The sequence below is a fragment of the Tiliqua scincoides genome, chromosome 5, assembly GCF_035046505.1.
Source record: "Tiliqua scincoides isolate rTilSci1 chromosome 5, rTilSci1.hap2, whole genome shotgun sequence".
NCBI classification, from domain to species: domain Eukaryota; kingdom Metazoa; phylum Chordata; class Lepidosauria; order Squamata; family Scincidae; genus Tiliqua; species Tiliqua scincoides.
Genome location: NC_089825.1, coordinates 22,677,041 through 22,746,183, shown reverse-complemented (window position 1 = coordinate 22,746,183; position 69,143 = coordinate 22,677,041). Strand labels below are relative to the sequence as shown.

Below are 69,143 nucleotides of genomic sequence, written 5' to 3'. Positions count from 1 at the left end.
GAGTGGCTCAATCCTGGGGATCACACCGCTGCCTTCTCCCTGTCTCCTGGCTGCCCTTGCCCCTTAAGGGGGCAGAGGCCAGGGCCCACAGGCTGGAGTGTTGTGACACCCCAGTTTGAAAAGCCCTGGACTTGCAGATGGCAAGATCCATTCTGAAACTTAAGCACAGTCAAGAAAAGTCATGGCCAGGTGGAAAGTTTGCATTAACAATGGAGCTATGACAATACTAATGTTTTATATTTGTATATTCACAAACTGATGTTGGAGAATGGAGACCTTTCTGAAATATGTGATATTGTGACTGGCTGTACTGGATATGTCTTTGTTCTTTGAGTACCAGCAGATTTGCTAATGGGAGTTTTTCATCTGAACTACATTGCTATGGCATAATATGTGCAAACCGTCCAAGAACACAGATTTGGTTAACTGTTCAATGAAGTATCTGTGTAATATTATCACCAGTGGGGGAGGACCGCCATGATATCCTGCCTGCTTGGGGTGGAGAAGGTTCCAGGTTCAATCCTTGATTTCTGCATTTGTAAGGTCCTCAGTTAGCTGGGCAGGGAACAACCTCTGCAGGAGCCTCATGCAACAGGGCTGGGAAATGACCTGTGTGCCTGCAAACGTATAAAATCAAGTTGGAGTAAAGGGTACTGGGCAAGCCAGACTAATGGCCTGGCTCTGCGTGAGGTAGCTTCATGTGTTCGTATCTTTGTGCCAATCCTAGAAATGTGATGACTGCTTTCTTTAAGAGATCTAATAAGACTGTATCTATTTTTGTTGTACATTTCAACTTTAATTTTTCTTTTACCTAAGTGCAATCGAAACTACCCATAGATGGAATTTGCATAAAGAAACACAGTTCATACCAGGTATTCTAGGGCTAGATCAGTTGTTCCCAAACTTTCTGTCTGGCTGCTCCCAGTAGACTTGGCCTACTGGGGCACTGGCTGCAACTCCCCATTAGGATAACAATCCTATATATTGTATAGGATAGCAAGTTTTTTTTTTGCAATGATTCCTCAGCTCCTCTGGTTGCTTTCCACAGCTCACAGCTTGGGAACCAGTGGTCTAGACCAGGGGTCTTCAAACCCCAGCCCGGGGGCCAGATACGGCCTGCGGAGAGCCTCTATCCGGCCCGCGGCCAGCCTCTGATCCCCTGAGAGCCTCTGGCCCAGTTGACCAAACACAACCAGAGTTGTGCTTTTGGGGTGGGGGAATGGGGGTCCATTTCAGTGTGTGCTTTATTTCTTGGGCTGTGTTCGTGTTTGGAGAAGTCCTGGACATTTGAGCCCATTCATTCATTCATTCATTCATTCATCTAAATTCCATCTCTAATGCATTTATTTAAATTTTATATGTATATTTTATATCCGGCCCTCACCACTGTGCCAGGTATTTGATGCTGCCCTTTGGTCAAAAAGTTTAGAAACCCCTGGTCTAGACTGATGTGCTCTTAACCATGCAACTTGCCCCAATCAGGCTTAGATTTAATTATAACTAGAAAGTGGGGGGTGGGCAAAACCATAGTGGGGAGTAAGGAGTAAGGTAGTAGTTTACCATGCCACAGTTTTTATACCAGTTGTGTCCCCCCCTGTGTGCCATTTTTAAATGAGAAAAACCATCCATTGGCTTTCAGTAGATGAGTTCCATTTTGAAAACACACACGCACACGCACACGCACACACACACACACACACACACACACACACACAGGGTGGCATGGAATGAAAATTTCAACAGGAGCAAGCTACCAAAGCTCTCCCCCCCGCTACTCCTGCTGTGATTTTGCCCCATTTTGAGCCCTCCTTCCTATTTATAAATATGTCAAAGCATACATCAGGCTACTTGTGTGCATACACACATGTCTAACTAAACGGTTAACTTCACCAATAGCAGCTTTATCATTTGGACTTGTAAACGTTCTGCGATATAGAGCCCAGGGAAATTTAATGGACTTCCTCATCCTGATGTTAACTGGGCAAAAATGTTCATCATTTTATGCCATTTCTGTGATGCCTTTACCATTAAAAATCAACACCACCAGGTGGTTTGTCTCACGTGTCTGGCTTCTTTTGAATTTGTATATATTTTCCTTATATGCGTTGTAATATAAATCAAAATTTCATCCAAAAAATAAATGTAAAATAAAGAGACAGGTGGAGTAGAAGGATGAGCAAAGAAGTAAGTTGCCTTCTTGGGTGATAGGATTGGTGTGAAGATTCCTGGTAGCTGATGGGACAGTGCACAGCAGGCAGTCCTCAAATACACCATAGAGAGGAGAAGGTCCAGCAACTTGAGAGTCTCTGGCCAGATGTCTTCTATGGTTTTCCAAGTCTAGACTTAAATGGCAATATTATTAGTTGTGGGCTCATTGCTGGCACACAGGGCCTAGGAGAGGGGGGGTAAAGGGGGTAATTTGTACCCGGGCCCAGGATCGGAAAGGGGGCCCAGGAGCCAAAGGAGGGGGCCCAGAAAGTTCCTAGGATCTTATGTTTTCCTATCTCACAAATTTGTTAGTGCTGGCAGAGCAACGGAGCTCCACCGCTCGGTGGTCACGTGGATTGCCAGGCAGTGGAGAGGTAGCTGGGGGTATGGAGGGAGGTGAGGAAGAGACGTTCTGGGGTGGAGGAGGTGGAGGGAGTGTGGGGAGAGGACGGGGAGGAGGCATGCTAGGGGAGGGAGTGGGATGGGAGGGAGGTGGGACTGGTAGAGCAAAGCTCAGACATGGAGGCTCTGAATTCTACACCGACCTTCGAGTTGCCGTAGAATTGTGGGGCTACTCACTTTACCTGGGGGAAGGGGACGAAAGTCCCCTTCTCTTGGAGGCGGTGGCGGCTGCCTGGGGTGCGCTGGATGCAGCAGCAACCATTTTCGGCACCGCTGCAGCCCCGCACAGAAGGCAGCTCAGAATTGGGCTGTCAATCTGTCTTGATGTTTTGTGCATCAAGCACCCTGGATGGCCCAGCCATGGTTCTCCAGAGTAGGTAGGAGCCATTTTTTGCATTCAGGAAAAAATAGAGAGGCTAAAAGAACTGTCAGAATCTGTCTCTCAGAAAGGCTTGATTAGGGACATCTTGATGAGGGACATCCTAATGACACAAAGGACACAAGATAAGGAGTCAAACGGCTCGATTTTCATCAGAAGCAAGAAAGTCCTTCTCCAGCTGGTGCCTGGCCCGGTGCAATACTAGCACCAGCCCAGAACCAGTGGTCCCTACTCTCCACGTGTCGTAAACATGCTTTACGGCATGTTTACAGCACCCAGTACCGGTGCTAGGTGAGTATAGGATTGGCATCTGACAGGAGGCATCATATAGGTCGTCTTGGAGGCAGTGAGAGGCATAAATAATAGCAGGTGGGAAAGGGTGGAATTGTTGGAGGAAGCAACATACAGTTGGATGGTTGAGGTTAGTAATAATGGAGCAGGAAGAAATATGGGCAGGTTATTTGCGGTAATAACATTTTATGGACCAAACACTTTGGAGACAAAAAAGCCATTTTTTTTTAAAGTTTTTGTTCTCCAAAGCAGCTGATTTTGCATTTCTAGTCACTGCTTTTTTTTTCATTTTTCCCCCCACAATCGTTAGTTTCCTCTTTCTTAGTTACTCCACTGTTGAGATTTTCTCAATAAGGAGTTGTGCAGAAGAAACTTTCTGACCCACTTGGAACAGCCACTCAAAGGCTATAGAGCCAAGCCTCTTGCTTTCTTGTTAGTCACGTTTCAATTATTTTGCAATGTTATCTTGAAACTACTCACACTCTCAGCTCATGGTGGGTTAAACTTGGATGTGTACGTGTATCTCCCAATACACCATGAATCTGAGGCCTGGGCCCATATTCCCAAACAATATTTTATATTTGCTTGTAAAACTGCAGTGCAAACTATAAAAATGCAACTCACCATGCGTGCAAGTATATGTATATTGTATATTGGCAACCTTCAGTCTCGAAAGACTATGGTATCGCGCTCTGAAAGGTGGTTCTGGCACAGCGTCTAGTGTGGCTGAAAAGGCCAATCCGGGAGTGACAATCCCTTCCACACCGGAAGCAAGTGCAGTCTGTCCCTGGTCTGTCTCCCTGGCTATGGGCCTTCCTTCTTTGCCTCTTAGCCTCAGACTGTTGGCAAAGTGTCTCTTCAAACTGGGAAAGGCCATGCTGCACAGCCTGCCTCCAAGTGGGCCGCTCAGAGGCCAGGGTTTCCCACTTGTTGAGGTCCATCCCTAAGGCCTTCAGATCCCTCTTGCAGATGTCCTTGTATCGCAGCTGTGGTCTACCTGTAGGGCGCTTTCCTTGCACGAGTTCTCCATAGAGGAGATCCTTTGGGATCCGGCCATCATCCATTCTCACGACATGACCAAGCCAACGCAGGCGTCTCTGTTTCAGCAGTGAATACATGCTACGGATTCCAGCACGTTCCAGGACTGTGTTGTTTGGAACTTTGTCCTGCCAGGTGATGCCGAGAATGCATCGGAGGCAGCGCATGTGGAAAGCGTTCAGTTTCCTCTCCTGTTGTGAGCGAAGAGTCCATGACTCGCTGCAGTACAGAAGTGTACTCAGGACGCAAGCTCTGTAGACCTGGATCTTGGTATGTTCCGTCAGCTTCTTGTTGGACCAGACTCTCTTTGTGAGTCTGGAAAACGTGGTAGCTGCTTTACCGATGCGCTTGTTTAGCTCGGTATCGAGAGAAAGAGTGTCAGAGATCGGTGAGCCAAGGTACACAAAGTCATGGACAACCTCCAGTTCATGCTCAGAGATTGTAATGCAGGGAGGTGAGTCCACATCCTGAACCATGACCTGTGTTTTCTTCAGGCTGATTGTCAGCAAGTATATATGTTATACAATCAGGACCCAAGCACAATTAAGTTGAGCCTGGCCTTTTAGAAGCTTGCTGTCGTTAACTGTTGGTTCATGTAGGCTTGTGGTTTTCTCTTCCTCTTGTTTATAATAGTTTTTCAACAGACCTTGGTCAAGATTCCTCATGGGTAAAAATGTCAGATGGGATGGGAGGAGTACTGCTGTTAATTGGAAACAAGGGGGACCCCTTGTTATGGGGAGGATAAATTCCTCCAGAAGAGTGGAGCCACACACTCTCTCCTTTGGGTATTGTGGAACAACTTTGGGCGAGGTAAAAAGGAACTTTGACTTAGGGCACAATCCTAACCAACTTTCCAGCATTGGCATAGCTGTGCCAGTGGGGCATGTGCTACATCCTGCAGTTGGGGGCAGTCATGGAGGCCTCCTCAAGGTAGGGCAATGTTTGCTGCCTTACTGCGGAGCTGCATTGCCCTTATGTCAGTGCTAGAAAATTGGTTAGGATTGCAGCCTTAGGGCCAAATCCTATCCAACTTTCCAGCCCTGGTGTAGCTGTGCCAATGGGTTTTGTGCTGCATCCTGTGGTGGGAGGGTAGTTATGGAAGCCTCCACAAGATAAGAGAACATTTGTTGCTTTACCTAGGAGTTGCATTGCAGCTGCACTGGGGCTGGAAAGCTGGATAGGATTGGGCCCTTAGTTGACTAGTCAAAGAGGTGTACAGGGTTAGTAATGGTTTTATAAGTTGTTTTTATCAGCTGTTTATAAAGTTTTAGCATCTTTTTAAATTGCTAATTGTACCTTGTAGTTGTTGAAACCCTCTTCACTCTATTTTTAAAAATTCTGGGTTCTAATAAACTTTTAAAATGACAGACTTTTTTTGACTGAAAGTCATCTGGTTGTCGTATAAATAATTGTGTTAAGAGGAGATTTATTCCAGGGAACTCCTCTGATTGTTCTTAATTCCTGGGCTGGTAGCAGTAGAGCTACTACTGCTCTGCCCACTGGATCAGGCCATAGGCCCATCTAGTCCAGCTTCCTGTATCTCACAGCAGCCCACCAAATGCCCCAGGGAGCACACCAGTTAACAAGAGACCTGCATCCTGGTGCCCTCCCTTGCATCTGGCATTCTGACATAGCCTATTTCTAAAATCAGGTGGTTGTGCATACACATCATGGCTTGTAACTCATAATGGATTTTTCCTCCAGAAACTTGTCCAATCCCCTTTTAAAGGCATCCAGGCCAGATGCCGTCACCACATCCTGCGGCAAGGAGTTCCACAGACCAACCACACGCTGAGTAAAGAAATAACATGCTGAGTAAAGAAATAGCTCCCCTCCCCAACTTGGCCATGTCACTTGGGTTTCCTCTTCCCTACCTCCAATGAAAGCTCCTGCTCTGAAAAATTGGAAGATCTATAAGCATCCTTAAGGTCCTTTTGTCCAAGCTCCTTGCATTTCAGGGTTCCTGGTTTGTATTTATAGCCAGACAATGGTAGTGTGATTTGTCTGTTAACTGAGAGTCTGTTCCCTGCATCTTTGTGATCTGATATCAATAATTCTGTACAATTTTGGAGATCAGAGCCTCACTCTTGTACTCAGACATGTTCTGGGGACTGCATGTCCTGTCACAGCACTGGTTCTTGGTGTGCTTAGAACTCAGTGTTCCTGCTTATTATGGTGCTTGTTCCTCCTTTCTGGAAATGCCTGCGGGAACAAAGGAACTCTAGATTTGTAGATTGTGAAAGGATGGTACACAGAGAATCACATGTCTTTCTGTCTCTTGCTGTTCACAGCAGTTTTGTTCTGTTCCAGCATTGTTTTGGATGGGCTCCAGCAAATATGGCACTACTTGGGCATTCCATATACAGTGGGCCCTCTGTAGGTTCAGATTCCACCATCCGTGGATGCCTTTCCATGCCTCAGAGGCCTCCAGGATGCAACTGGAAGTCATGGACATGAACCAGAAGTGGCTTCCAGTTGTGTCCTGGAGGCCTTCTGAGGAGGCAGGGAGGCCCATGGAGTCGACTGTGGGGCCAGTGCAACCTCTGGAGAGCCCACCACAGTCTCCAAGGTAAGTCATTGCAGCATCTTCAGCATCTGCAGAATTTATCCTTGGGCGTTTCAGGAACAAAACCCCCATGGATGAGGGCCCATTATAGATACAGGGAAACTGGGAATTTTTGGCCTCATTTTTGTCATAATAATAGACTTTGCAGTCCAGGCCTGCCCCCACTCTCAGAGTGGTAAAGTATGCCCCTTTCACCCCCACCTATGCTTGGGCCCTGAATTTAGTAGGATATCTGGGTTTGATGGCCAGTCCCTGATGAATATGTATAGAGGGCAAACACAGACTTGCCACTGTGTGATGAATGAAGTGAATGAAATTACACCTTTGCATTGAGCTTTCTAGACTGTGCGCCATACTTCCATGAAACTGGCTTCTTCAAATCAACACAGTATAGAAGACATTTTGGTTCCTTTCTCCTCCGCAAGAAAACATTTTTTGACTGATCATTATTGGAAGCACTGAATCATGAGATTCTCCCTTCTATTTCAATCTTTTGTTTACAACAATCCTGCAAGGTAGGCCAAAATTATCTCCATATTCAAGATGAAAATTCTATGAATTAGCAGTGTATTACAGTTGCCCTATACGTTTGATTGAGCTATTTGTAGATAACAGGTTAATGTAAAAACATAAAGTCCAGAGGCCTTTGTGAAAAACAGTATACCTACATCAGCCTTGTGCCAGTTTACCCCAATTGACCAGGATTCCAGACTTTGCAGAGCAGTATTTCTCAAAGCTTGACCCCTGCTGTACCACTTCACATGGTCCATCTATTCAAAGTACCACCGGAGTAACTGGTGATGACATCATCGTTACTTCTGAGTTGGGTGGCCAGATGCCATGTGATAAACACCAGTAAAAGGCTCAGGGTGAACGGGAGGGCTTTTTCAAATGCGGAAAAGCATGCTTTGGAGCTCTGCCCACTGATCCGAGCCTGCTACGGCTGTTTATTGTGTCACATTCCTGGTCTCGGTGCCGGACAGCAGGTATCCAGGGGTCCTGCAAGTACCAACAGACACCACCTCAAGTACCAGTGGTGGTACCTTTACCACTGGTTGAGAAACACTGCTGTAGAGGAATCCTCTGCACGGTTACCTCTGCCCCATTATACAAATGCTAAATATGAAGCCACTGGGAATAATGGCCAGAAGCCAGAGTGTGCTCTAGGGAGGCATTGCTAGCAGACTCAATCCCATTTCCCTCTCACATGTTTGCTGTGTGAAAAAAGCACCCCTCCTATTTCCTTATTTGCTGAAGTTTGTTGACAGTAGACTTGATTATGTTAAACCTTATTCTGAAAAGTGTTCAGGTTCCAAGTCATAGTTCAGTAGGAGTCAGCAGCACTAGGCTAGGTAGATTAGTGGTCTGACTCCATACAGGGCTCCCAGATCTCAGATTTTTCTGTCCAAGATGGGGTCTGGAGGTCCAGGTGGGCCACCTCTGTTGCCTCCTCTTTCCCTTCCTTACAAAACTTTGTGTGTGCTGCAAACTGCTCTTATCTGTCTGGAAGGAGGGAAGGAACAGATTGAATCATGCAGCAGCAGGACTTTTGCCTGAATCTAATTGGCCGTAACAATATCATCTTAAACCACTACTTTCATTGTGTTTCACTCAGTCTGAAAAAGAAAATATAGTAATGCCATTTTTAAACTGAGAAAAATTCCTTAAAAAAAAGATTTTTCATGGTTTTTGTTTTTAATTGAAATGGGAAATGCAGCTGTAGTTCCAAATGCATGTTTCAGTTTCGGTTCTCGGAATGTACAAAAGGTGAAATACTCCAGTTATCCTGGAACCTTGGATTGGACCTATTTTGTGATGTATGAATCATCTCCTAATATAACTGCACGAATGAACAAGCATTTTATAAAGGCATTTTGAAACACCTTGTGACGCGTCTAGAAATTACTAGGGATGCTTAAAGTGTTTTCTTCTTCAGAATCTGCTATAAGTGACTACATAGTTAAATCTAGTCATTGGAATAAAGAAGCCATTTGATGTATCATGAAAGGTGCCCATACTAGGCTGTAGGAAGATCTGGGGCAAATCCTGCACTGGGTCCCAGGTGATGCCCCATGCCCTGCCTCTGGTGGTGCAGTGGGCATTGCCACTGAGGGGATCATAGATCGATCGGTCCTGTCAGCTGAGCTTGCTGACAAACTATGAACCTTTGATTAGTCCCCAGCCTGACTGACCAGCCTAATTGAATTTTTAGGACACTTTTTAATGCTGCAAGTTACTTTCAGTTCTCATATTTTTTGCCATTTCCCCTGTGGTTCACTTTTTCCATATGTCACTGAGGAAGGAACCCAGCATAACACCAAAACACAGGGCCCACTACCCTGCCCCACTTCCCTTTCCAATCATGTTGTTGGCATCCTTCAGTCTCGGAATACTATGGTATTGCTCTGAATAGTGGTTCTGGAACAGAGTGTCCTCTCCAGTGTGCGAAGCCTGGGTAAAGTAGGTATGGAGGATAGGCTGTTACCCATGCAGCAAATCCCCCCTCTCCACGTCACTGAAATGGTCCAATGGAAAGGCAGAAGCCAATACAGTTGGTTCCAGCAGCGTCGTAGGAGTTCCCAGAATGTGACTGTGTTCAGCCATGAACTGCCTCAGGGACTCCGGCTCCGGATTTTGCCTTGAGGTTGACTCCTGAAGCCTTTTCCATAACTGGATGTAGCCGCAAGGCAGTGGAGGTTTGGGATCAGAGTTTTCCTTCTCTCAGATGAGCTGCCTTCCCAGGCTGACGAGTCTCATCTACTCATCTACCCATCCCATCTACCCGGTCCCATCTACCCATCTCCCATCCCTTCCAATAAGGCATATTGAATTTGCTGTGTGGTTTTTAGCACATAGTTCTTCCATCAGAACACTGAGAAAACAGAAACAAATTTACAAATGCTCTTGTAAATTAGGTTTTTATTATACTCATGTATTAATCTGAAGCATTATTCAAGGGAGGGACAATGACTTAATGGCAGCTCATGTGCTTTTCATTCAAAAGGTCCTAGGTTCAATCCCTGTTGTTTCCAGGTAGCACTGAGAATGATCTTGTCTGGAACTCCAGAGAGCTGCTAGATTGGCCACTGGTCTGAGTCAAGCTCACATGTCAGCATTTTTGCCTGTCCACACTTGCGCTCAGGATAAAGCAGTACTTTCATGAGGGAGTCATCCAATGAAACTGATTGACAGGAGACTTAGAATGAACAAAAGGAGGTCATTCTTCACAGAGCGCATAATTTGCCTGAAGAATTTGTTGCTACACGCTGTGACAGCCATTAGCTTGGGTGGATTTAAAAGGAGATTGTACAAATTCTTGGAGAATGGATCTATCAATGGCTACTAGTCATGATGGTTCTGTGCTACCTTCTGATCCAGTGGTAGCATGCCTCTGAATACCCGCTGCAAAGTGGCAATGATGGGAGAGAAAGGTATTCTTCAAGGGCAGTTGATGAGCCACTGCACGAAACAGGGTCCTAGACTCACTGGTGTACCTGGGGGGGGCCAAGAGGGCAAATGCCCCAGGGTTCCACACCACTGAAAACTGGAAGTGACCTTTAGAAGCCTTCTGAAGGACTTGGAAGGCCTCCAGAGGGTCGGAGGAGGCCACACACAGCCTCCCCGGCCCTCAGAAGGCCTAAGGTGGTGGCGGTGGGGGGCATGCATGGTGGGGGGCTGCACAGGGGCCAGGATTGCAAATGCTTGGACTAGATGTGCCTCAAGCCTAATTCAGCAGGACTTTCCCTTATGTTTACAAAAACGCCACAGCAAACTGTTTGCACTAAGGCAGCGGTTTTCAAACTCTCAGGGAGAGTTTGAGCCGCTCGAAGTTCCTGCAGGAGGGAAGGCAGCAGGGGGGGAAGGCAGCGGCAAGATCCCTAGGATCGTGCCGCTTGGGGGGGATTCAGGGGCTTGGCTTTACTTACCTGAGCCTCCTGCAACCTCCTGGAGGAGCAGGGATCCCTGCGCAACCTTCTGCAGGGCTCCCCACAGCTTTGAAAGTGAAAGTGGAGCAATCGCACCCCACCTCTCCTAAAGCAGAAATGGAGTGCGATTGCTCCACTTTCACTTCTGAAGCTTTGGGGAGCCCTGCAAACAGTTGCACAGGGCTCCTGACACCCCCAGGAGGCTGCAGGAGGCTCAAGGAAGTGTACCCAAGCCCCTGCAGCCCCCCCCCCGAGCGGATAGATCCTGGGGATTATGCCGCTGCCTCTCCCTTGCCTCCTGACTGCCCCCGCCCCTTAAGCGCGCAGAGGCCTGGGCCTACAGGCTGGGGTGTTGAGACGCCCCAGTCTGAAAAGCCCTGCGCTAAGGGACTAAAGGTCCAATCCTATCATGGGCCAGCGCTGGTACTGGGTGTTGTAAGTGTGCCTTAAAAGCTCATTTATAGCATCCTCTGAGTAGGGACTACCGGCACTGGGCCAGCACCAATTGGAAAGAGCTCTGGGTAGTGGTGAAGCCGTGGGGGTGGGGGAGGTGAAATTTGAGAAATCCTCAAATCAAAGTGGGTAATTCTATTAGGATCAACCCAAAAAGTGATAAAATATCAAACAAAAAGCTTTGGAGTCTTACAGGATTTTGCAATCAGGCTATAAGGAAAGCAAAAATAGGGGAAGAGTCAGATAGATATCAGAAACCTTTATTGGCATCACAGACAATAAATAAGACGGGAAGGGGCAGAGGAAAAGGAGAACCTGTTGTAGGTTTCCACCAGTCTGTAATTTTTAAAATCAAAGGATGATTTTTGGGACATTATCATCCTCTGAAGGATATACACTATGATGTATTTACCTGCTATGGGAATATATATGGCCATGTAACCATAAACCTTAAGACCTGTCTATTGTCGTTCCCTGACCTGCGGCAGTCACTGATGTTATAGTTCCTGTTCATGTAAATGAGTCCAACATGATGCATGGATTAGTATACCTGTTGACTGAATTGAAACTCTCAAACTTTTAGTAGAACTGAGCCAAATATTCTTCATGGGTCTTTTTCCCCCCTCAAAACTGGTGGCTCCAAAATGGGGTGGGGGGCTCATCTTTTTCTCTGCCACTGGCCCATTTTCCGATCTGGGCAGTGTTCACAATTGCTGGTAGGTGTCATTTTAAGCTACAGGTCTCCAGGGTGAGGTCAGAAAGCTTTGCCCTCATTCTGGGTTTGCTTGGTGACAGTGCCATGTCATACCTGCAGCACCTTGTGGGTGAAAATGGCACCTACCAGCCATTAAGGACACACTTGCCACTACAGATAGGGTTGCCCTGTCACCCTTGTCCATTCATCTCCATACCCCTCTCCCCAAAAAACTGCTGATATACCATTCCTGAAATCCTACAAACAGGGTGACAAAGCAGGGAGAGGTTTTTCAGTTCAGCACTGGTTTTTATGCGGTATTTTTGTTTAAACTGCATTTTTAATTTCTTCCAGCACGTTTGCTTACTCCTAAATTCATTTGCTTACAAGAAAATTTCATGATGTGAAAGGGACTTTCCCCATAAGTGTGCGTAGCTTTGCAGGCTTATATAAAGTTTTGTTTGTTTAGTGCTTTTACTGATTTGAATTTTTAAGTGAAGTGGTGTCAATTTAAATACTCTCATTTTTGGCAAAAAAAAAAAAAAAAGTCTGCAGAACTTTAGAACAAGCAGCAAAGGGCATTCTGTTTTTTAATTTGTAACTTACTCCACCCATACTGTTGAAAGCAGTGGTTTCTTACATCCTGTTGCTAAATACTTTTCTTCTGAACCATCATAGTCTTATGATGATCTAAATGGAACTGGTTTCATGAAAAGCTGCTGTCCTAAGCAAACTTACTGGGGAAAAGGAGCTAACTACTAGTTACGCTTGCATACATGTAACAGTCTGCAAACCTTTCCAAAGAAACAATGTTGTAGTTCTAAAATAGCCCCACTATAATATTTACTACTCGACTACTCATTTAACCTCACAAAACACACTTGAATTTCTCCAAAGGAAAACCTTTGAAAAGAAAAGAAAAGTAGAAAAACCTACTGGCACTTTGTAGTGGCCAAATGGTGGGTAGGGAACAGTGACGTGCAGTGAGGTCCAAGGCTGCGGAGGGCAGACCCGGAGGTATGGTGGGATGATGTCATACCACAAAGCATTCAGGGAGCTACCTCAGTGCCTGTGCAACCACAGGCTCTCTCCCCCCCCCCCCCCGACTGCATGTCCCTAGTAGGAAAATAATAAAGCACCTTGCGTCGCTTGCCAGTTTTATTCTCTAATTTGTTTCCTTCTGAAGCAGCTTTGATTTAATAATTTTTAAAACACAGATATTGCAGCAGTGTTAGAGGCAGGGCTGGACCCATCCATGAGGGCTAATGAGGTGGCACCTAACCATTCACTTCTACTGCTCTGACACTTCAACACCATAGCACATCACTCAGTGGCAGCACAAGGGTTTGCATCGCCTGGCGCAGGAGGCCGGTGCATCACCCCAATGATGGACCTCCTCCCATGCAAATAAAGATGATCAAGATGTACCCTAATTCATAAGAATCTACTACCACACCATAGTGACGACAGGGTGTGCTGTGGTTTTTCATATTTCACAATGAACAAATTACCTGCCTGATGAAAATCCAACAGAATTTCAGCTGACAACTTTACACCGTGGAGCTACTGTTACAGTGCATTCAAGCACCCTGTAGGGTAGACTGTAAAGAAAAAGTGATTTACTCAAGGCCACCTCTGACTTTCATAGGGAAAGAAAGACTGGAAATGCAGTCGCCAAGATCCAGTTTCACCACTAAAGGCTATAACCGGGGGGAAAAATCCGAAGACATTTATTGCTGTTTGAATGGATCAAGGTACATCTATGTGTTAAGAAGGCTGAATTCACAGTTTTCTCAAATGGGTTGAATAGCTGCAGTTCCCTGTCTGTACCTAGATGTACCTTCACCCTGAAGCAGGGCTTATGAGAGGGGAGTAAAGGGAATAATTTGTACCCGGGCCCAGGGTCAAAAAGGGGGCCCAGGAGCCAAAGAAGGGGGCTCAGAAATGTCCTGGGAACTTATATTTTCCTATCTCACCTGGAATCGCTGCCCACATCAGATGCTGGGTGTGCAACTGCTGCTGCTGCTACTGAAAGTCATATGTGCTGGGCCCAGGAGTGCATGCATGACACTTGTTAACACAGTGTCAAATCTGGAAGGAAACTGGCCTGCTACAGTAGCAGTAGATCTGCTTGCCATGAAGGCGTGGACAGGAGCTGCAGGGCTACAACTGCTGCAGATGTACATTTTTGTATACACCAGACACTTTCCATTGCAGCGTAAGCCTAAATGCAATGATGCTCGTTTTCTGCAATGATTTTGTACATTTAAAAGATTTTAGAGAGATGTTGGAGTGTGTTTGGTTTTCCATTTTACTGTGCCTAGCTGCTGACGCTGAATGGGCAGGTAGACCTCTAGGATCCACATTGGGAAAACTGGTAGACCTGGGCTCCAAAGACTTTTCCAGCTGTTGCCACCTCCCTGCCCTGTTTTGCCCTTTTCCACCCCTGTTCTGCCCAGCCTTGATACCACCCTCCCCCACTCTGTTTCATCCCTTCCCCTCCCCCCTTTGGGAAGGGGCCCAAAAGAAACTTTGTGCCCCCTGATAAAATTCGTCTTTGAGACCCTGCCCTGAAGGGACCTCTGTCACCTCTTAGTGTTGTGACAAAGACCAAGTGCTTCCCTCACAGCAGCAATGACTTCAACTGCAATGCTGTATGCTTTTCCTAGCACTGTGAATGCCAAACATTCACTTAATGCGACAAAACATTCACAATATATTCAGACACGCAATATGGTGTGGGGATTCCCGCCTCCCCGCCCACCCCGGCTCACATCATTAACTGTAGAGAGAGGCAGGCTTAGAGTGCAGCCTCATGACTTTGTCCCATAAAGTCAGGGATTCAAGTAGAAGAAAAGACAACCTCTTCACATACCAAAAAAGGTCTGGAGCAGGAGTTGTGTTTCCTGCTTTTCCACTCCAGAGCTTGGATGGGGGAGAAGAATGGGGTGGCTCACAGAATCAGAAATCTGATGGGAAGGATTCTTTATTTGCCTGCTCAGGTCCACAGGTCTAGAGATGTGGTGGTGGACATGTTCAGAACTTTCTTGAGAACTTAGCTGGCATTGCTAGAATGTTCTACCTGACTGCCACTTAGCCAGGAATGGTTTCTGCACATTCTCCAAGAACCATAGTGATCGATATATCCCATCCCCAATTGCTCTCCATCTTTTCCAAGCATTCAGGCCTGTTGTCTAGTTCTCAACAGGTTGGATTCTAAGTGACAGGAAAGGAATGAACCCTTAACCTTAACTTCTCAGTCATTTTCTTTTGAAATAAGTGCTTTCCCTGGAAACTGAGAGAGAGAGAGAGAGAGAAAGCTTGTATTATTTTTATATTTGTACGTAAAAGCATTTCCCAATGCCATACCCAGAAGTGAAAATATCCTGACTCATTTCTGAAGGAGTTCCTAAAAAGTAGCTAACTTAAATTGGTCTTATTTGCAGGGGAGTTTGGTGAAAGATTTTGTGCGTTCCAATGGCTGCCTTTTTGCTCTTAAGCTTCTTATTTCTCATTCAGCCAGCTTTCCAGATTTCAGGTAAGTACATCTTCATTTCCACACTTACGATTATCTCACAAGGAAGTGGAGGTGCAGCCTCCATCATGATTACTCTTAAGTAATCTACTGAAAGTTAAGATGATAGTGTGAATTTAAAATTCATGAGAGAGACAATATGGGAAAAAGAAATTAATATGTCAATTGCATGCATCTACCCATAAATAATCAGATGAGAATTGTAATAAATCATAGCTAACATAATCTGAAGGCATTTACTTTACTGGCTTTTTTGGGGGGTACAAAAACAATTGCTTCTTCTCAGAAAGAAGTCAGTCAAATATTAACTTAGATGAATCTGCATAAAAAAGAGTCTTTCTCAAATTTTTTTATTAATGCGACCATATAAGAGGTGTGTTATAATTATGTAGACATCGGTGTGGTTCAGTTGAAAAGCTTTCTTTACTGTACTTATTACAGACGAAATATTTGTCAGCAATATGTGTTGAAGGTCAAGCTAACCATAATGTGAATGCATCTCTCAATGTGTGTTTTTGTCTTTTGATACAAACAGCTAAATCAGGACCAAGACTCTGGGGAAGGGGGGGGGGACTCAAAAATTTTCCCCTGTGCTGCAGCTCTGAACCAAATTATTGCTATCTCTTGAAGCTACTATTAGCTATGGACATACAGATGTCAGTCAGTCAATTTTCTCAATCAGTCTACATACAGATGTCATTGTAACTGTGGGCCCAATCCTATCCAATTTTTAAGCACTGATGCAGCTGTGCCAATGGGTTTTGTGCTGCATCCTGTGGTGGAGAGGCAGTCATGGAGGCCTTCTCAAGGTAAAGAAATTTTGTTCCCTTACCTTGGGGTTCCATTGCAGCTGCATTGGCACTGGAAAGTTGAATGGGATTGGGCCTTGTATGTTTTCTCCATGGCTAATAGTTGCTTTGGAGAAAGAGATCTGCATCATCGCAATGGGTGCAGGGGAGAAGAGATAGACCCCTTTTCCCCCTATACCATTACCCCAATCCAGCGGTTCCAGACTTACTGCAGCCATGATACCCTTCATCCACTGCACCTTGTCACGGCACTGCATCCATCACACGACACTGAATGAGATTTTAGAAATGGGCTATGTCAGAATGCCAGATGCAAGGGAGGGCACCAGGATGAGGTCTCTTGTTATCTGGTGTGCTCCCTGGGGCATTTGGTGGGCTGCTGTGACATACAGGAAGCTGGACTAGATGGGCCTATGGCCTGATCCAGTGGGGCTGTTCTTATGAGAATCTTGCAAGATCTTGGCCCTGTGAGCTGGGAAGAAAAGATGGCATGGTGTCCCTGTGAGTGCACTGTGGTGCCCTGGGGTGCCACAGCATAGTTTGGGAATCATTGCCCCAATCCAAACCAGAACTCTTCGCAGTTACTCCCTACCCCCAAGAATAAGACATTGGGAAATCCTAACAACAAATCTCCAACAAACCTAACAACAAATTTTACTTTGATGCTAAAGGAATAACATTACCCCTGCTAACTGGACAAAGAGGCACGTTTTCAAGGGGTGTTCTCTTGTATTTAGCAGGTAGAGGGTAACTGACCCTGTTCACCTCAGTGCAGTATCTTTTCTGGTGTAGTGTGCTAGTTTTTTTCCTGCATGTTTTTAGATTGTGAGCTCTTTTGAGATAGGGAGCCATTTAGTTACTTGATTTTGGCTGCAATCCTAACCACACTTTCCTGAAAGTAAGCCCCATTGAACAAAATAGGACTTACTTCTGAGTAGACCTGGTTAGGGTTGTGCCCTTTCTTGGTAAACTGCTTTGTGAATTCTTTTTTTCCCTGAAAAACAGCATATAAATATTCTTCATTATCATCTTAATGACTTTATGTTTTAAAAAACATATTGTTTTTAAAAAAAATATTATATTTTGAGTTTTTAATATTGTAGACTTTTTTTTTAAAAAAATGATATAAATATATTGACTTTATATGACTTAAATGTAGCTTAAATATACAAGATAAAAAAAAAAATTAAAAATCTGTACATAAAATAAGCCAGAAACCAAACCTACTGGGAGGACAACAAAATGAGCATCATGGTAGTAAATGAAACAAATTATGGAGAAATAAGAGCAAACCCACATATTGCATAGAATGCAGGTGCTTGTTGATTTTTTTCTTTGAAAGGGATTAGCACATAGGCACAAAATAAGATAGTATGCAGTACCCAAAGGGCATCCAAAATGCAGCAGAAGTTCTGCAAGGGATCATGGGACAGTAGCACTTTGCCCCTACCATGGTTCCAATCCTGACTGTGCACCAGACATGCTATTTTAGTGAAGTCCAGTGGAAGTTTTTTTCAAATTAAAAATAGAATGTAAGGGCCATGTGTAATCAGGATTGGAACTCACAGGGCAACGTGCATTCCTGCTATGCCTCCCCCCCCCCCCGCTCCAGGAATGTCCCATTTGGCGTGCCCCCTGCTGCATCTTTTTTTTTTTTTTAAAGATAGACCAACACATGTATCCTGCATAACTTCCAGTTTAGCCATAAGGCATCACCGTATTTGGGGTCATGAAAATAAATCGCTGAATCAACAGAGAGACATTTCTACCTCTTTACTCTGTCTTATTTTGGATCTTAAGATCTTCATCCTAACAGTAGTTTCCATGCAGGAGGCCACAGTTTCACAATGTGAACATGATTTTTCTCTCTTTACACGACAGAGAATGACCGTTTTCTGATATACAGTGAATACCTCAAAGTCTGTATCCAACCTCTCAATAATCGCACCATCACCCTGGACTACTGCAGCAAGACTAATGAGTGGCAAAATTTTAAGTGGGTTTCCAATGACCAGATAATGAACATGGCAGTGAAGCTGTGTCTGACAGTCTCTTCCAAAGCCAACAAGGCTTCCATTGCACTCTTGCCCTGTAACAAGACCAGCGAACTTCAGAAATGGGATTGCAGAAATAAGAGCCTTGCACTCCATGGAGAAGAGCTGTTTCTACAGGCTGTTGGTGGGCGTAAGAGTACTTTGATTCTGCAAAAACTACCCAAGAATACTTGGACAATCTACGGAACAAAAGACAACCTCTGCTCAAAGGGCTATGAAGGTAAACTTCTGAAAATGAATCCTCTCTTACTTTGCATTAAATTGTGTATCTGTCCTATGCATCCTGCTTATTACAACTTTTCTCCGTTCCCGATAAATCTCCTGAAAAGGTAAATGCTTCAGAAATGAACATCAAGATTGCAACACATGTTGTTTTAATCCTAGCGTCTTTCTTTAGCATCCATTTTTAAAATGTATTTGGACCATTAACACCAAAATCCAGCCAAAGTCAAGCCCCTACTTTATCCAGGAAAACTTGTTTACGTGTAATGCATGGCAGGATTGCACGCTTTAACCCAGTGCTATTGGTTCCAACTCTTGATAGAATTATCACCTGAGTGGGCTCTGGTAGTATGAACCATTGGGGCAAGGGCTAGAAACTAGAGGCCCAGTGGGTGGCACCCAGAGTGAAAGTTTGGTGGGGTTGGGGCAGAGCCCCTTGGCAAAAGAGAGCCCACAGATACACTTTACTCATCTAAAGTAAGGCAGGAGGCACAGATCAGTGGAAGAAAATCTTGTCTGCATGCAGAAGGCCCCAAGTTCAATTCCCAGCATCTTCAGGTAAGGCAGGCTTCCTGTCGGAAAGGGCAGCTATTGCCAGTCAGTGGTCCTGATCTCAATGGGTGAATAGTCCAACTAGGCCTAACTAGGCAATTCGTTACATTTCTGTCTTTGGCTTTTAGAAATGAGAGACTTTTGGGAGATCTACCCATCCCTTTTCTTCCTACCTTCTAGCCTGATGAAGAATCCTACAGGATTCCAAAATGTTGCTGTTATCTTGTTAATTTTGGTTGTTCCTAATAAAGGTTTTGGACTTGTATTTGTCTTCTGTCACCTGTGATTCTGAGATTTACTATGTACACAGTATTCCTGCCACAAGGGCTTTCTGATTCACTTCAGTAGAAGAGAATACTGTTCAGCATGCAGACAAAGGAATGAGTGCACAAAACTGCTTCCACCATTGATGCGAGCATGGCAGCTTGCACAGGCAAAAAACGCATATGTATCAGAGCACACCTGAAGCTTTGGATCAAGAGCTTCCTCTCCTCTCCATATTTTTATTTTCAGTAAAATCCCAGTCTAACTTTGCTTTTATCCAATTTTCCCTTTAGCTCTGTTTACCATAGAAGGCAATTCCTTCGGAAGCCCCTGTGTATTCCCATTCAAGTATATGAATAAATGGTACAGCGAATGCACAAGGGAAGGTGATGAACATGGACGGCTCTGGTGTGGAACAACTGCAGATGTTGATGAAGATTCTTTAACTGGATATTGTCCAGTGAAAGGTAAACTCTTTACAAGGTGGCTTTACTGAAGCCTTTCCCTTGCCATCATGTGCATGGTGCTGACATAAATATCCTTCCTACTTATAGAAAAGGGAAGCTGGTATCTTTGCTCCTCTTGGCACAGATTGTGCAACTGATATGCAGGAAGGGGCGGGGGGATTTCCCCAGAAAGCCAGAGCAGAGTGAAGATCAGTAATGGGATGGATACAGTTTTCTAATGGAAAGACATTTCTTATTTGCACCAAGAAGTGCTTTCATGAGTCAAGATACAACAGTGACGAAGTGCCTGTATGTATTAAGTCCTAAAATACTTCTTGAGGTTTGCAGTGAGAAGTTTGGCTGATGCATTCCAAAGAACCTCACTCTTCCTAGTCCCCATTGACAGACTATGCAAGCATCTCTGTTGCATTTGTCACTCTGTGCTATCCTCCACCTCTTCTCCACATAGTATATTGGTGACTAGCATCATTCCAATACCCCATGTACCTTCAAGGGTGCGTGAGTGGGGAATTTCACTGCGAAGTCTGATCACATGAAAAGCTGATTGGCATGAATTCTCCTTTCATTGCAGTGGAAAGAAATCATGGGATGGGCCACCTGTCAAGTGGGTATCATTGTGGAGGCACATTCTGGGAGGGTAAAGCAGAAGAAAGAGGGCAGCATCAAGAGAAACCATTATCTTGTCTGTGGGCTGATCCCTTTTGCAGGCAAAAATATAGGTGCTCAGAATTCCCCCTTAGGATACTTGCTGAAATTGTTTGACACAATACACATGTTTTTCTTCGATGTGCTAGTATGAATAGCAAACTTACTAATCATTTAGTAATTAGCAATATTGATAATACAGATATTCTGTTCTTATATAGATTTAGATATCTATAGATATAGATATATTTAATATAGATTAAAGGGTGTTTACTAGATGGAGATTTATGCACCTCCCTGAAAGAAATCTTATTACTCCTGTTTTGAAAGTATCCAAGAATGTGGTGTTATTAATTATGATTCCTCATGATTTATACAACACCCAGGGGATGAATGTGGCATTTTACATATAGTAAAAAAGACAAAGTTACTACAATCTAGAAATTGAAACCAGGGAGATAACAGATGAAGGGAAAGGGATGGAAGCAGGGGAAGCATGCTCTGTTCTTACAGGTACATGTATTTCAGCTTGTTTAAAGTAGGGAGTGAGGACTAAGGCATAGTGTGAAAGATTTCCTAGAAAAACGTGAGCTTCAGACATGATCTGAAGGTTGTGAGTGAGTGAAGAAGCTGATGCAGGTGTTCCAGCAGGTGATTTTAGGTTCTTGCTCTTTATTGGAGAATGTCTTCACAATTTTGGATACCCACACACAGTAGATGAAGTTTTGCATATCTACCAAAAAGTGAGAAACAGGCGAAGTAGCAAGTTTGACTGCTGTAATGCAGAATTCTGATGCAGAATACAGCATGCTCATGCTTGACTGGGATTAGGTGTTAGGAGCACATGCCATTGCAATTGTTTGATCGGTGTTTGTTCTCTTCCAGATCAAAGTGTTGATTGTAGCCTTTTCCCCCCTCAAGCAGGTCAGGCCTGCCTAATAAAGTACATCTCCTTCTATGAGGTTACCTAGTCGTTAAGTTTAGCTGAGCACTTTTGTCACCCAGCAGTAAAAGTGAAAAGATACGTTGATGTATAGAGGCTTTCAATGATATTGTTGTGCGATACTGGTATCTAATGAGCTAGAATATGTACTGTGACAAACATGCAATATATCATGTAGAATAAAAGACAGACCTGCCCATGCATTTCTATTCTAAGCACTCCTTAGCTGTAATTCCATGTTTTTGCTAACTAAATTTAGCTTCACCTTGACTGATTGATGATGTGACACTGTTGTTAACCTTTCGCACAGATCATGATGCATTCTTCTGGATCCAGAATCAATTAACAGGAGACTTTTACCAGATCAACTCCCATTCCGCACTACCATGGCACCAAGCAAGAAAAAGTTGTCTGCAACAAAATGCAGAATTAGTGAGCATCACAGAACTGCATGAACAAATGTACCTGACAGGTATGATGTAACAAAGCAATGAGAAAAGAGCAACAGGGAAAAGTTAGTTTGTGACAGTGAGCGGCAGCTGAAGAGTTATCAAATCTTCCGGCAGATCTCCTGTGTCTTTAACAAGAATGAATTCATTGGGTCAATAATCAATAATTACATCTCCATGTTGAGAAAATCCTGCATTCATTTCATTTCTGCTTGATTCACAGGCTTTTAAGGCACATGACCTGCTTTTAAAGAGAATTCAGCATCCCTAATTAGTCTGTACCAGTTTTTGTGTTTTTACTTTTCCCTCTTACTTTAATAATTAGAAAACTCAAAGTTATGTCATACAATGCAACTGATTTTCTTTTCTCAAATAGGGTTAACTAGTAGCCTGGAGAGTGATTACTGGATCGGGCTTAACAGTTTGGATGTTGACAGTGGATGGCAGTGGATGGCCAACCGGCCTTTCAGATATTTAAACTGGGCTCCAGGTGAGTGGAGACCAAGAATGAGATTAGAACTGAAAACCATCACCATTTAATATTAATCCTCAAAGGAATTGAATGGGGTCTAGAGTATTTTAAAACCCTTGGACTGCCTGTGGGAGTTCATTTTAAGCCACGATGGCATTTAGAAACAAGTTTTGTAGCCTTCTCATAATGATTAAACTAGTGGTTCCAAAACTGTGAGTCTGGACTCACTGGTGGGTTGTGACCTGATTTTTGGTAGGTCACCACAGGGTGATGGAAAGATCAGATAACTATTTGCCTCAAGCCTTGAGGTTATTGAAAAATCAGATATTATAGCTGCTAATTACCCTACAAAGAACTCAGCTCCTGCAGTTTGCAAGGTAGCTGCTAACTGCCCTGCAGTTTACAAGCATGCGTAAATACAGAGCGATAAAGTTTGAGGGTCTTTTTTCTGGTCATTATTACTAAATAATAATTATTACATTATTAATAAAGGAATAAATAATTACAATATTATTTTTCTAAATCTCCTTTTTTAAAAGTCTGGTAAATCTAGGTAGGCCCCAATAGAGTGCCATTTGAAAAAGTGGGCCCTGGTGCTAAAAAGTTTGAGAACCATGGATTGAACCATAAATGATGTTTACATTTATTGCCCAGTTATGGAGCTTATGCATCAGGCTTACTCTGTCGTTATTTTTTATTCCTGGAAATGTCAGAAAGACTATCTAAAGAAGACTATGACACTGCCCAGCTATGGAATTTATTATCTTGCAGAATTTCATGTACTCATGACAGAAGGAGCTATACTGTTAATATATCACGCGAGCAATGATTGTTCCTTCCTTTCTAAAAGGTAGTCCATCTCCAGAACCAGAGAAAATATGTGCATCGATGCAATCTGTGACTGGCAAATGGGAGAATAAAAAGTGTGAAGAGAAACTTGGATATATTTGCATAAAAGCAAACTCTTCGTTAGATGATATTCCTTCAGGTAGGGTGGTACACTGGAACTGAAGTTGAGCTCTATGAACATTCCCTCATTCTTAAGGTAGGATCCTAGTATCTAAAACAAGTTTTAGGTGACCTTGCCAATAACAGATGCATGGAATGGGAGAGATTAGCAAAAGTACTTCATGGATTTGTAAGCACAATTATCGGAGCGTATTGTCTGAGCCAAGCAGCAATGTTCCTAAGCAGGTCACTGCCTGGATGGGAAACCACCCAGAAATCCTGTGTGTGCCACCTAAAACTTCATAATAGAAAAAGGCGATCTGTGACTATCTTTAATTGTATGTTTATGTGTCTATATGTATACAGTAAGTCAATAGACAAATGTGTTGTATCCAAATGAACCAAAGCTAGAACTGTTCCACATAGAATTCATATGGCGCTATGCTATAATACAGCCATTTTCAACCACCGTGCCATGACACACTGGTGTGCCACAGATGGTCTGCAGGTGTGCCACAGGAGTTTGGGAGAGGATCATTTATTAATAGGGCCACTGGGGGATGTGAGCCCCTGCTGTCAGTATGGTGTGCCTTGTCAATTGTCAAAAAACCGATGGTGTGCCTTGACAATTTTAGCGCCTTGTCAGTGTGCCATGAGATGAAAAAGATTGAAAATCTCTGCTATAATAGGTACAGCTTCTTCTGGATTGTAAAGGATTGTGTCCTGTTGGGAACAACTTCCTCTTGGAATGGGACAAGTGAACTAGTCCTTTTAATCCATTTTTGCCCGGCCCACAGATGTACACGTTTGGTCCCTGTTGCATGTATGCAATGTTGGGCAGAAATGGCGATTTCACTCTGATTCAATTGTGTATATTTTAATTGAGGAATTGAATTAATCACAAAGCAATGGCAGATGAGGAATTATCTTCTCCCCCCCCCCCCAAGATTGCCCTAAAATTCGCTTGTTCTCATTCTAGATGGTACTAAGCCTATTGCATGTCCGAGTGGCTGGGTAGCATATGCAGGCCACTGTTATCAACTTCGTAGAGACAGCCGGGCATGGAAAGGCGCACAACAATCATGTCGAAAGGAAGGTGGAGATCTAGCCAGTATACACAACATTGAAGAATTTGGCTTCGTCATTTCTCAGCTTGGCTACAGTGAGTACAAGAGGAACTTGCCACAAAATGTTGGTTTTCCGCATTCATGAACCTCTAGCTGTTAAAGGCTGGAGCAGACCAATTCTGCACTGTCAGAGTCTATTGCAGACAAGGGACAGCCCAGCCCTGTGACTGCAGATGTCCTTGTATCGCAGCTGTGGTCTACCTGTAGGGTGCTTTCCTTGCACGAGTTCTCCATAGAGGAGATCCTTTGGGATCCTAAATTTGTGCAGTGGAATTGGGCTACCTCAGGCAGCCCACAAGCTGATTGTTGACAGTATGTGACTGTCCCTAATTGCCTCTGAGGACTTGGACTGCACAATTAGATTGCATTTTCCACCACATTCATATCGATACACCTGTACTGCTGCGGGCTGGGATTTACTGTTTGAACATATGGGCTTTTGATAATTCAGTTTGGGAGCAAACCAAGAACATGCATTTCTGTCCTTAGGACCAGATGATCAGCTGTGGATAGGACTGAATGATCAGAAGACCCAAATGTATTTTGAATGGAGTGATGGGACACAAGTGAGATTCACCAAGTGGCAGAGAGGAGAACCCCAGTACATAGCAGACGTGCAAAAAGACTGTGTTCTCATGAGCGGAGAGGTAAAAACAAGGCATCTCTAGCTGTCTAGTAGTAAGACCTATTTTCTTACATTTCGTTTTGTGTGAAAGGCTGTCTGCAAGCAAGTTCCGTTCTGACAACTGGTGAAAGACATTTTTTTCTCATGTAGTAAGTTTCTCTTTGGCCTATTTTACAGAGTCCTGCGTTTCTAGAACCACTGAAATCAGTGAGTGCATCTAACTCTGCATAGGATTGCATCTATCACCTTTCATCAGTGTTTTTCCTCAGTGGAAAAATATGTCAGCATTGGCAGCTTGCATCTATGCATGTATCTGAAATGAGTCATACTCCTCAGTAGGGCTTATTCTGAACAGGTCCAATGCTTCCTGGTGCCTCGGACAGAGAATCAAATGCAGGCCTGCTTTATGTGGATGTGCACAGCAGTCACTTTTCTCTCTTTTTAAATTTGGAAAGGACAAGGGAAGCAGAACAGGACTTGTGGAGACCAGGGCTGATCTTTCACACTGTAGCCCGTCACTCTCTTCTACCCTGCGCTTCCTTATCAAATTCAGATAACAGGAGAATAAGGGGGAGCGATGGATATAGGTGGACAGGATATAGGTGGCCCAGCCCCAGAAATCTGCCCTTTGAGTCAACTGCTGCAGGCTACAGGATTGATATTAGATGACAGCCTGGTCTCCTTGCCACCTGATCCTCCTGCATCCACTCCCGCCACTAACTTACTGATGACAAAAGGGGTACTGTGGGTCAGGATCACCCACTCACAGCCCCCAGGGCAGTGCGCTGGTGACAGTGGTCTGCAGAACATCAGAGTGTTATATGTATATAAAATAAAAGTTTCTAGCAACGTTAGACTGCAATGTTATGAATGAGAAATGCTATTGAAATCTTGGAAGCCAGAACAGTGAATGTCTCAGATCACTTGATAGTATTTGGGTGGTTTCAATGCAACTCCTAGGTTGGGAAACACTGATCTATGTAAAGATTGTAGAACCCAGTTCTTTGTGGTGCAGGTACTCATTTGCCTGAGGAAAAAAAGCTGCATTTTTAAGAGGAAAATACTCATAACTCTGAATTTGTTTAACAAATGGTTGGCAACCTTCAGTCTCAAAAGACTGTGGTATAAGCCTACAGCACCCGGTATTCCCAGGCAGTCTCCCGTCCAAGTACTAACCAGGCCTGACCCTGCTTAGTTTCCAAGATCAGACAAGATTGGGCATGTGCAGGGTAACAGTTGTTTAACATTTGACATGCCAAACAGGGCTGGTCTATCCATGAGCCGCCTGAAGTTCAAAGGCATTCAGTATTTGCTGCAGTTCTCTGGCTCATATAAAAATAAAGAGTTTTGCATAGGACAGTATGCAAAGTCTGCAGTATGCAGAGTCACAGGAAAGTATGGGAGAGTGGGAAGAAGAGAAATGCAAAGATGGTCACTGAGATTTATGTCTTCCCCTTTTCATCTCCAGAATGGATATTGGGCTGATTACTTCTGTGAAGTGGAACTTGGTTACATCTGCAAAAAAGAGCCTTTGCCATCTGCTTCTGTAGTGCCTGAAGTTGCAGATGCCCACTGTCAGAAGGCAAGTTTCGAGCAAATCGTGTAGAATAACGTTATGGGCGTCAAACTGCTAATTCTAATTGTTCCAAATTATGTTTCTTTATAAATTTGCCAACTTGGAATTGGTTCACTTGCTTATGTGGGTCATCTTAGCCTTTATTGCTCGAATATCCAAGCCTCATATTGTTTGCCTTCCCTTTGCCCACCCAACCTTCCCCAGTTTCCAGTCCTATGTTCTAGTATCAAGGCTTCCTCACTCCTTCTGCTCTTTGTTGCATATAAGGATCGGTAAGATTTTTTTCCCCATGGTGCTAGTGTGCTTCAGGGTTGCAAGTACTGTTCAAAGTCCTTGTTCAATCCCAGTTAATTGCATTGGACAATCTTGCTTCCTCCAAGTTTACATGCTGCAGGGTGAAACTGGGTCTACCCTCCTCACTAGCCAATGGGAGCATCCCCTAGAAGCCCTGCAATGATGCAGATGTCTCTGGGGGATGCTTTCACTGGGGATACACAATACCCGGCCGGGTGGCATATATCTCTTGGCTGACGTGCCACTGGTACTGGGAGTTCCAGGATTTAGTCTGGTTGAGAGGGCCTTCACACCATCATGAGTTTATTCATTTTTACTAAATTTCTACCCCAATTTATCTCCCCAAAGGGCATTCAAAGCGGTTTATAACATAAAATCACAGTAAAAAGTATAAATATTAAAACTACTGAAAATGGCAGCATTAAAAGTATCGCATTAGACCAAGATAAACTCATAAGCTGGCAACAACAGTAAATAAAGGGGAAAACCCAGAACATCTACCCCATCTAAAAACACACACAATATCCAAACTTAGAAGGCTGATTTAAATATTCATATCTTTAGGCCTCGCCGGAAAGCCTCTAAGGTGAGAGCGGTTTGTAAGCTAAGAAGGAGGGAGTTCCATAACATTGGTGTTACTGCTGAGAAGGCCCTATTTCTTGCCACTCTCTTTCCCACTTCCATAGGGAGCACACTTATAAAAGGGCCTTCTCCAATGACCGGGGGGGGGGGATGAACCAGATTGTAGGCGGTCTCTCAGATACCCTGGTCCTAAAGCTGTTAAGGGTTTTAAAGGTCAAGACCAGCACCTTGAATTGGGCCTGAAAAAGAATGGGCAGCTAGTGCAGCCACCAGAGTAGCTCCTCAACAGAGTCAAACCGCCTACCTCCAGCAAGCACATGGGCTGCCGCATTCTGCACTAATTGCACTGTCTTCAAGGGCAGTGCCACGTAGAGTGCGTTACAATAGTCTAACCTTGATGTCACTGTAACGTGGATCACCGTGCCAGGTCTGCACAATCCAAGCATGGCCACAGCTGGCATATATGCCAAAGCTGAACAAAGCGCACTCCCCCACCCCCGGTCACAGCCACCATCTGGGACTCCAGAAGCAGCTGCAAATTCAGGCAGACCCCCAAGCTGCAGACCTGCTCCTTAGGAGAGTGTGCAACCCCGTTCATTGCAGGATGATACTTTAGCACCTGAATTGTGAATTTCTGAACCAGGCGAACCTCTGCCTTGCCCAGATTTAATTTCAGTTTGTTGGCCCTCATCCAGGTCCCAACCAACTCCAGGCAGCACTCTGGGGCCTCAGCGGCCACCTTGGAATCTGGTGGAAAGGAGAGATAGAACTTGGTGGCATCAGCTTACTGATGGCACCCCACTCCAAATCGCCGGATTACCTCTCCCAACAGTTCTTGATCAGTGCCCAATCTGGCTCCTTATAGAGGCCCTAAAGACCCTGCATCATTCATTCAACAACAACAACAACAGTATTTATATACCGCTTTTCAACAAAAAGTTCACAAAGCAGTTTACAGAGAAAATTAAATATCTAATGGCTCCCTGTCCCAAAAGGGCTCACAATCTAAAAAGATGTAACACCAGCAGACAGCCACTAGAAAAGACACTGCTGAAGTGAGGTGGGCCAGTTACTCTCCCCCTGCTAAATAAAAGAGGAGCACCCACTTGAAAAATTGCCTCTTAACCAGTTAGCAGGGGCTCATTTAAATATGTTGATTGTACTTTTTGTCATTGATGTCAGGGTGCTTCAGTTTTCAACATTTGGTTGCCCACTATTAGTTAGTTAGTTAGTTGGCAACCTTCAGTCTCGAAAGACTATGGTATCACGCTCTGAATGGGGTTCTGGAACAGCGTCTAGTGTGGCTGAAAAGGCCAATTCGGGAGTGACAATCCCTTCCACACTGGGAGTAAGTGCAGTCTGTCCCTGGTCTGTCTCCCTGGCTATGGGCCTTCCTTCTTTGCCTCTTTGCCTCAGTCTGTTGGCCAAGTGTCTCTTCAAACTGGGAAAGGCCATGCTGCACAGCCTGCCTCCAAGCGGGCCACTCAGAGGCCAGGGTTTCCCACCTGTTGAGGTCCACTCCTAAGGCCTTCAGATCCCTCTTGCACATGTCCTTGTACCACAGCTGCCTGCTACTGTGGTACTACAAAGAATACACATAGTACAAAAATATAATTTGCATGGTCTGTTGCTTCAGTAAAGAAACCAAAATACCCAGCATCAGGTTACATATTTAAGTTAATATCTAGGTGATCCCTTAGTGTGTAATTGTTTCCACCCTTTGGTGACTGCGGCCTATATTTTTTTGAAGTATAACCAGTGAGCAGCGTTCATAAAAAATGTTCAGCGGCTCCAACCTAATCTATTACCATAACTTGCAATTGCTGCTGCTTTTATATCGACAGGGCTGGAAAAGGCATGGCTTTTATTGTTACTTAGCTGGAGAAACTGCTGTGACATTTTCAGAAGCAAAGGCATTCTGTGAACTGAACAAGAGTTTTCTGACTTCGGTGGATAGCAGGTATCTTTCAAAGATCCTAGGGAAGGAACAAAATACAAACACTGATCAGTCGCTTTGATCAGTGGTTCCCAAACTCCTATGGGGCAGCTGGGAACCAAGTAAGTGTTTGAGTGGGCGGGGAGGGGGGGGCAGGAGGCAAACATTGGCCTCCTGCAGGGTCTTGGAAGCTGCAGATGAGATCAGAGGGGGCTTCAAGTCTCCAGGACCCTGCAGGAGGCCAGTGCTTTCCCCCAGGCAAGTGTTTGTGTGGTTGGGGAGGGGGACAGCTACAGAGCTGCAGAAATTTCAGTGCGGGCTCTGCCAAGGGAGTTTTTTTACTTAACTGGCCTCCTGCAGGGTCCTGGAGGCTTGACGCCCTTTCTGATCTCTTCTGCAGCCTGCAGCACCCTGCACAAGGCCAGCGCCATCCCCCAGGTAAGTAAAAAAGCTCCTTGACAGCAGCAGCATTGCGATCTCTGCTGCACTGTTGCTGCTATTGGAACAGGGTCACTTTCCTTAAGGGGGAGTGCCCTGCTTCTGGTTCCTCTGGTGGGTCTCAACCCACCAGTTTGGGAACCACTGGCTTAGATGCATTTTTGCCTTCTAGTCATGTCTGTGAGGCTTCTTAGGAGGCTGCAATGGGCCCCCTGGTAAGTAATTGCAGCTCCACATGGGTAGTTCCAGGAATTTCATTATCCATGGCATTTAATACTCGCAGGGGGTCCTGGAATGGATCCCCCACAAAAATCAATGGCCTGGCATACATTTTTTAAGACACGCTGCATGTGTGTGTGTATTAGGGCGCAATCCTAACCCCTTATGTCAGTGCTTTCCAGCACTGGCATAGCGGTGCCAATGGGATGTGTGCTGCATCCTGCAGTTGGGTGTCACTCATGGAGGCCTCCTCAAAGGGAATGTTTGTTCCCTTACCTCGGAGCTGCATTGCCCTTATGTCAGTGCTGGAAAGCACTGACATAAGGGGTTAGGATTAAGGGGTTAGGATTAAAAAATAAGGGGTGCCCTTATTAAAATAGCATCTTTATCTTATATGAGGAATTTCATTTTGTTTCCAATAGTTCACATTTTGTAGCCTGGCAGCTACAATAATCTGGAATAGTGACATCTCCCTCTTCTCTGCAGATACGAACAGGCCTACCTGACAAGCCTAGTGGGCTTTCATCATGAGAAATATTTTTGGATTGGCCTTTCAGTTACAGAACAGCCAGGAACTCTTAACTGGACTAATGGAGCTCCTGTTCTGTTCACCCACTGGAATTCAGACATGCCTGGTAAGTACTAGGGAAATCTATCAGGGAGGAGGTCCCATCTCACAAAGGATGTCTAAGACGACAAAAATTATCTAACTCTTTACTTATATCTCCAAAAGGGCAAAATCCTGGCTGTGTTGCCATGAGAACTGGAACTGCAGCTGGCCTGTGGGACGTTCTGAGTTGTGAGAGCAAAGCAAATTTCCTCTGCAAACGATGGGCAGAAGATATGACAACTCCTCCTGCCCCAGTTACAACTCGTGCACCCCAGTGTCCAGAAGAATGGACTCCCATGGGAGACTCATGTATCAAAGTAAGTATACAATTTTGTAAATCAATGTATTTGCTGGTGGGGTTTTCCATAGTGACAGTCATTTTTCTTTTTTTTTAACGACTCTTTCTGGGTATGAAATAGAACAGGGGTGTCCAAACTTTTTGGCAGGAGGGCCACATCATTTCTGTGACACTGTGTTGAAGACCGGGAAAAATAGAATTAATTTACATTTCAAATTTGAATAAATTAACATAAATTAATATATTAGAGATGGAACTTATATGAATGAATGAAGGTCTTGCAATAGCTCAGGACCTACAAAAGGCCTTGCAAAAAGTAAGGCCAGCTTTTCCTTACCAGGTGTGAAACAGCAGGCAGTGGAGGGAGCCCCTGTCCCACAGCTAACACGAGAGGTAGAACAGTTGCCCTCACGCTGAGAGCAGTTGCAGCATGGGCTCCAGCAAGTCTCTGGAAGGTCAGAGGCTCGTTGGAGAATGGGGTCTCCCCATGGTCCGGATTGGGAGTCCTTGAGGGCCACAAGTGGCCCCAGAGCCAGGGTTTGAGCACCCCTGAAATAGAATATTGGCACAGTTGTGGGTGAAAAAGATGCCACCAGCCAAGATCACCTGCGCTTTGGAGGTTCTGCCACTGCCAGCTCAGGTGCTGGCAAAGCAACTGTTAAAACAAGGCTTCATAAGAGCCCAATCCTACAGTTTTCCCCACCAATGCAGCAGTGCCAGAATAGTTACAGCTGCACCCTGCATGGGGACGATTGCTGAGGTCTCCTTTGAGTAAGGCAACAATAGTTCTCTTATCTGGGGGTAAACCTCCACAGTGTAGGGGGTCTACTTGGACCTGTGTTAAAAAACTGGCTCAGGTCCACATAGGTCTACACTGCAGGTTCAGGTATGGAACGGGGGTTCGGATTCAGTGCCACTGTTGCCACCAAACATGGCCCCTTCCTGAACCTATTCTGCCCATTCCCTGCCCCTGTCACCATCCTGTTCCACACTCCTCCAGCCCTCCCGCTCTCCCACCACCTTTCCTTTGATACCTTTGTTATTGCTGTCTTCAGTTACAAAGATTAACAGGTAAGGTCAAAGTAGTAGAAGACATGGAAGTTGATGTTGGAGAGTGAAAAGAAAAGCCTTGAATCAAGGCAGATGGGAATTTGCAAAATTCCAGAGGCTGGGGGCAAATTGGGTACAGGAGTCTTTATTATCTGTGTCTCCCTTGTATGCTTTCCTGAAGTTAAAAGGGTAGTTTATTGAAGGGAAAATAAACTCATTAGGTTCTTTGGACAGGCTGTCTCCAAAACAATTAGCAGGAATGGAAGCAGTTCTGCCTTAAAATGCAGAAGAGCACAGAGATGCTGAAATCAAGCTCTCTGCTGCTCCCCAGTGACTGTTCTGTGGTATTACTGCCTTCTTCCCAGGCTGTCTTCTGCTTCTCATAAAATTCATAATGATAAAATGCTTAAAGGAAAGCAAACGACTCTTCAGTTCATCGAAACAAGTCAGGGAATCAGAGCCTTGGGCAAGTGTCTCTACTGTAGAGGAAACTGTGGAGATGATCATCTGAACTTGTCAAGGATGGAAGTGATGAAGAGATGGCAGATGAACCCCCCTTCGTTTCTGTCACTCTCTCCCCCCATTCACTTCCATGAGTGTGTAGTAACAATTCAAATACATTTACAATTGAAAAAATTTCAAAATAAGCTTTAAGTGGGTTGATTCAAATCTTCTGGTCCCAATTGGAGTCTATCCCATTATTCCATCTAGGAAAAGAGTCCGTACTAACTGCAGATCATTATCCAAATCAGTTTTTTTAGTCCCCAGTACCCCAGGATAATAAAGACCCCCCCCCCCCCGGAAAAGCTGATATTTATGACTAAGTATGAAATTGTACTTCATTTGCACTTAGGTGTTTCATCATGAGAAAAAGTACTTGAAAACTTGGTTTGAAGCTCTAGAGTTTTGCCGGACAATTGGAGGAGACCTGGTTTCTTGCCACAGTCAGGAAGATGTGAATGTGCTAAGGAGAACGTGAGTTTTTAAAAAGTGCTTAATCCTGAACCAGAATCAGTTCTGAATAATGTGGATTTTTCATAATCAAACATATGGCCTTCTGCCCAGCAACTGCTGTGCCCCTGGTATTCCCTCCCTTCAGCAAGGGAAAAAGAGGGGCCTGGCTCCCATATGAATCCCTTTTCACTTCAGCAGCATTCCCCTGGGTTCACCTGGTCTTATCTGAGGGTGGGTGGTTGCTCCACAAATTTAAGCAGAAGCTTCTCTTCATGGGAGCCTCAGGAATTGTGGCCTTAGTTACCTCTATCAAGAAGTTCAGACCTGTCTTCTGATCTACCCTTGGGGCACTCTCTGCTTCCTCTCCCCATTGCCTGACTCCTGGGCCTCCAGGGGCTACCAACTGAGGTCATCACCACCAAGAACAACAGTGTGGAGTGAGGGGAGAAGGAGGAGGGAGTAGGGAGGTGAGTTACAGCCATACACAAAAGAAAGAAAGGAAGGAAGAAAAGTGCTGTCTACAGTGTTGTTGTGATATATGTAGCCAGAATTTTACAGCATAATCCTAAACTCTGGCTCCGCTGGCACAACAGCCACTGTGTAGGCCTTGTTGTTGGCATCCTTCAGTCTCGGAAGACTATGGTGTCACGCTCTGAATGGTGGTTCTGGAACAGAGTGTCCTCTCCAGTGCGCGAAGCCTGGGTAAAGTAGATATGGAGGATAGACTGTTTCCCATGCAGCAAATCCCCCCTCTCCACGTCGCTGAAATGGTCCAATGGAAAGGCAGAGGCCAATACGGTTGGTTCCAGCGGCGTCGCAGGAGTTGCCAGAACGTGACTGTGTTCAGCCATGAACTGTCTCAGGGACTCTGGCTCCGGATTTTGCCTCGAGGTTGACTCCTGAAGCCTTTTCCCTAACTGGATGTAGCCACAAGGCAGTGGAGGTTTGGGATCAGAGTTTTCCTTCTCTCAGATGAGTTGCCTTCCCAGGCTAACAAGTCCCATCTACCCGGTAGCTGTTTAGTCGCCTCTTACGACAAGTACAGCCAAACTGAGGGCCTATTCTTATCCCCAGCCCCCAGGGGATGTGTAGGCCTAGAGTGTAGCAAATGTGCCATAAAGCACATTTGTGACTACTCAGGAGTTATCAGCGTCAGCCGGAAGGCCTGCAACAGTGCTGTATTAAAACCTCTGGCTGCTGGCGGAGCTAAGGAAAGTGCCAAGTTGCACAGGTGCTTGGGCGGGGTGGAACAGAAGCAAAGTGGTGCGTTTCGTGCAGGGAGAGTGGAACGGGGCAGATCAGGCCTGGGAGCATTTGGGATCAATGGAGGAGGCCTTTGCCATATCCTATCCTTCCTTCTAGGCCTGAACGCCCTACGCTGGGCTGGTTAGACTTGCATCAGTGCCATTGGACACATTGGAATATTACGGGGTAAGGGGGAAAATACCCCTTACCCCGAGAAAACCTATAGTCTATTCTAAACTGTTCTGGATTCAGCGTAGACTGTGCAGCCTGGTTGTAGCAGCATAGGTTAGGATTGGGCTGCTAGTCATATTAGGTGAGGAATACGTTGGATGAAGATCAGGGATGCATCTCTGTTTACAGCAGTTAGGCAACAGAGTTCAGTGTGTTTTGACAGGACAACCAATTCTCTCAGTAAAATTTAAAGAGCTTCTTTGGATACACTGAAGATGCAATTGCACAAAAAGCAGTATGTTTTAAGAACATTTGTTGCAATTATTTTTTGTACCTAGTAAGAAATAGAGCAATTGTATTTCTTGCAGATGAGATGATGAATCTTTTTTTAAGCCAAAGTGTTAAGGTTTTGCCAGGCACACCTAAATAGATATGTCCATCATCTGCAGTGGAGTCTCCCTTTGTGAAGAACGAAGGGTTCCTAAGAAATAATTGCATGTTGTATGATTAGTACACGTACACATGCATATGTTCCAGTCTTTGCTGGGATGGTATGCATGTTCCACAAAACAATAATGACACACTGATCTTAGGTGGATGTACCCTAGAGCAGTGTTTCTCAAACTGTGAGTCAGGACCCACTAGGTGGGTCATGACCCAATTTCAGGTCACAAAATTTTATTCATTTCAATATTTTATTTTTCGTATATTAGATTTGATGCCAGCATGGTATGTGACTGCATTTGGGGAAATATTACAGACCTGTACTTTTAACAAGCTACTAGGTATATTCTTTTAACAATGGTAGTAAATGGGACTTATTCCTGGGTAAGTGTGGGTAGGATTGCAGCCTAGGATTGTTAAAAATTTTCCTGCTTGATGATGTCACTTCCGATCATGACATCACTTCCAGTGGGTCCTGGCAGATTCTCTCTCTAAAAAGTGCGTCCTGGTACTAAATGTGTGAGAACCACTGCTCTAGAGCAGTGTTCTTCATCCTTGAAGTTGGGACCCCATTGGGGTCACAAAACTTCAGTTGCAGGATTGCGGCAACTTACAGGAGTGGAAAAGTTTGAAGACCCCTGGACTAGAGCACCACCAGGTAAAGGGGGAAGCATCTAGTGCAGGGGTGCTCACACTTTTTTGGCTCGAGAGCTACTTTGAAACCAAGCAAGGCCCGGAGATCTACCAGAGTTTTTTTTACAATGTTCGCGCCATCGTAACATATATCATTTATGTGTACAATGTATGTTGGTGTACCTTGAGCCCCACTGAGTATAACAGGACTTACTCCTGAGTAGACATGCCTAGGATTAGGCTGTGAGGCTGCAATCCTAGCCACACTTACCTGGGAGTAAGCCCCATTGAGTACAATGGGCCTTACTCCCGGCGTTTCCTCCCAGAGGCACCTGAAGGGGGGGGTCGGCACTCCGCGATCTACTCATTTTGCTTCACGATCTACCGGTAGATCACAATCCACCTATTGAGCACCCCTGATCTAGTGTATGCTTTCAGGTACCAGGAGATTATGTCCCCTTCCTGCTCAGGTTCTTAGCAATTGTGCTAAAATAGCTTTCTCTAGTGCCAGGCTTCAATGTAACCTTTTCTGTTCTTTCTAATAAGAATATTTGGTTACAGTGATCAGTGCTGGGAGTGCATTATGGGGCCTGGGGTGGGCAGATAGGGTCCTGGGAGGGGGGATCAAAAGAGGGATCCTCAGTCTCATTTGTTTGTTTGTTTATTGGGGTTGTGGCACAATAAATGTTGAATACCACTGGTCTAGAGAGAATCCAGCTGGTCACTCTGTTCCACTTTAAAATTCTGTCAGGATAGGCCTATTTTTCTTTCATATTTTCATAGTCTCTATATAATTATTTGTGTTTAGAAATGTCAGAACATTTTGGATTGGCTTAAACAATTTGGACCCAGAAAAGGGAGTATCATGGAGCGATGGATCACCTGTAAGTCAATTATAAACTAGTGCATTAATATGCTGTTATGGGTAGCAATGGTTATGTATATTATTATTACTATTACTATTACTATTATTAAGCATATCGGAATAATGTATAATCTTGATATTCAAGCCACTTCTTACAGGGAAGGCCTATACCTATATAATAAGCTGTACTACCTACATAACAGGAAAAGAAACTATGGCCAATCTCCCTTTACATCAGTGGAGGTGGTCCATGCATACACACCCATCATTGTAAGGCCAGTATTGCAAGTGTGTCCCCTTTCCTGTGGATCACCACTGATTTTTAGAATGATGATAGGATAACAACATTTATTTCCACTATAGGTAGACTTTCCGCTTGGGCAAGCTTGGCAGCAAAGTGAGAACAGCTGCTATATGTTTAGTCCATGGCTCGTAAACACACAATGTGAGCGCTTGTCTCCTTGGGTCTGCCAAATTAAAAGAGGTAAGATTACTTCTCGGTTACAACTGGCCCCTTATGCTAAAATAACAAGGACTTCATTTGCAGTACCTAAACCTTGCTTGTTAACGTTCTCGTGCTAGCTACCTTCCTTCACATCAATTGTTCTGCAAGATATCAAAACTAATTATTTGCTTGCTTTATTTCAGGTACAACTTTAAAAGCACCACCAAATGATACTTTTGGTAGGTTCAGTAATGCTGTGTTAAAAAGTGTTACCGTGTGTGTAACTTGTACAAGAAACATTGTAAATGTGTTCATTTGTTCATTTGCAGATTATTCATACACATTAGTAGAAGATAACTGGGTTTTATATAATAGCAATGAGTACTTTTTTGGAGATAAAACTATGCCTATGGAAAAAGCCCGGAAATTCTGCAAGAGTCATGGTGGAGATCTGGCTGTCGTTGATGACAAAACTGAATGGAATTTTTTGTGGAGATATGTAAGAATTATATGCTTTCCTAATCAGATGAACCAGTGGTTCCCAAACGTTTTAGCACTGTGATCCACTTTTTAAAGCTACAATCTATCATGATCCACCTAGCTTTACTACACAAAAAAGATTGAGAAAATAATTTTTATTGATAATAATAAAAAATTACTATGAATAATGATCAGGGTCCTATGTTCCTAAACCTCCTAGAGAAGTTACATATTGTATGCATGTGTAGACATTTGCTAGATTCACCATAGAAATGGAATTCAAGGACTGTTCCCCCAAACCTTTGCCGTTGTTCCAGGAGAACCAAAGCTGAACTGGAGAGCAAGATGTGGATTTAGGGACTTCTAGGCCACACAAAAGGCTGAAACTGGGTTCGCACATTATCTACAGCACACCAGTGCCTGGTTGAGGGTGGATGTCAGGCAGTTTGCAAACCCTCTTGATGAAAATGAAACAAACACAAGTGCTTACAGGAAGCAAGAGAGTGGTCTCTCCATTCAGACTGCCTGATTTTTTTGCATAAATGGGGCAAGGGTGCTTGTAAATGGTTTTTTAAAAAAATGTTTCAAAAACTTCACAATCCACTAAAAATTTCCTCACCGCTCACTGGTGGATCTCGACCCACAGTTTTGGAAACACTGAGATATACCCATAATGGTAGTCTGAAACAACAGAGAAGCTTATAGCACCTTAGAGAGTAACAAATGTGTTGTAGCATAAGCAGTCTGCTTCATCAGATGTATAATATATTCTCTGTTGTCAAGTGTATAGGTGTATAGACAAGTACAGAGAAAAAGAAATGCAACTAGTGAGGCTCAATGGCCATGTAGTGCAAGAGGTATAATCAGTAACAATTCTATGTAAATAACAGCCAAATCCTATTCCCCACCACACTGTGGCATACAGCCGCAGCATGGAGGCATGTGCTGCATGCTGGGGGCTGGGGGGGGGGTGATGAGAAGGCATGGGAGAGGTAAGGCAAAATTTGTTTCCTTTACCTCCTGATGGCCTGATGGTCTCAACCAGTGGTACGGGTGTCACCAGTAGAGAGAACTTGAGGTGGTGCTTAATGGTACTCGTGGAACCCCTGGACTCCTGCCACCTGGCAGTGAGACCAGGAACATGACACAACCAACAGCAGCAGGAGGCTCGGCTTGGCATAGCTCCAAAGCATGCTTTTCTGCGCTCAAAAACATCCTTCTGTCCACCCTGAGCCTCTTCCTAGTGTTTATTGCATGACATCTGCCCTCCCAACCCAGGAGTAACTGGTAATGATGTTATCAACAGCTACTTCCAGGGGTACTTAAAATCAGTGGACCATGTGAAGAAGTACGGCAGAGGACAAACACTGGGAAACATTGAGGCCTATGCGTCTCCTTGGATATACACCAGTTACATAGATAGCATAAGTCCAAGGAGTAAAAAGGAGAGGGCATAGGATTCTGGCACCTACTAGCACTCATTGAGATCCATCTTTTCCTCCCCTGATCCAACCCCTGCAGTTACCCTAATTTGCCCCCAAACTCCCCCTTCCTGCCCACGACATGCTCCTGCCTCCAACTTGCAATGAATGACAGAGCCTAAGATCTTTGACAGCATGGCCCTGGAGCTGCTGCCACTTTACAGTGATGTCTCAGACTAGCCTGGTGGTGGCATGATCTTCACACCATTGCTGGTCTGTTGGCGACAGGGTAACTCTAGATCCGCTGTCAGGATAGATCTATAGGACTGAACGGTAAGATAGAGTGACAGTTCACAGCAGCAGTAATTGATGATGATAAAATCCTTCTAGTCCAGCTTACGTTAATTTGCTCAGAAATGTGACAGGAACCCATTGTCTTGATTCAAGCCTGTGCTAATACAATCAAACCTTTTGACAAATTCTATCTTAGTCTCATGCCTTAGTTTTCCTCTGAAGCTCATACCATGCAATTTCACTTCTTTGCCATTCATTGTGGTCTTTGAAAAAGGATTGTTTAGAAGGCTGAGTTTGCAGCAACCATAGACTTACTTACACGATGTTGGTTGCAGCTCCCCATCTCCTCTGCCAAGTCCCAGCATCTGAACGTAAAGGCAGGAATTTGCCTCCACCCTGATCCTCAAGCACAGGCTGGTGACATCATCTCACTGACCATCATCTCACTGGCTGGCAAATTCTGTCACACATCAGAAGTAACTAAGAACTGAACAAGAATAGCTGAGAGTCCAATCCTATGTATGTCTGCTCAGAAGTGAATCTCATTATAGTCAATGGGACTTACTCCCAGGAAAGTCTGTTTAGAATTGCAGCCTGAATTATATTTATTAAGAGAATACTTGCTCACATTCTCATAAAGCGATATTGTGATGGTTGAATTTGATGCCACTTCTTCCTTTGTGTGTTGCAGAACTTCATTCATGGAACGAAACAGGATATGTACATTGGTGTGACTGTGGGTCTTGACAAAGCGGTCCAGTAAGTGAATCCAGAACAGCCCATGTGGAAAACTCCTTAAACGTCTTTGTTTAAACAAATTATGATATGCAATATATTAAATGTATAGCTTAGGCTAGGAACTGGATCAACATTTGGATGGGAAAGAACCATGCCATGAGCTTAAGAATTGTAGGATGACCATATACAGCCATTAGTATAAGTAGGGAGGAGTCTGTTGCTCTGAAGCCCCGCCTTCCATCCACCAAGAGTACAAAACATTTGTTTGCAGGAACAAACACTATACTTAGGGTGAGATCATCCCCATTATTAGAGATTCTGGGCACCCATTATGCCCATTCATAAGGAGTATCTCTCCCTGAAAACAATGTTGATAGCTGTAAACTAACAATGCACACCTTGTGGGTAGGGAGGCAGGGCTTAGATGCAGTCATCAGTTTGGGGGTAGGACTTGCTCTTGCACTCTTGCTGCCCCATTGCCGTATGTTCTCTCTTCTCCAGTAATGTCTGCTTAGAGCTTAAACGATATTAGTAGGTATGGGAAGGAGTCATGCTGGAATGACTCCTATGGTGATAGAGGTAATATTGGGAAGATTACTAGACCTTTTATAATATCTGATTGCCAAGGATATCTGCCCCCCCACCCACTATAGCCATAAATTCCTCAGCTTGTGTTCAAAATCAACAGTCCAAATTATCAAATTAATATATGTCTTTGATTGATTGTGCTGGACATTGTCAATATTGCAATAACTTTTTTTCCTGGCAGTAAGACTGCTGTGTCTTTAACAGCTGCACTGCAAGCAGAGATTCAGCAGTTTTTCCAAGCCTAGAGAGTTCTTGCCTTTTAAACAAAAATTGTAAATGGATGCATTGTAAACAAAGAATCAAAGACGTTGTTCTATGCACTAATTACTGTCATATAATTTTCTTCAGCCTGATGAATGGAAAGCCCTTAACCTTTCAAGCCTGGGCCCCCAATGAACCCAACTTTGCAAATGATGATGAAAACTGTGTGGTGATGTACCACCATACAGGCAAGTAGAATAAACTATTTGAACTATTGTCATCAGGAAGAAGATATAGGGTGATAAGGACAAGTAGATTACAGAACAGTTTTTATCCTAGTGCAGTGTCTAGATTAAATGCGGGAGTACAGTGATAGGTTGAACAGAGTTTTAGCAATGTGATGATTGTATATCAGGAGGGGCAGGAGGTCTGGTCTAGAGGGTAGAGCCTCCATTTGCCTGAAGATTAACATCCACAAGGTCGCCAGTTCGAGGCCACCGGCACCGTGCGACCTTGAAGCAGCTGGCAAGCTGCAGCTGAGCTGATCCATCTGCTCGGAGCATGGGAGGATGGAGGCCAGAATGTTAAACCAGATCGGAGTGTAACAGCTTGAATGTGGTGGTTCTTGAAAGAAAGAACCTTCTTTCAATTTGTAAAAATCCCTGCGTGGATTTAATAAGCCTGCCTGTGTAAACCGCCTTGAATAAAGTCTTGAATAAAGACCAAGAAAGGCGGTATATAAATATTATTATTATATGTAGTCTGCCTTTTAGCTTCAGCAAGCCTGGTGTATATGAGGCTTGTTTAGACCAAACCCTGGGATGGTTGAAATATATCCTATTCAAGAGCAAGTGCATTGTGGGATTTCACAAGATAGGGTTCTAGCAAAGGGCTCTTCCTTTGCAAAGCATACTTGGAAGTCTGTAGATCAGTGCTTCTCAAACAGTGGTTCAGGACCCACTGGGTGGATCATGAGCCAATTTCAAGTTGGGACCCATTCGTTTAAATCTGTATTTTATTTTTAGTAAATAAAATACTTGGTATGTGACTGCTTTGGGGAAATGTTACCAATCTGTAATTTTAGCAGGTGACTATATATAAGCTTTAACAATGAGAGTCAATGGGGCATCATCTCAGATGAGTGTGAATAGGATTGCAGCCTTTGAGATGTTTGAGGAATTTTTTTTTTAAACAGATCAGCAACTACTTAGGAGGATTAGGAAGGCTCTTTATTTTAAATAATTTTTTAAGCTTATATTTAATATAAACTTTTAATTTACTTAACTGATGTGATTTGATTTTGTTGTATGGGAAGTGTTTAAATTTTGCTGCTTGATGATGGCACTTCTAGCTATGACATCACTTCCAGGTTAATGACATCACTTCCGGTGGGTCAAGACAGATTGTCATTTGAAAAAGTGGGTTCTGGTGCGAAAACATTTGAGAACCACTGCTATAGATATTTTGGGAATCATTTCATCTTACCAGTTGGTAACCTACCTTCTTTACTCAGGTTTATGGAATGATATAAACTGCGGCGTTGAGAACAGTTTCATCTGCAAAAGACATAACAGTTCTGTCAATCCAACTGTTGTTCCTACATCACCTGTACCTTATGGAGGTTGTGCTGATGGCTGGCATTTGTATGAAAACAAGGTACCTTATCCAGTGATCACAAATATCTCATTACCTAGTGTTGTAAAATGCATGTCACTGCACAAGTAAAAATCTACATTAACAGCACAATCCTATTTTGCGCTGGAACAGGCAAGCCAGGAGGCTCGTGCTGTATCCAGCGCAAGATAGGGTGCCAAAGTGGCTCAGCCAGAGGAAACACCAACCCTAGTGACACCACTAGGTGTACTAATAAAAGTGTAAATAAAACCTTTTCTGACTTCTCCTGGTTTAGTGTTTTTATTATGCAATTGATAGCGATGAGAGAAAACTGTGATAAAGAAATAAAAACACGTAACACCAATTTCTGCACTTTGCTCATATATATATATATATATATATATATATATATATATATATATATATATATATATATATAAATGTGTGTGTGTGTGTTTGTTTGTTTGTTATTTCATTATCAGTTTTCTCCCACTTCTATCAATTGCATAACAAATACACTAAACAAGGAGAAAAGTCAGAAAAGGTTTTATTTACACTTTTATTTGAACACTTATTTGTACACCTGGTGGTGTCACTTGAGTTAGTCTTGCCCAGTGTGGTAAGTCATGGTGTCACCCCATAGACTTTCCTCTGTACCAGTCTGATTTGCCCCTGGCACTGCCCCCACAGTGCGCAGATACCCTTTGAGGTGAGGAAGAGTCATTCTTCCATGACCAGCTTTGTGGGACTTGGGTACAATAAGCTCTCCACCCGCCCTCCCATCCAGTGTTCTTTGCCTTCACTGTGTCACCCCTCAATGGTGTCACCCAGTGCAGTCTGCTCCCCCCACACCCCCAGAGATATCTCTGGATTGTACATTCATTTCTGAAGCAGATGGAAACCTCTGCTCTGATAAGCATCATTACTGCTTCACTTTCTTCAAGGGGATCATTCTCCTTAAGCCACCTGAGGCTTAAATTAATTATACCATCAATTTATCTTTCTCAAATGTTCCATGATTGGTGGTTTTTCCTTCCAGTGCTTCCGCATATTTCCTGAAGAAGAGAGGAAAAGCTGGAATGACTCACGTACTGCTTGCCAAAAACTAGGAGGGAACTTAGCTACTGTACCAACAAAAGCTTTTCAAGGTGGGTCAGTTCTTTACTAAACACTGAAATATGTTAAAGAGTAAAGGCCCTTACACAAGTTCCAATCATGTTGTAGAAGCCACTGAGGCATGGTTCTATTACTTCCTTCTAGGTACTATGAGAAAGCTAAGCCATGTGTGAGGAACCTGGAGTAATGTGTAATGTGGGCATTTGCCCAAGCTTCTCACATTACCAGGGCAACATGGGCAAAATGTTGCATGGGTTATGTTGCATGGGTTCCCACTCCACACATGTGTAGGCGTCCCTAGTTATTTCGTGACGGCATAAAATGTTGCATGTTAGCATTAACCTGTAATATCTGAGTACACTGACCTGACTGACTACCATTTCAGAAGTCGTTAGCAATGATTAACAAGAAGCAAGTGGGATTTTCTCCTAAATGGAGAGTCTAGAATCTTATTTCCCATGTAGGTTCACAATTTTGAATCAAGAACTTTCAGAATCCAAATTACAGTAAAACGCCTTTTATGAATTAGCTACGTGAGGGCCCAATCCTATCCAACTTTCCAGCTCCGGTGTAGCCACAATGCAGCCCCATGGTAAGGGAACACATGTTCCCATATCTTAAGAAGGCCCCAGTTACTGCCCCTCCACCACAGGATGCAGTGCACACCCAAGTGGCACAATTGCACCAGCACTGGAAAATTGGATAGGATTGGGCACTTAGAGAAGCTATGTTTGTGACAAGGTAGAATATAAATTTATCTGCTGCTTCTGTCAGCTCACCTCCTAGTTTTCCTGGATTAAATCACAGCACCTGGAATTCCATGAATCACCAATTTCTGCTAAGCTGGCTACAGCCTCTTTTATTCAAAAAACAAAAACCTGCTGAAAATCATTCACAGCTCCACCATTTAAAGTATACGTTGCTGTAGGTTTGTCCTTGGTTTGGAATCTTCAGTTATTAGACGACATTGTGGCCAGCATCCTTATAGGAATTTGAAGTTGGGAGTAAATAACACAAGTATTTCATTGCCTGCTTTGACTTCCTGTTATTTTCCACCACTACACTCATACCTAGTTCTGTGTTTTCTGGTCCCTGCCCTCCCATACTGTCATTCCCAGTGGCAGTGCTTTAGGAAAAAGAAGCCTGGGAGGACAACAGAGAGTGCAGAATGTTGGGTTGGGGGAGGTACCAGAGAAGAGGTAGTTGGGGGACAGGAAGTGATAGATACTTTTGGGGGAAGTTGCTTAGACTCAGAACTAATAGTCCCTCCTGGTGTTGAAGAAGAAGCTTACCCATGCCAACTTTCTAAAAAGCAAAAGGAGCGGAGAGTGGAATAGTAATGAAAACCACCAGTTCCAGGCAGCTGCAAGGGTGTTTTGAAGCCACTAAAGAGATGGTGAAAGGGCAAATACTCTGCAATAATAAAACCATTTTATTTGGTTTTTGTTTATTATTTAAGGGGGGTGCATCGGTAATGATTGTGACTGCATCAGCTAACATTATATTACCTATCTAGTACACTTTTAAAGTGATTATTGTAATTGTGATGTCAATTTGGAATAAAAGCACATAACATGCCTTTCTGCTCTTCTAACTTTGCGAAAAATAAAAACCACAAAAATCCGCAATAAAATAAAACTGTTTGGGTTTGGTTTCTGTCTGGGTCCCCTCTTGAAGCTGAGCAGCTCGTGACAAGCCATTTCTGGTCAATTATTCTCTTTGCTTTCACTCAGCTTTCTTCACCACACTTTTAAAAAGCGTTTCAACTGATGCCTGGATCGGTCTGAATGATATCAATTGGAACAAAAGGTTCCTGTGGACAGATGGAAGTGGTGTTTATTATACAAACTGGGCCACAGGTTCTCCCAGATCTAATGTCCGGCACTGGAGTCGGGAAGGACAGGTACATCAAAGAGCATTTTGTTCACCACCCCCTTCACTGCCTCAATCTGCCCCCACCTTCTCTCCCTGTTCTGCCCACCCTCTGCCCCCACCACCACATAAGAACATAAGAACAGTCCCACCGGATCAGGCCATAGGCCCATCTAGTCCAGCTTCCTGTATCTCACAGCGGCCCACAAAATGCCCCAGGGAGCACACCAGATAACAAGAGACCTCATCCTGGTGCCCTCCCCTGCATCTGGGAGACTCATCTATCTGGGTTTGGCAGAAGTCCCTTCAAGCTGCTGCTCTTTGCAGCAGCACTCCTAAAATGACCACCAGTGGTGCACTGTGCCCATTGCTGCAAACCTTTTTTACAACAGTGGAACTGCATTCCATTGTAGTATTGCCTCTGTACACCAGCCCAATCCTGCATGAGATTGGATGAGATTGGATGAGATTGTGTCTCCCTTATTTCCTCCACACTTCCTCCCCTTCTCCTTTCTCTCTTCCTTTCCCAATCTAGGCAGTGGACAGATGGGGCAGGTGTGTCCTGCAAATATGCTGCCTGATGTGATTGCTTTAGGTGGCCTTATGATGGAAGTGCTGGCACTTTCTGGGAGGGAGCAGACACCCTTTGAATCAGGTCTCAAAGCAGTAGAAATGGAAAAGCAGGATGTGAGTTCCTATCAGAGGGAATAGTTCACAGAACCCTTTCCTGATTAGTCAATGCATACAGTCTAAACTCAATCTGGGACAGAAAGATGGAAGATTGCCCCTTATGTTATCCTTGATTCCTGTTTATCATTCATGCCTGTATTTGCATTCCTTAGGACTGTGTTGTTATGATAAAGACACCTCTAATTGAGGCAGGATATTGGAAAGACGAAATATGTAAATTAAACAAAAGCTACATCTGCCAAAGAAATAGTGGTAAGTGGTAAGAGGATAGAAAGAAAATAATTGGTTATTTAGATTGGATTGTGGAGTCCAAAGTCAATTTTCAATAGCATGTCATTTGATTAAAAGAAAAATGAGATTCTCAGTTTTAAACACATTCATGAAAACACTCATCAGTAGAAGTTTTTTTTTTTTTTAAACATGATTGGAACATGATTTTTTATACATGCATAAAGGCAATGGTGCTAGACAGCCACAGCTATGTGTGACAGTGCAAAGCAATGCGTGTTTACTCAGAAGTAAGTCCCACTTTCAGGTGTGTGTATAGGATTACAGCCTTAATTTTTCTACTGATCATGTTGAAAATAAGCCGGAAGGAAGCTGTTAGTAAAAAAAAATTGATCATTTTTAAAAAACTTTATGGTGTCTCGGACCCATTCAGTTGCTCCAGGAACATTCAATTAACATGCATGCAAGGGTGGCAAGCACTAGGCCCTGCGCTATGTGTGTACATATGTGTTGAAAGGGAGGAAGAAAGCAGAGCAATTGGCAAAAGCAACCTGATTCAGCAATTAGTGCCAAATTATGGTTCTTCATTGATCCTCATTCAGCATTAAGCACTCAAGCCAAAGTGGACCGAACAAACTTATGATTTAAAAAAAAAACCCTGAGGTATTCAGGAGGCTTACCATAGTCTTACTTAATGGTGCAGAGATGCTTTGATTAAAATTTTAAAAAAAATTAAACTGAAGAACATTTCTGTTAAGCAAACATAGATGAAAGTTAAATACTGAGACCCCAAGATGATAACCAATAGTTTGGGCCTCTCTGGCCCAATTCCACACTGCCCTATGCATCTAGCCATGCTCCACATTCACTTAGGACCCAATCCTATCCAATTTTACAGCACCGGTGCAACGATGCCAATGGGGTATGTGCCGCATTCTGCAGTGCTGGGACTGTCATGGAGGCCTCTTCAAAATAAAGGAATGTTTTGTTTTTTCCTTTACCTTAGGGCTGCACTGGCACTGGAAAATTGGATAGGATTGGGCCCTTATTTTACTTTGGGAGACTAAACAGAGCTTCTGTTATTTTTTAAAAAATGTGTTGAGTAGGAAATTACTTGAAGAACACTTCTCTGAAAAGAATGAAGATGGTGGTCAGATTGGCCCTTTGACTATTTAGTAGGGCTTTGAACTGCAAAGAAAACATTATGTGACCTGATTGGGATCCTGTTTTGGTTTTGTCTTCTCTGGTAAAGACTGATGTTTTATCACTTGCTGATACTTCCATTCTATTGAGTGTTCAGCACATCCAGTTCCCTCAGCCAGAAGCTCTCCATTCCTGTGGACAGTCAGTCTACAATGATGTTTGTCTCTCTCTTTACTGTTTTGCTTTAGACCCTGCGCTATCTGCATCTGAATCAACGGTTCCAGCCTCTCGCTATATCCGTTACGGAAACAGCAGCTATTCTGTTGTTAGCCCTAAAATGACGTGGGAAGAGGCAAGGAAAAAATGTCGCTCTGAAAGTGCAGATCTCACAAATGTTTTAGATCCCTATGATCAATCGTTCCTGTGGCTGCAGGTGTTAAAATACAAAGAACCCGTGTGGATTGGTCTAAACAGCAACTTGGTAAGAATGAAAATTGTACATGACCATAATGCTATATGCAGGTCAAGGGTTTATACTGAGTAGGTTCATGAATGAAGGATGTAGTTCGAATTTACCAGCATGGGACTGAAGGTCATCTAGTCTAACCCCCCTGTCTGCAGCAGAAAATCCTCCTAGCATTTCCAGCAGATACCTGTCGAGCCTCTGCCTGAAGATCTGCAGCGAGGGAGAGTCCACCTCCTCACTTGGAGATCTGTTCCAACATAATATCCTTCATTAGCTTATTTTCCAAATCAATACTGGATTAAATCAATATGACACTGAGGGACAATGGAACATCTGTATCCATTCACTGTAGATGATGAACTTCTCTCAGTAGATCCCATATTCTTTTTATCCACTGTATTTATTGTGTTTCCAATAAATTGTGTGTCCAAGATTGCAGGATGGTTGTGACGATGTTCTCAGCCAGGAGTGCCAAACTCATTTCAACAAGCAGGCTAAATAGCATTCATGGCGCCTGCTAAGGCCTGGAAGTTACATTAAACTGGGAGTGATGTCATTAAGCAGATGATAGCCAGAGGGGAGCACTTTGTTCCCATGTAGAAACTCATCAGCTGCAAATGACAGAAGAGAAAATGTGCAAATATTGATCATATTCTCAAGTTATGGGAGAATTCAGTTATCACGCCGGCCACCCTTTCAGCAGCAGCAGTTCTGCTGAGCCATCACTGCACAGCTCAGCAGCTGAGAGGTGGCCTGCAAAGTGATGCCTTGGCAGACGCGGCCTGCATGATAATTGGGCTCTCCCAGCGCCACCCTTCTTGGTTTGGGCTCTTCCTTGTAGTGTTCTTTGCCTTCTGAGGCCTCCTTCCATCTCTACCTCCTAGTACCTTGGCAGAAGTGGTGCTGCTGAAAGGGCAGCACTAGGAGAGCCCAATTATTACATGGGCTGGATAAAGAGCTTCCGAGAGCCATATCCAACCCACTGACCTTCTGTTGGCCACCTAGGCCTTCTCAGACCACTTTCCCCTACAAGGGGGGCACAAAAGAAATTACAAGCTTAGGGTGACAAGCCCAAAAACCCTTGGTGGAGTGGTCTCAGGTGTCTCTGACACTTTGATGGCAGAGGCAGTAACTGGTTTTTGCTACAATCTCATGATCCTGCATGATTTTAGGGAGGCATCACAGTCAGCTAGTGGCATTTAAGTAGACAGAGAGGGGCGCAGGTTTTGATGGCTGACTAGAAGGCTACCTCCAAGATATGGAGGAAGGTTGCAGAGCCAGGAGAGAAAAAGAGGAGGACAAGTAGAGTGCAACCACCCTTCACCCTTGACCTGAGGCAACCTTTTCACCTGACAGACTTATGTGTTATGTACTGCTGTTAAGGGCACAGTAGATAAGGCAGCAATGCAAAGCCCTTGCTCTGTAATGTAATTTTTTTTTTAGCCCTGGGAAGTCATTTAATGACTGTGCATCGTCTTAATCATCAGTAAAATGTGTGCATTGTTCTTTAAATGGGGATCTTGGGAAATTTAATCCATTCAAGTCCGTGATGACAGAATGACTGAGAAACCTAACAATGTATTTTATGTTTTGAGGTTGTTTTTTTTACTGCTTTTTTATTGGAAACCTGGGAACATTTTTATTCAAAGTATGGTATTAGAAATTGATGAAGAAATAATACAAGAAATAAGTAAAATAAATTTAAATGGATTTAGATGGAAGCATTTGCCTGCTTCACTCTAATGTGTCTAGTAAGGGCCCAATTCTATCCAATTTTCCAGTGCCTGTGCAACCATGCCAATGAGGCATGCGCTGCATCCTGTGGTGGGGAGGCAATCACAGAGACATCCTCGAGGTATGGGAACATTTGTTGCCTTACTTTGAGGCTGCATTATGGCTGCACCGGTTCTGAAAAGTTGGACAGGATTGGGTTCTAAAACAGGAACCTTCCAGTGCTTTCTGCACCCAAGTTCAGTGGTCAGGCAAACCAAAATAATTCTGCTACTTTACCATTTGCAAAGAGGCAGACTGGAACATAACTCTCTCTCTCTTTCTCTCTCTCTCTCTCTCTCTCTCCCTCTCTCCCCTACTACAAATACTTGAGAAGGAAGCCTGAATTAGCTCATGGGTAATCAGTCTTCCTTAAGTAGGTGATTGGAGGCCTGACAACTATTTTGCCCCATAGCTTCAGATGTCATATAGTGTGAATTTCAGAGCAAGCCATCTTATCTGAGAGGCTTGGAGGGAGGGGATGAAACAATAACAAGTCAAATGGAGAAGTACACAAATTTTTTTTCATGTGTTTCTCAATACACAAAAAGCAGTTTATAAACATACATGCATTATTTCTCTATGCACTTTCTTTTAGACTAGTAAGACATACAAGTGGGTAAGCAACTGGAAATTAAAATATGCTAACTGGGCTGCTGAAGAGCCAAAGCAACAAGTAGCCTGTGTCTATTTAGACCTTGATGGGTATTGGAAAACAGGAAGTTGCGATGTAAAGTACTTCTTTGTCTGTGAGAAGTATCACGGTAAGCAAAGGATTGTATATGATCTTTAATGTGGGACATGGCACTTTTGTTCTTATGAAGCTTCCCATGTCATTGTTCTCTCACATAATAGTAGAAGGGATAGTTTTGAGAAAATGTGCTTCGGTCCTTCCTCCCCTTTCATTCTCAATGAATAAATAAAATGTTGTTTGAGCTATTATACCTTAATAAACAAGAAAACAAAATTTAATGGAAGTTCCTTAAGAATCAAAGGCACAATCCAACCCATGTAGGCAGATTTATATTCCATTGATTTTGATGGGAGAAACCCAAAATTGTTCTTAACTCTCCTAGTGCAATCAATGGGATTTAGAAATGCTTAGTTTTGCCTGGAGGAAATTTTTACAGAGGGATATATTTATTTGCCCCCCCCCCCCCCCACTTAAGAAATGTGACTTTGCTGGCATTGAATGTTGGGATTTAAATGAAATTAGTATGTTTTTGTGTCATCAACATATATTTTCAAGTAGTCTGAATGAATGCCAACTCTCCCAATAATACAGAGTCTCTGCTGTCACCATGTAAGTTAGATTTCCCAGTCGTCTTGAGGGGAGTATCTAATCACATAGTTATGATATTGCCACACTCCAAGTAGGGGGGGACACACAATTTTATGTGACACAACAGCCCAATCCTGTCCAACTTTCCAGCACCTGTGCAACTCCAAGATAAGGGAACAAATTTTTCCATACCTTGAGGAGGATTCTGTAACTGCCCCCCCCACCGCAGGGTTTGGCATGCATCCCATGCTGGAAAATTAGTTTGGATTGAGCTATAAACTGCATAAAATTAATCAGGAGGATAACTGGACCTAGCTCAACTCATCTTCTGAGCATAGAAACTGTTTTCATCCTGATTATGTATTTCACACGTGTCAATTTATATATGTGTTTGTGAAAGGTTTCTAAGGGTTTGACAAGGTTTAAAATGTTTTAACAAAAATATGTGTCCTAACAGGTGGTGTAATCCCAACTGAACCTCCACAGGCCCCAGGAAGGTGTCCTGATTCTGGAAGAGGGAATCAGAGGACTTGGATTCCCTTTCGGTCTCATTGTTACTCAATCAACACAGCCAGGACTTCCTGGCAGAAAGCATTATTGCATTGTACTCGGTTAGGTGGGTGTCATTTTGAATGAGAACAGAATGAATTTTCCATGCTAGTGGTTTGTGAATTCATAGAAGGAGTTAGCGTGAAATAGGATTTAGGTGTTGGACAAGAACAGGGCGGTACATGCTGCAATCCCTGCAAGCTGGGTGACCTTTGGCCAGGCACCATCTCTCAAGCTTTTGCATTGCATAGGTTTGTGTTGAAGTAAAAATAGGCAGAAGAAGCATGCCTATCGCTGTCTGTGGGGGGAGGGGGGACCATCATTAGCCCTGGCCCTGGCAACACCACCAAAAGAGGAAATGAAAGGAGGAGGACAAAAGAGGGGCCATGGTCCAGAGTCCAGCACCCACCCCCCACAGGAAGTGCCATCCAGGCCAGTGCGGATTTTTCCCCAGGTATCTCAGCAAACTAGCACCGATGCTAGGCAATGGTTACTCTCTGGCTGCAAACTTGGCTACTGAGGAGGGCAGGACTAAACGTTCTCTGTCCAAAATACAAGGTTGCAACAAAAGTCATCCTAACATCCTCACAGTCATCCATGCCTCCTCACAACCCTTCTCAAACCAAATCGATTACTCAAATTGCACACAAAGCTTTGTGTTCTGTAGACTTGCCTGCAGTTCCATTTTGCTTTTAGATTTTGAAAAACCTAATTTAAGAGAGAAAATTCATATGAAATCTTTGTTAGACAGAGCAGGAACTCTCTTCTTTACTGTTTGGATTTCATGAGGAAAATTGCACGCTCCTGCTCAGTCATAATCACAGGTCAAATGCACCAGCGTCCTGACAATCCTTTGCTTTCTGTGGCCTTCAGCACACTGTGGCATGAGAAACAATGGCCAGACAAGACAATGGTTCCTCTGCCACTTCCCTAACTATATGCTGAGATCTGGCACACAGCAACTAACAGACACTTCAACCAGTAATGTACCTGCTTTGCATAACCAGCAAATAATCTGCATACTACCTGGAGCTTAAGAATTGGCATATGGAACATTTGTATGAAAAAAGGGTAAACTGTTGGTCATCTGTGAAATTGTCTCATTTTTATGAGGACGATGACTTTTGCATCTTATTCCTTAAGAAGGATGCAGAAGGGTTTGAATCCTGACCAGTTTCTTTTAGTTCTCAGACTTAATTACAATAGTTTTCCTCTTTTGTCCTTTCTGTCTTTCCTCCATTCTGCTTCTCTCTAGGCCCCTACACTTCCTTTCCTCTTCTTTTCTACCAGGACCTTGTAGCCTGTAACTTCAGCAAAATGGACTAGAAAAGAACTAGGATTAAACATAAGGATTAAACAGTGATATATTTTTTTTAATGTGCCGTCTTCAACTACTTGATGTTTCCTAGGTGGTTCCTTGTTGTCAATAGAAGATTTAACTGAAATGAAATTTTTGCTGGAACACACTGAATTACTTGGTGAAGCAACCTATTGGATAGGATTGTACAGAACTGTGGATGGTAAATGTTTAAACTCCAGTATTTAACTATACAACACTATGCTAAAAAAAATGCATTTTATTTTTTTCAAAATGAAAGACCTTGCCAGGAATAGCAGTCAGTGTTTGTGAACCATGCTAGGACATTCCCTTCAGCAGGGCTGATCCAAGAGCTCCCAGATGGTAGGGAAGCACTCTTTCCTTGCACAGCATTTAAAGTTTTAACCCGATGTGAAAATGGACAACAGGGAGGGTCTGGGATGATCTAATTCCTACTTGGGTTGAGCAAGTGAGGAGTGAATCAATGTGGGTTGCATCAGTGGTGGGCAGGAAGGAGGCATCAGTAGATTTGGGGTAAAGGGCCCCCCGAATCTGCTGTTCCACCTGACCTGGTGCAAGCCACATCAGTTCAAGGCTGGGCTGGCCATGTTTTCAGTAAGTGGAACCTACGCCCAGGCCTGAAAGAGTAACCGCCTACTATATCTCTGCATCTCTGTGTTTAAAAACAAGTTCATTCTAGGGAGAGATGGTCCAGACTTCTTTTTTTTCAAGAAGTGATCTATCTGGGAAAAGAGAACATAAGAACAGCCCCACTGGATCAGGCCATAGGCCCATCTAGTCCAGCTTCCTGTATCTCACAGCAGTCCACCAAATGCCCCAGGGAGCACACCAGATAACAAGAGACCTGCATCCTGGTTCCCTCCCTTGCATCTGGCATTCTGACATAGCCCATTTCTAAAATCAGGAGATTTTACATGCATATCATGGCTTGTAACCCGTAATGGATTTTTCCTCCAGAAACTTGTCCAATCCCCTTTTAAAGGCGTCCAGGCCAGTCGCCATCACCACATCCTGTGGCAAGGAGTTCCACAGACCAACCACACACTGAGTAAAGAAATATTTTCTTTTGTCTTTTCTAACTCTCCCGACATTCAATTTTAGTGGATGTCCCCAGTTCTGGTGTTATGTGAGAGTGTAAAGAGCATCTCTCTATCCACTCTGTCCATCCCCTGCATAATTTTGTATGTCTCAATCATGTCCCCCCTCAGGCACCTCTTTTCTAGGCTGAAGAGGCCCAAACGCCATAGCCTTTCCTCATAAGGAAGGTGCCCCAGCCCAGTAATCATCTTAGTCTCTCTCTTTTGCACCTTTTCCATTTCCACTATGTCTTTTTTGAGATGCGGCGACCAGAACTGGACACAATACTCCAGGTGTGGCCTTACCATCAATTTGTACAACGGCATTATAATATTAGCCATTTTGTTCTCAATACCTTTTCTAATGATCCCAAGCATAGAACTGGCCTACTTTATTGCCGCCACACATTGAGTCGACACTTTCATCGACCTGTCCACCACCACCCCAAGATCTCTCTCCTGATCTGTCACAGACAGCTCAGAACCCATCAGCCTATATGTGAAGTTTTTATTTTTTGCCCCAATGGGCATGACCTTACACTTACTGACATTGAAGCGCATCTGCCGTTTTGCTGCCCATTCTGCCAGTCTGGAGAGATCCTTCTGGAGCTCCTCACAATCACTTCTGGTCTTCACCACTCAGAAAAGTTTGGTGTTGTCTGCAAACTTAGCCACCTCACTGCTCAACCTTGTCTCCAGGTCATTTATGAAGAGGTTGAAAAGCACTGGTCCCAGGACAGATCCTTGGGGCACACCACTTTTCACTTCTCTCCATTGTGAAAATTGCCCACTGACACCCACTATCTGTTTCCTGGCCTTCAACCAGTTCTCAGTCCAGGAGAGGACCTGTCCTCTAATTCCCTAACTGTGGAGTTTTTTTAGTAGCCTTTGGTGAGGGACCGTGTCGAACACCTTCTGAAAGTCAAGATATATAATGTCTACGGGTTCTTCTGCATCCACATGCCTGTCGACCTTTTCAAATAATTCTATAAGGTTCGTGAGGCAAGACTTACCCTGACAGAAGCCATGCTGATTCTCCCTCAACAAGGCCTGTTCTTCTATATGTTTTGAGATCCTATCTCTGATGAGGCATTTCACCATCTTACCTGGTATAGATGTTGGGCTGATCGGCCTATAGTTTCCCGAGTCCCCCCTCTTTCCCTTTTTAAAGATAGGCATGGCATTTGCTATCCTCCAATCTTCTGGCACTGTGGCCATTTTGAGGGACAAGTTGCATATCTTAGTCAAGAGATCAGCAACTTCATTCTTCAATTCCTTAATAACTCTTGGGTGGATGCCATCAGGGCCCGGTGACTTATTGATCTTTAATTTATCAATAAGGTCTGAAACATCTTCTTTTTTAACCTCTATCTGACTTAATTCCTTGGTCAGGAGGGGCCGTTCGGGCAGCGGTATCTGCCCGAGGTCTTCTGCCATGAAGACACATGCAAAGAACTCATTTAATTTCAGGTTTGAGGTCATCCAGTGCAGCATGTGCTTTCCTGAAAACCAGTGCACTCCTAGTTATCCACTCCTGAGGGTTGGGGACGATCTGGAATACAAGGGCAGGGTGGGATGCAGTTGTGGAGGAGTTTGCACAAATCAGGGTCCTTCCCATTTTGCACAAGCAGAAGAATATTCTGCTCATGCCAGGGCTCCACTGAATCTAATCCTATGTTATTGATGTACCCTACACTGTTGAAACTGCTTGATGAGCAAAGTAGCTTTCAGGTGACTAAGAGAAAAATTCATTTTTAGGCTGTCAGGCCATGTGGACAAAAAAGTGACAAAGTTCCCGACACTAAAAAGCTCAAAGGCTAAAAAGTTAAAAAAGCTAAAAAGCTTCCCAGTGTTTTTTTGGGCACCCCTGCTATAGGGCATGGCTTTCAGTCGATGTGCTGCTCTTTCTTTTTTCAGTCCTTATGCTGTTCTCTCTCTCTCTCTCTCTCTCTCTCTCTCTCTCTCTCTCTCTCTCTCTTTAAAACAACAGGACAGTGGAAATGGACAGATCAGACAGCAGTGGATTATGTAAACTGGAAGAGTGGGGAACTCGAAGATTATGATGATCAACTTCAGTCTGATGTTGGACAGGTGCTACGCGGCAAGTGTTTTTACATGGACAACCTCAAGGGGGAGTGGAGCAAGGATCACTGTGAATATCCTACCCGGCGATTTATCTGTAAAACACCAAAAAGTAAGATTTAAATATTACTGACAGAAAAAAAAACTTCAGATGTTGAGTAGATTTGTCCAGAACTATGTGACTGTGGCTGCAATCCTACACACTTTCCTGGGAGCTAGCCTCATTGAACAGAATGTGATTTACTTCTGAGTAGACATGCATAGGATTGTGCTGTGTGAGAGACTGAAGACCAGGAGAAGCTAGTAACGAGGTGCAGCAGCTTTCCACACTCAACTACCACCTCTGCAGGCTGCCTCATCCTGTCTCTGCCCTGTCCCTTACATACAACAGTGAGTCAGGTGCTCCCATCCTGTTGGGTCTGTCTCTTGAAAAAGAAGAGGGTGGGAGCAGGGATAAGGAAATCAGGAGGGAAGAGTAGAGTGACATTGATTGGCGAGGATGAGTCCCACCCTACCACATTCCCCATTCTTCCCCATTGCTGCTACATATACAGTATCGTGAGGACATATTTCCACCAAATCACCTCAGTCTGCTACAGAATACTCCAATAGTCATAACTGGAGCATTATAAACTTTTTACGTTTGTTTTCTAGTTATTGAAGAATCTGCTACAGTATCTTCAGTACATAAAGGTAAGATTGTTCTATAAAAACAGCCCAGTTGCAATTGTAATGATACATTTTCATATTCTTTGCTGTTTTCCAGTACGCTATTATTTCTCCCTGACCCTGACACCTGGATAAAAGGTGCAACTTCCAGGATTAGGATAAACTAAGGCCATAATTCAGCCATTTTTAACCACTGTGCCGTGGCACACTAGTGTGCCGCGAATGGTCCCCAGGTGTGCCGCGGGAATTTGGGCGAGGGTAATTTATCAATAGGACCATTGGGGGATGTGAGCCCCCATTGACAGCACAATGTGCCTTGTCAATTGTCAAAAAGCTGATGGTGTGCCTTGACCATTTTAGTGCCTTGCCAGTGTGCCGCGAGATGGAAAAGGTTGAAAATCATTGCCATAATTTATCAACTTGTTGAGCAATCCATCAATCCAGTCCCCTTAGGGACCAACCAAATTCCTCTTAGGAAAGGATGTTTACATCTCCCAAAGGACTGCTCCCAACAGATACTATCTGCAAATGAACTAAAAGTACATGCTGGAGCTCTGCTGGCCGAGCTGAGTGTCCTACCACTGTTTGTCGCATTGCGTTGCTAGTCTTGCTGCCAGGTGGCAAGAGTCTGGGGGGTCCTGCGCATACCACCAGACACCATCTCAAGTACCACAAGTGGTTGGAAAACGCTGATCTAAGGAGAAGATGTATTTAAATGCCTTTGGTATGCATATGCCAGTGTATGTTTATTTTATTACAATCCATATCTGTGCTTCTGTCTGTAGAGCCAGAAAAAGTTCCCACACCACTGCATGGCACTAATGTGACAGCGGCTGTCCTGGTCAGCCTCATCCTTATTGGGGCAGGCATAGCAGGCTACGTTTTCTACAGAAGAAGACGTCAGCAATCTCAAGTCATTGGCGGCTTTGCAAACTCTACATATCAAGACAATGTAATTATTCTTCAGAATGACTCAGAGTCTCCTACAGGCAACTGTGACAACGCAGATGGTAATTAATAAATTAATAGAAGCAACCCCTGGGGGAGGGGAGAAATTTTCCAAACATCAGCATGTGGCAGTACTTTCTACGAGAAGATTCATGAAGTGGGGTATTCTGGGATACATAATGGTTATTCAGTGAAGACGTCTTCTGTAAACAATACTTTCCAATTAAAAATAACTTGAGTTGTGAAACTAAGAACCATCTCATTATTCTCCAGCAACCAGAGACTACAGGACATTTTGTATGCGGTGAAAACAAGTTAACGCATTTATGAAATTTCACAGACAATAGTTAGGGGATGGGGGAGAAAAAAGATAAATCCATGCAGACTTAAGACATCTGCTGAAGGAAGAGATGCCCTAGCCATTTGGCATTACTGGCAGATGGCATGTTCCAGGCATGACCAGAACCACTTATTAGGCAAAAGCTGCAACCAGGCAAATACTCTCAGTTCTTGTTATCCGCTAGGGTTAGGTTCCTGGAAAACAAATACTGAATCATTGAATACTGAATCATTGAGCCTATGGGAAAAATGGGGTGAAGAGGGTTCCAGGGGACCCTCTTCACCATACACTCTATGAACCTGAATCTTACTTTGCAGTCTGTGGGGCTGGGTAATGGGGAGGGCTTATCAACATCTCCAACACCTGATTTTTCCTCCTCCATGCTAGCTATCCCTTGACTTGTGGCCCAACAATGAAGCCTCAGAATTCAGCAGTGGGGAGGGGGTTGCTTCACCCGTCCTCTCCCTCTACCGATCTCTTGCTTGCCCTAGAGCAGCTTTCCAGAGACCTCTCATCATCGCCAGGGTTGTGAAGGTTCAGCTGGCGTCCCTGAGATGGTGCCCAAGATGGTGGGGCAAGTCTGGAAGTGAACACAAATGTGTCTAACTTTCTCCATGGACCAGTCCCCAACTGTTACCCTGCACATGCCCAATCTTGTCTGATCTCGGAAGCTAAGCAGGGTCAGGCCTGGTTAGTACTTGGATGGGAGACTGCCTGGGAATACCGGGTGCTGTAGGCTTATGCCATAGTCTTTTGAGACTGAAGGTTGCCAACCAGTCCCCATTTGATGTGGAAAATAGAGCCAATCCATACAACTTCCTAAAAAACAAGTACAATTAACTAGATGCAAGTCCACAATATACTGTATATGTGTCTCTCCCCCCCCCCCCAAGGTATGGCACCAGCACTACCTTCTGCTTGTGAGGAGGCCAGCATCTCTCCTCCTCCTCCTCCTCCTGTCTTGTGCCTTCCTGCTTGTAGCTGGGCCGAGTCCCCCCCCCCAACCCAAGTGCACTGCATAGTATTTGTGGATAACAAGAACAGATAATGACAGAAGGTAGTAATCCTACCCCTCACAGATAAGCAAATTCTCAGATAGCAAATTGACATATAAAGAGAACTGACTATACTTCCCTTCTTAATGAATTGGGTAGACATTTTGCATTTCATTGGAGAAGAAGTGAGTTGCCTAGGCAAAAAGTCAAAAGGAGTCGCAAAAAATAAAAATTCCCCCTTCTACCATATTTCTGCTGTGTTATGATTGATTGCATTGTCTACAATGCAACATGTTCAACAATCACAATGGTTGCACATGCCAGATGTCCAGCAGAGGGCAGTAGTGCAACAGAGAAAGAGAAAGGGAGAGAGAGAGAGAGAGAGAATGTGTCTTATTTTTCCATGGCTTGGAAAAAATATAACATTCATAAAGATATTAATGTAACATTTAGTTACATTAATACATTAGCCATTTAGTTATTTGATTTTTCTCTGTAAACCGCTTTGTGAACTTTTAGTTGAAAAGCGGTATATAAATACTGTTGATTGATTGATATTAATGTAACAGAAAGATATTATACAACATTGTAATTATGGCTAATAGTTTAGACTCACCTTTCAGGCCCCAAACTACACAGTAGTTGTGATACAGGTTTGCAGAGATGAGACATATAAATGTTGAGAGTTCACACCTTCATATTCATCATGTGATTAGAACAACTTCAAATGATGATTTGCATGTGCAAATAAGCGGTCAGAGATCTAATCCCTCACATTACCCAACGTTGCCAGCAAAGCAACTTTTTTTTATTGAAACATTTCACATATTCAGCTGCAATTATTTGTCTGCTTATTTTGTTTCCCACCTTTCTGCTTCTTAAGAAGCATTCGTGGTGATGGTCAGGTATGCTGAAGACCCAAATTCATGTGATGGTGCCAAAACCTGCTCCCCCTCCCACAGACTTGCATTTCCACTGCATCCAGTAACTCTATCTTCAAATGGGAGTATGCCACAGAGGTCATTGCAGGGTCTCTAGGGAATGTGCCCATTGACCACTATAGAATGTGGGTGAAAGAGGAATTGATGTGCAAGTCTGGCCAACCGACTTTTACCCAATGCACCCGAAAGGGGGCAGTGCAGAACTTTGCCCCAGGGCAAAATCCCCTTTTAAATGTGGGGTTAAACAACCTGTGTAGATGGATGGTGTAGAAGACCAACAAGATGGCAGACTGGTTTGAAGCCCACTCTGAGGAGTTGACACCAGTCATTGAGGAAAAGAGGAGAGCTCAAGCAGGATACAAGGCCTGTCCCAGTGAGCGCAACCTGCAGGTCCTTCAAGCTGCTCGCAGCAATGTCCAGCAGATTGCCAGGAGATGTGCTAACGACTACTGGCTCCAGCTCTGCTCCCAGATACAGATAGCAGCTGACACGGGCAACATCAAGGGAATGTATGATGGTATCAAGCAGGACCTAGGTCCAACGCAGAAGAAAATTGCCCCTCTGAAGGTGAGGTCATCCAGGATCGGACGCAGCAGATGGAACGCTGGGTGCAGCACTACTCTGAGCTATATTCCAGAGAAAATGTAGTCACTGAAGAAGCGCTGAACAACATTGAGTGCCGCCCTGTGCTGGAGGAGCTTGACAGTGAACCAACCCTAGAAGAACTTCACATGGCCCTGGACTCCCTTGCCTTTGGCAAGGCACCTGGAAAAGACAGCATCCCTGCTGAAGTCCTAAAGTGCTGCAAAGAGATCATCGTCACTGAGCTGCATGAAATCCTCTGTCTCTGCTGGAGAGAAGGTGGAGTACCTCAAGACATGAGGGATGCAAACATCATCACGCTGTACAAGAACAAAGGCGACGGGTGACTGCAATAACTACCATGGCATCTCTCTCCTTAGCGTTGTAGGAAAGTTGTTTGCCCGAGTTGCACTAAAGAGGCTCCAGGTACTTGCAGAGAGCGTCTATCCAGAATCACAGTGCGGATTCTGCGGAAATAGGTCCACCACTGATATGGTATTCTCCCTTAGACAACTGCAGGAGAAATGCAGGGAACAATGACAGCCACTCTTTATAGCCTTCATAGATCTCACAAAGGCCTTCGACCTGGTCAGCAGGGATGGCCTCTTCAAGATTCTCCCCAAGATTGGATGTCCACCCAGGCTCCTCAGCATCATCAGATCCTTCCACAAGGACATGAATGGCACTGTTGTCTTTGATGGCTCCACATCAGACCCCTTTGACATCCGAAGTGGCGTGAAGCAGGGCTGTGTTCTTGCACCAACCTTGTTTGGGATTTTCTTCGCTGTTCTGCTGAAGCAGGCCTTTGGTACTGCAACAGAAGGCATCTATCTCTGGACCAGATCAGATGGAAAGCTCTTCAACCTCTCCAGACTGAGAGCAAAGTCCAAAGTCCAGCTGAAATGTCTGCATGACTTCCTCTTTGCCAACGATGCAGCTGTCACTACCCACTCTGCCAAAGATCTCCAGCAGCTCATGGATCATTTTAGCAAGGCCTGCCAAGATTTTGGACTGACAATCAGCCTTAAGAAAACACAGGTCATGGTTCAGGATGTGGACTCACCTCCCTGCATTACAATCTCTGCGCATGAACTGGAGGTTGTCCATGACTTTGTGTACCTTGGCTCAACGATCTCCAACACTCTTTCTCTCGATACCGAGCTAAACAAACGCATCGGTAAAGCAGCTACCACGTTTTCCAGACTCACAAAGAGAGTCTGGTCCAACAAGAAGCTGAAGGAACATACCAAGATCCAGGTCTACAGAGCTTGCGTCCTGAGTACACTTCTGTACTGCAGCGAGTCATGGACTCTTCGCTCACAACAGGAGAGGAAATTGAACGGTTTCCACATGCGCTGCCTCCGACGCATCCTCGGCATCACCTGGCAGGACAAAGTTCCAAACAACACAGTCCTGGAACGTGCTGGAATCCCTAGCATGTATGCACTGCTGAAACAGAGATGCCTGCGTTGGCTCGGTCATGTCGTGAGAATGGATGATGGCCAGATCCCAAAGGATCTCCTCTATGGAGAACTCGTGCAGGGAAAGCGCCCTACAGGTAGACCACAGCTGCGATACATCTGCAAGAGGGATCTGAAGGCCTTAGGAGTGGACCTCAACAAGTGGGAAACCCTGGCCTCTGAGCGGTTCGCTTGGAGGCAGGCTGTGCAGCATGGCCTTTCCCAGTTTGAAGAGACACTTGGCCAACAGTCTGAGGCTAAGAGGCAAAGAAGGAAGGCCCATAGCCAGGGAGACACACCAGGGACAGACTGCACTTGCTCCCAGTGTGGAAGGGATTGTCACTCCCGAATTGGCCTTTTCAGCCACACTAGATGCTGTTCCAGAACCACCTTTCAGAGCGCGATACCATAGTCTTTCAAGACTGAAGGTTGCCAACAATGTAGATGGATGGGTAGGCACGGACCTGTATCTCACTGTGAGCCTACAGTGTTTACCAGGTTAGCCTGGACTAACCAACTTGGAAGGAACTGTAAAACCTATTGGTTTGTTTGCAACTTCAGAGTTTAAACTGGATATTAAAGGGAGTTGAAAGAGGATCAACAATCTCTGGTAAGATCAGAGACTCCTGTTTCACCTTTCTTGCCTCCCAGGTTCAATGACCTTGTAAACAAAAGCAGGGCTGTTACATATAATGGCCAAAGTTCCCATTCCCAAAATGAAGAAAACTGTCAATGGCACAAGATCTGTAGTGGCTTATTCTGGTAATCATGGGTTATCTCAGGACAACACAGGTAAATTGTAGGGGTTTAATACAGTGGAACACATCACCGACAGACATTTTAGGAGCACTGCCACAATCAGCAGCAGTGCAGGAGGACCACTGCAGGACCCAGCAAGGTAAATCTCATGTCCAAGGGAAGCAAGCACACAGGATTCCTCAGGCCAAACTGCACTGTGTTTAGGTGGCCCCATGGGCCATGATCCAAGACAAACTTGCCTGTCCCTGGATCCTATTCCTGAAGAAACCCACAGAGTACTAAGCCAACATGGCAGAGGAGACTGGGGAAGATTCATTGCCACCAAAACCCATGGCTGCCATGACGGGTATGCAGCCAGAGCAGAGACCACACTGCCTACTAGACACCGCTGTACTAACAAAGGCCCACCTATAAGGCACCATGTGCATAAGAACATGCGGCACAACAGCAAGTGTGACAACCCTGGGGTGGCCACACATGGCATTGACACCATTGCATGTGACATGGTACACCACTGAAATGGTATTCTCCCTCAGACAGCTGCAGGAGAAATGCAGAGAATGACAGCCACTCTTTATAGCCTTCATAGATCTCATGAAGGCTTTCGACCTGGTCAGCAGGGACGGCCTCTTCAAGCTTCTCCCCAAGATCGGATGTCCACCCAGATCATCAGGTCTTTCCACGAGGACATGAAGGGCACTGTAGTCTTTGGTGGCTCCACATCAGACCCCTTTGACATCCGAAGCGGAGTGAAGCAGGGCTGTGTTCTTGCACCAACCTTGTTTGGGATTTTCTTCGCTGTCCTGCTGAAGCATGCCTTTGGAACTGCAACAGAAGGCATCTGTCTCCGGACCAGATCAGACAGAAAGCTCTTCAACCTCTCCAGACTGAGAGCAAAGTCCAAAGTCCAGCTGAAATGCCTGCGTGACTTCCTCTTTGCCGACGATGCAGCTGTCACTACCCACTCTGCCAAAGATCTCCAACAGCTGATGATTCGTTTTAGCAAGGCCTGCCAAGATTTTGGACCAATGATCAGCCTTAAGAAAACACATGGTTCAGGATGTGGACTCACCTCCCTGCATTGCAATCTCTGTGCATGAACTGGAGGTTGTCCATGACTTTGTGTACCTTGGCTCAACGATCTCCAACACTCTCTTGATACGGAGCTAAACAAATGCATTGGTAAAGCAGCCACCACATTTTCCAGACTCACAAAGAGAGTCTGGTCCAACAAGAAGCTGACGGAACATACCAAGATCCAGGTCTACAGACCTTGCGTCTTGAGTACGCTTCTGTACTGCAGCAAGTCATGGACTCTTCGCTCACAACAGGAGAGGAAACGGAACACTTTCCACATGCGCTGCCTCCGACGCATTCTTGGTATCACCTGGCAGGACAAAGTTCCAAACAACACAGTCTTGGAACGTGCTAGAATTCCTAGCATGTATGCACTGCTGAAACAGAAACGCCTGCGTTGGCTTGGTCATGTCGTGAGAATGGGCAATGGCTGGATCCCAAAGGATCTCCTCTATGGAGAACTCGTGCAAGGAAAGCGCCCTACAGGTAGACCACAGCTGCGATACAAGGATATCTGCAAGAGGAATCTGAAGGCCTTGGGAATGGACCTCAACAGGTGGGAAACCCTGGCCTCTGAACTTCCCGCTTGGAGGCAGGCTGTGCAGCATGGCCTCTCCCAGATTGAAGAGACACTTGGCCAACAGACTGAGGCAAAGAGGCAAAGAAGGAAGGCCCATAGCCAGGGAGACAGACCAGGGACAGACTGCACTTGCTCCCAGTGTGGAAGGAATTGTCACTCCCGAATTGGTCTTTTCAACCACACTAGACACTGTTCCAGAACCACTTTTCAGAGTAGTTCTTACCATAGTCTTCCGAGACTGAAGGATGCCAATGATGATGATGTGACACCACCCAGGAACATACCAGCAGTCTGCCAAGCCACCTAAAGTATTGCCATCCCCTTGCCATAGTGAGGCAGCACAAGGGATTCAAGGGGGAAAGTGAGGGAGAGAAGGGATGGGTAAGAGGTGGTTGAGGAAGCATGGAAAATATGTATGAGGTCATGTGACACCATATGACACCCCCTAAAAAAAAACCTGATACCACCTTACCATTGAACAACTAAGGGCACAATCCTACCCTGCACTGGAAAAGGCAAGCCAAGAGGCTTGTGCTGTATCCAGCACAGGATTGGAGCCCCAAGCCAGAGGCAGGAGAAAACTTTTCCCCTTACCTCCAGGTAAGACACCCTTGCCCCTATGGGTCTCCTCAGACTTGCGCCACCTGCTGAGGTGCAAGTCCTGAGTGGCACAAGTCTGAGGAGAGCAGAGCAGCTTCAAGCCACTCCAAACTCCCTGGGGTTGGGATCCAGCATAAGTGCTGGATGCCAGCCCCACCTCCTGCTCCCCGTCTGCCCACTCCCAGGGCTGCCCACCGCCTACCCTGCCCAGGAACGCCTCCTTCCTGCCACCTGCCCATCTCCTCTCTGCCCACCCCAGAGGCTTGCATCAGCCCAGGTGGGCTGATGCAAGCCTCGCCGAGGAAGCTGGCACAGAGGCTTGTGTCAGCCTCCTCCGCAGCTTCCTCCCAAGGAGGCACAAATTTGCCAGTGCAAGGGACTTGGGCTGGCCCAAGGGTGCCTCTGAATTGCACCCTAAATCTTTAACTTAAGGAAGCAATTGTTTTCTTGGTAGCCAATCCTAGCTTGAACAACCAGAAGCCAATCAGAATGGAGAATAGTGGGATGCTAATCTCAGAAAATCCTAGCTGGTAGAATACTCTGTTCTGCAATCCAAGCTTATTTAGGTCAGTAAGTAGGGTGAACATGACTGAAGCAGAGAGATCCAGTTTGAGACTGGACAGAATATATGCTAGTGTTCCAATATGTTATCTAGGGTAAGTACTGTAGAAATGGAAAGACCTAATACAATACTGAACACAACAGCGTATTTGCAGATTTGATCTCCTTGTATTACTCCAAAGTGTGGAGATGATTTCTGGCGTTCCTTCTGGATTGACGGACTTGTGTGCCATCAACCTCATTGCTTTGTGTAGCGAACAAAATTCTTTCCTGAAGCACGCGCCCCCACAGATCTAATTACAGGAGATATGCACACAGCCACATCGGGAAGGGGTAGAATCTGAGGTGCGAAAGGTCTTTGCTTTGTTCCTCATAATTGCCATGCTTAGCGAGGAGGCTCAAAGCTCATTTGCTCAGTTTGACAAATAAGTTATTCACCAGTTCAGTTGTGGCAGTTGCATAGCAATTGTGAACCTCTATCAGAAAGCTGCATGTTACCACGGGGCATCATTAAAAACATCATCTCCCACACTGCCATGTAAATAAAATTAAGCTCTTTAACTGAGCTGATGACACACAGAGACTGTTTTCGGCTGTTAGCCAAGAGCAGAGGTTTTTTAAAGCTAGTTAATATTCCCATATTGCTCAATTGCTACATAGTACAGAAAGTAGTTAATTGCACAGAGACAAAGTCATGGTCCATAGGGTTCTCCTGGCCTCATTCCACCAGCAGATGCCTAGAAAGGTGTAAGGAGTGTCAAGATAAAATATTGTGAAATTTTTACTTCTGTAAATTTCATATACAGGTGTGCACCACTACGATGGGGATACATTCTCCAATCCCTGTTGTTATGCGATTAGGTTGTTAAGCGAACATTCAGCACAGTCTAGTGCCTTTGTTGTGTAAACAGACACTCCCTGCCAGAAAGTAGCTGACTGCACAGACTGCTGGAGAGAGATTGCTTTTCCTTTGCATTAAGAGCCTCTTTGTTGTGTAAACAGACAATCTGTTACATGCTATGGGCGTCCCAACTGCCTCATTAAAAGCCTCCTTGTTGTGTTTAGGCCACTGTCGTATTTGCAGACCATCATTAAGCAGAAGGTTGTTAAGTGGCGCATGCCTGTACTCAGCTTGCATGCAGTGGTGGTTCCAGCTCGTGGAGGAAGGGGATCTTTGGAGGTCACGCCCTGTGTGGGTCCCCCAGTGGTGTGGAAACCCCACGCTTTGGCATACATTGCCAGCTGCACCCCGCCATGGTTCCTGTGTGGAACCATGTGAATCTGTGGCATTCCTTGCCACAGGATGTAGTGATGGCATCTGGCCTAGATGCCTTTAAAAGAGGATTGGAGTGACTTCTGGAAGAAAAGTCTGTCACGTGTTACAGGCCATGATGGGTATGTGCAACCTCCTGGTATTAAGAACTAGGCAACCTCAGAATGCCAGATGCAAGGGAATGGTACCAGGATGCAGGTCTCTTGTTGTCTTGTGTGCTCCCTGAGGCATCTGGTCGGCCATGTGAAATACAGGAAGCTGGACTAGATGGGCCTTTGGCCTGATCCAGCAGAGCTCGTCTTATGTTCTAAGCACTGCACAGCTTAAAACACTATTTTAATTACGGGTTACAGCTCAAGGAGGACTGACAGCGAATGCTCCTCCCTCTTTCCCACTGGCTCCTGGTAAGCCTCTCCTTTGGGCCCTGGCTGGCTTATTGGGCAACTGCAGGGAACAGTAGCAGCAGAATTTGTAAAATAGCACCAGGGAGGAGAAGAAGATGGTTGCTGCTGCTCCCCCACAACTGCAAGCTACCTTTTCCCATGAGGCCTGGCTTACCAGGTGGTGGTGGGAACATTAGCAGCAGCAATGGAACCCTAACTGCTTCAGGGGTTGATCAAGAACAGGTGTAGACTATGGCCATGACTCCCCTGACCCACGCCCCACCAGGCTCCACATATAGAGTTACCCCTGCCTGTATTGGTATCTTTTCTGGTATTTAGATTTATATTTCAACTTATGGTCCAGTCATGCTCTATTTTTTTCTTCTGAGGTGTGGTCACCTCAAGGCAGGTAAGACTAGACATAGTGTACAAGCAGGAACCAAACCATTTCTCAAGGCCTGGTACAAATTGCAACATGGGCTCCATCCTCTCCCTGCTCAGCCATCCTGGAAAAACTGAATCTGTTTTGAACAATTGGAGGATGGGTGTCTGTTTGGATCTTTAGGCCTCTGGTCATGAGTCATTGCAGTATATATCATGAATGTATTTATATGTAAGGAAACCATGATTTGTGAAGTTTTAGCTGCCTTGCCAGAACCATTCCTTCAAGACAGTGGTTCTCAAACTTTTTAGCACCAGGACCCACTTTCTGGAATGACAATCTGTCCAGGACCCATCAGAAATGATGTAATTAACCTGGAAGTAACGTCATGGCCAGAAGTGACATCATCAATTTAGGCTTCAAGTCTAAGCACAATCAGCCAAAGGTCCCATTAACAGCACGCTTATGCTGTTCTTTTGCATAGCTTGGAATTCAAACATTCCAGCTCAGAAGTCTAAGCCAAACACAGACGTGGATCGTTTTCCAACCACACAGTCCCTCCCCCTTTCCAGCATCCCATCTTTCCACCTATTCAGGGCAAAGCACCATACCTCTTTCCCACCAGGATCCCACTCTGCCCAGCAGCTCTGTACCCTGTATTTCTGTATTCTCAATGGTGGCTGAGCTAGGTGCTAGGCAACCCACCTGAAATTGGCTTGTGATCCGCCTAGTGGGTCCTGACCCGCAGTTTGAGAAACACTGTGTCAAGAAGCCTGAACCAAGATATAGAATTGGCTTTTGGGGGGGGGGGTACTTAAGAAAAACAATGTTTACATTCTGGAAGTGACAGAGAACATTTTGAATTAATCTTGTTTCTCTTTTGTACCACTTTTGCAGAATAGGGAGTAGAGAAACTATGACTGTGAATTACTTTATCTTCTACGATGGATAAATGCTTTATCAGTTGCATATTCTGCTTCCTGATGATGTTAAGTAGGTGTTTACAAAGCACATATCCTCGAAATAGTTAATGGCTCTTTTTTTTCTAATAATGTGATTTCTGCTTGGAAGAACTCAAACAAATGTCTATCCACCTCCTTTGTTACCTTAAGTGCTACTCTCTCCATAGCAACCAGAAACTTTTCAAGGCAGAAATAAACTAATCCTCTCCCGGCTTCCAAAGCACCATCAAGGAATTTTAAAAACATTGGACTTCCCAGCAGCTAAATACTTTGGGGGATTCAAAAGGCCACAAAGCCAAAGATACACAAACCTCCCTTTTTCCCCCCTGACCAAAGGTAAGAGGAGATTATTCACAATTGGGGTGGGCTGGGAGGGAGGTATTCTTTGCAAGTTGTTTTTTTTCCAAGCTCACCTCTTTCTTAATATCATTCTAAACTATTTTTAACCCTCATAAGCTCTCCAACATCCACACAGTGTTAATGTTCCACTTGACTGGGTGCCAAGCACTGCTTTGGCAGAGGTTTCTTCTTCTGCAGGCTCTCAGAATGACTTTATCATGTCAGCAAACGCACATTGCTTTATAGGATACCAGTTCTGATATATGTCACATATATCGGGCACGACCACTGTATGCTGGCCGTTACCCAAAAAGAGATGGATGCTTATATCCGTGTATTTGCTGGCTGAATTAAACTCAACTTGACTCCATGAAACAAAAATGTGTCTTTGTGAGGTAGGAATGATAGACATCGGGATGGAGGGAGTTTATAAGACGTGTCCTGTGGTTTCTGACATTCGTCGAGAATAAGCCTGGTTCATCATTGCATTGGTGTGAAGGAATGTTGGGACATT

At 44.4% G+C, this 69,143-nt stretch overlaps 1 protein-coding gene across 1 annotated transcript; it reads left to right on the top strand.

Annotated features, from left to right (window-relative positions):
• Nucleotides 1–14,792: 14,792 nt before the first annotated feature.
• MRC1 (mannose receptor C-type 1) lies at nt 14,793–57,621 on the top strand. Its single transcript, XM_066627849.1, has 31 exons — nt 14,793–14,840; nt 15,404–15,495; nt 18,183–18,575; nt 19,687–19,860; nt 21,759–21,920; nt 22,274–22,387; nt 23,220–23,357; nt 24,297–24,479; nt 24,934–25,091; nt 26,538–26,651; nt 29,366–29,481; nt 30,601–30,749; nt 30,848–31,041; nt 32,926–33,047; nt 36,328–36,403; nt 36,748–36,868; nt 37,033–37,068; nt 37,159–37,328; nt 39,716–39,783; nt 40,699–40,799; nt 42,065–42,207; nt 43,205–43,313; nt 45,015–45,184; nt 45,996–46,095; nt 47,463–47,695; nt 50,049–50,214; nt 51,190–51,348; nt 52,691–52,801; nt 55,687–55,890; nt 56,433–56,471; nt 57,233–57,621. Exons 2-31 carry the CDS (start codon nt 15,435–15,437, stop codon nt 57,463–57,465), a joined length of 4,317 nt encoding a protein of 1,438 aa, XP_066483946.1. The 5' UTR covers nt 14,793–14,840; nt 15,404–15,434; the 3' UTR covers nt 57,466–57,621.
• The last annotated feature ends 11,522 nt before the right edge of the window (nt 57,622–69,143 follow it).

Excerpts from the sequence above, each read along its gene's own strand:
- MRC1 (XM_066627849.1), top strand. The coding sequence starts at position 15,435 with ATGGCTGCCTTTTTGCTCTTAAGCTTCTTATTTCTCATTCAGCCAGCT. Across the intron at positions 18,576-19,686 it reads CTGCTCAAAGGGCTATGAAG|CTCTGTTTACCATAGAAGGC; the intron begins GTAAACTTCTGA and ends TTTTCCCTTTAG. Across the intron at positions 26,652-29,365 it reads CAGATGCCCACTGTCAGAAG|GGCTGGAAAAGGCATGGCTT; the intron begins GCAAGTTTCGAG and ends TTATATCGACAG.